General features: G+C 44.3%; 1 protein-coding gene and 1 long non-coding RNA gene across 3 annotated transcripts; one reads left to right on the forward strand and one right to left on the reverse strand.

The window, feature by feature from the left end:
* Window positions 1-16,319: 16,319 nt before the first annotated feature.
* Window positions 16,320-59,954, reverse strand: CRACR2A (calcium release activated channel regulator 2A). 2 transcript variants are annotated; one of them, XM_082223117.1, is made up of 19 exons: window positions 59,871-59,954; window positions 52,922-53,029; window positions 45,189-45,440; window positions 44,928-45,039; window positions 42,702-42,867; window positions 40,784-40,930; window positions 38,647-38,737; window positions 36,395-36,490; window positions 35,321-35,508; window positions 34,467-34,538; window positions 34,032-34,077; window positions 32,244-32,332; window positions 31,596-31,917; window positions 25,927-26,059; window positions 25,247-25,328; window positions 24,398-24,512; window positions 22,622-22,723; window positions 19,970-20,046; window positions 16,320-16,981 (listed from the first exon to the last, which is right to left on the reverse strand). In XM_082223117.1, exons 3-19 carry the CDS (start codon window positions 45,360-45,362, stop codon window positions 16,891-16,893), a joined length of 2,103 nt encoding a protein of 700 aa, XP_082079243.1. In that variant the 5' UTR covers window positions 45,363-45,440; window positions 52,922-53,029; window positions 59,871-59,954; the 3' UTR covers window positions 16,320-16,890. The 2 variants fall into 2 exon arrangements, with proteins under 2 accessions (XP_082079243.1, XP_082079242.1); XM_082223116.1 differs by lacking the exon at window positions 59,871-59,954 and having other exon boundaries at window positions 52,922-53,427.
* Window positions 17,269-18,372, forward strand: LOC309532747. Its single transcript, XR_014220002.1, has 2 exons — window positions 17,269-17,417; window positions 17,789-18,372. It is a non-coding gene; the product is annotated as an uncharacterized lncRNA (long non-coding RNA).
* Window positions 59,955-69,777: the final 9,823 nt, after the last annotated feature.

The following is a 69,777-nucleotide window of genomic DNA, read 5'->3' on the forward strand; positions in this document are numbered from 1 at the left end:
GCTTTTGGCACCATTTTTGATTGCACTGCCAGAAGTCAGATTTTTGCTGAAATTGTGACCCCGGGGCTTAGGGATTTTTTCAAAAAAATATTTTCTGCCGGTTAAGTTTTTGAGGGCTGATTTCTTGTCCTGTGATAAAAAGCCTTCTGTTTCGAGTGCCAAAGCTTTCAGGGGAGCATTTTCAAGCTTTTCGCACCATTTTTGAGTGAACTGCCAAAAGTCAGATTTTTGCTGAAATTGTGACCCCGGGGCTTAGGGATTTTTTCAAAAAAATATTTTCTGCCGGTTAAGTTTTTGAGGGCTGATTTCTTGTCCTGTGATAAAAAGCCTACTGTTTCCATCGCCAAAGCTTTCAGGGGAGCATTTGCAACCGGTTGGCACCATTTTTGAGTGAACTGCCAAAAGTCAGATTTTTGCTGAAATTGTGACCCCGGGGCTTAGGGATTTTTTCAAAAAAATATTTTCTGCCGGTTAAGTGTTTGAGGGCTGATTTCTTGTCCTGTGATAAAAAGCCTTCTGTTTCCATCGCCAAAGCTTTCAGGGGAGCATTTGCAACCGGTTGGCACCATTTTTGAGTGAACTGCCAAAAGTCAGATTTTTGCTGAAATTGTGACCCCGGGGCTTAGGGATTTTTTCAAAAAAATATTTTCTGCCGGTTAAGTTTTTGAGGGCTGATTTCTTGTCCTGTGATAAAAAGCCTACTGTTTCCATCGCCAAAGCTTTCAGGGGAGCATTTGCAACCGGTTGGCACCATTTTTGAGTGAACTGCCAAAAGTCAGATTTTTGCTGAAATTGTGACCCCGGGGCTTAGGGATTTTTTCAAAAAAATATTTTCTGCCGGTTAAGTTTTTGAGGGCTGATTTCTTGTCCTGTGATAAAAAGCCTTCTGTTTTGAGTGCCAAACCTTTCAGGGGAGCATTTGCAACCGGTTGGCACCATTTTTGAGTGAATTGCCAAAAGTCAGATTTTTGCTGAAATTGTGACCCCGGGGCTTAGGGATTTTTTCAAAAAAATATTTTCTGCCGGTTAAGTTTTTGAGGGCTGATTTCTTGTCCTGTGATAAAAAGCCTTCTATTTCGAGGGCCAAAGCTTTCAGGGGAGCATTTTCAAGCTTTTGGCACCATTTTTGAGTGAACTGCCAAAAGTCAGATTTTTGCTGAAATTGTGACCCCGGGGCTTAGGGATTTTTTCAAAAAAATATTTTCTGCCGGTTAAGTTTTTGAGGGCTGATTTCTTGTCCTGTGATAAAAAGCCTTCTATTTCGAGGGCCAAAGCTTTCAGGGGAGCATTTTCAAGCTTTTGGCACCATTTTTGAGTGAACTGCCAAAAGTCAGATTTTTGCTGAAATTGTGACCCCGGGGCTTAGGGATTTTTTTCAAAAAAATATTTTCTGCCGGTTAAGTTTTTGAGGGCTGATTTATTGTCCTGTGATAAAAAGCCTACTGTTTCCATCGCCAAAGCTTTCAGGGGAGCATTTGCAACCGGTTGGCACCATTTTTGAGTGAACTGCCAAAAGTCAGATTTTTGCTGAAATTGTGACCCCGGGGCTTAGGGATTTTTTCAAAAAAATATTTTCTGCCGGTTAAGTTTTTGAGGGCTGATTTCTTGTCCTGTGATAAAAAGCCTTCTGTTTCGAGTGCCAAAGCTTTCAGGGGAGCATTTTCAAGCTTTTCGCACCATTTTTGAGTGAACTGCCAAAAGTCAGATTTTTGCTGAAATTGTGACCCCGGGGCTTAGGGATTTTTTCAAAAAAATATTTTCTGCCGGTTAAGTTTTTGAGGGCTGATTTCTTGTCCTGTGATAAAAAGCCTACTGTTTCCATCGCCAAAGCTTTCAGGGGAGCATTTGCAACCGGTTGGCACCATTTTTGAGTGAATTGCCAAAAGTCAGATTTTTGCTGAAATTGTGACCCCGGGGCTTAGGGATTTTTTCAAAAAAATATTTTCTGCCGGTTAAGTGTTTGAGGGCTGATTTCTTGTCCTGTGATAAAAAGCCTTCTGTTTCCATCGCCAAAGCTTTCAGGGGAGCATTTGCAACCCGTTGGCACCATTTTTGAGTGAACTGCCAAAAGTCAGATTTTTGCTGAAATTGTGACCCCGGGGCTTAGGGATTTTTTCAAAAAAATATTTTCTGCCGGTTAAGTTTTTGAGGGCTGATTTCTTGTCCTGTGATAAAAAGCCTTCTGTTTCGAGAGCCAAAGCTTTCAGGGGAGCATTTTCAAGCTTTTCGCACCATTTTTGAGTGAACTGCCAAAAGTCAGATTTTTGCTGAAATTGTGACCCCGGGGCTTAGGGATTTTTTTCAAAAAAATATTTTCTGCCGGTTAAGTTTTTGAGGGCTGATTTATTGTCCTGTGATAAAAAGCCTACTGTTTCCATCGCCAAAGCTTTCAGGGGAGCATTTGCAACCGGTTGGCACCATTTTTGAGTGAACTGCCAAAAGTCAGATTTTTGCTGAAATTGTGACCCCGGGGCTTAGGGATTTTTTCAAAAAAATATTTTCTGCCGGTTAAGTTTTTGAGGGCTGATTTCTTGTCCTGTGATAAAAAGCCTTCTGTTTCGAGGGCCAAACCTTTCAGGGGAGCATTTTCAAGCTTTTGGCACCATTTTTGATTGAACTGCCAGGAGTCAGATTTTTGCTGAAATTGTGACCCCGGGGCTTAGGGATTTTTTCAAAAAAATATTTTCTGCCGGTTAAGTTTTTGAGGGCTGATTTCTTGTCCTGTGATAAAAAGCCTTCTATTTCGAGGGCCAAAGCTTTCAGGGGAGCATTTTCAAGCTTTTGGCACCATTTTTGAGTGAATTGCCAAAAGTCAGATTTTTGCTGAAATTGTGACCCCGGGGCTTAGGGATTTTTTCAAAAAAATATTTTCTGCCGGTTAAGTGTTTGAGGGCTGATTTCTTGTCCTGTGATAAAAAGTCTTCTGTTTCCATCGCCAAAGCTTTCAGGGGAGCATTTGCAACCCGTTGGCACCATTTTTGAGTGAACTGCCAAAAGTTAGATTTTTGCTGAAATTGTGACCCCGGGGCTTAGGGATTTTTTCAAAAAAATATTTTCTGCCGGTTAAGTTTTTGAGGGCTGATTTCTTGTCCTGTGATAAAAAGCCTTCTGTTTCGAGTGCCAAAGCTTTAAGGGGAGCATTTTCAAGCTTTTCGCACCATTTTTGAGTGAACTGCCAAAAGTCAGATTTTTGCTGAAATTGTGACCCCGGGGCTTAGGGATTTTTTCAAAAAAATATTTTCTGCCGGTTAAGTGTTTGAGGGCTGATTTCTTGTCCTGTGATAAAAAGCCTTCTGTTTCCATCGCCAAAGCTTTCAGGGGAGCATTTTCAAGCTTTTGGCACAATTTTTGAGTGAATTGCCAAAAGTCAGATTTTTGCTGAAATTGTGACCCCGGGGCTTAGGGATTTTTTCAAAAAAATATTTTCTGCCGGATAAGTTTTTGAGGGCTGATTTCTTGTCCTGTGCTAAAAAGCCTTCTGTTTCGAGTGCCAAACCTTTCAGGGGAGCATTTTCAAGCTTTTGGCACCATTTTTGATTGAACTGCCAGAAGTCAGATTTTTGCTGAAATTGTGACCCCGGGGCTTAGGGATTTTTTCAAAAAAATATTTTCTGCCGGTTAAGTTTTTGAGGGCTGATTTCTTGTCCTGTGATAAAAAGCCTTCTGTTTCTAGTGCCAAACCTTTCAGGGGAGCATTTTCAAGCTTTTGGCACCATTTTAGAGTGAACTGCCAAAAGTCAGATTTTTGCTGAAATTGTGACCCCGGGGCTTAGGGATTTTTTCAAAAAAATATTTTCTGCCGGTTAAGTTTTTGAGGGCTGATTTCTTGTCCTGTGATAAAAAGCCTACTGTTTCCATCGCCAAAGCTTTCAGGGGAGCATTTGCAACCGGTTAACACCATTTTAGAGTGAACTGCCAAAAGTCAGATTTTTGCTGAAATTGTGACCCCGGGGCTTAGGGATTTTTTCAAAAAAATATTTTCTGCCGGTTAAGTTTTTGAGGGCTGATTTCTTGTCCTGTGATAAAAAGCCTTCTGTTTCCATCGCCAAAGCTTTCAGGGGAGCATTTGCAACCGGTTGGCACCATTTTTGAGTGAACTGCCAAAAGTCAGATTTTTGCTGAAATTGTGATCCCGGGGCTTAGGGATTTTTTCAAAAAAAATTTTTTCTGCCGGTTAAGTTTTTGAGGGCTGATTTCTTGTCCTGTGATTTATTTATTTATTTATTATTTATTTATTTATTTACGGCTATTAGCCCATAAAATATGTACAAACATAAAGGGACAGAGGCATAAAGACCGATATATTCAGCATCAGAAGGAGAACATCACGATGCAAGGGTGGGTCATTGAGAAGAGCCAAATAACAGCTTGGGGCCCGGGGAGCTCCAAGGGACGGATCGCAGAAAAAGGAAAACTGAAGACGAGATCCGACATGCACTCTCATCATAACTGTCCGATTAGTTTTGGTGTTGTTGTTGTTTTTTAGTGGTTTTTGTGTGTGAGATAACCGCGTTCAGATAACCGCCACCTGCAGAGTTACAGAGGGATCTGTGTCCTGCAAAAGTAGTGCGGCGTGTGACTCAACAGGCCTGCCAACCAAGCGCAATAAAACAGGACCCAGAAATTTAGTCCTGGCTATGCTATGTAGGGGACAGTTGAACATTATATGTGGAAGAGATTCAACAGTTTTCCCGTCACACACGCATAGCGGAGACACCAAACCCTTGGAAAATCTGTGGCTCAGCAGGTTCGATGGAAGGACATTGAACCTTGCACGAATAAATGCAAGTTGGTGTGGTACAGATGAAAGAGATGACATGTATGATGGAAGGCCAAGTGGTGGGGTTATTCTGTGATACCTGGGGGAGCAGACACCCCCACCCCCGGCGAGGTTGTGTTGATTTTCAATGTCTGCTAATCTTTGCTCTATAAGGCTTTTGGCTGAGCATAAGTTCGTCTTTAAGGAGTCCGCTGGGGAAATTCCGATGCTCAGAAGTTTGGCTTGGATTTTTCCTACCCATGGATTGGCAAAGTCGTCCCGCCAGAGGCACTGGAAAAGGTAATGGTCGGGAAGCCTATGCCAGCTAGACAGCCAATAGCCAAAGACTCGCTTCCAGATGACAGTCTCCAATGATGCAATCCTTAACTCCAAACGTATGGCTGCGTTGCTCACACACATGGGGAGTTTCAGGAGGCGACGGAGAAACTGACTCTGCAATGTCTCAAGCGATGTTAAATTGGACCCTGGGGCCCAGAGCGGGGCAGCATAACAGAGGGTGGAAACCACTTTTTCGTGGTATACCTTCAATGCAGAAGGGATGTGGGAGGCTCCGTCGGCCGCAAAAAAATTGGAGTAGAGTATAAAGTATTGTTCTCCCTTTGTTTAGTAAATACTGTATCTGTGGCTTCCAGCTTAGGTTGTAGTGAAAGAAGACTCCCAGGTATTTAAATTTGAAAACCTGTTCTAATTGGACTCCATCCAACTTCCAGCTGTAAGTTTTCCGAGACCTGGTAAAGACCAGGACTTTAGATTTCTCATAATTAATTGTCAGATGGTTAAGTTTGCAGTAAGCCGCAAAAGTCTTTAGAGCTCTGCATAAACCGACTCTAGAGTAGGAAAGGATCGCTGCATCGTCGGCATATAGGAGCAGAGGGCAGCGGAAATCAGCTAGGCGGGGGGCATGAATGTTGGCTTGAGACTCATTCAGAAAGAGCTTCATATCGCTGATAAACAAGTTAAAGAGGAGTGGAGCCAAAATGCAACCTTGGCGCACACCTCTATTTATTGGAACCTCGTTGGATAGGTTTCCCGCCGGTGTGAGTCTCACTCTAGCCGACGCCCCCTGATGTAATTGGGTTATAAGCCATAACAGCCTTCTATCTATGCCCCATCTCTCTAATTTCTTCCATAGACAGTTTCTTGGGATACTGTCAAAGGCGGCCTTTAGGTCTATGAAAGCGACACATAGGTGCCCCCGACTCGGGGCAGAATATTTTCTGGCGAGATGATACATAATTACCATATGGTCAGTGGTCGAATAATTGTTCCTAAAGCCCGCTTGCTCATGGCCAATCAGATTTGAGTCGTTTGCCCAATGGGATAGCTTAGACAGCAAAAATTTTGCATAGATTTTCCCGATGATAGACAAAAGGCTGATGTTCCGATAGTTCTCCGGGGCAGCAGGGGGACCCTTTTTATGGACTGGCACGATCACGGCCTCCTTCCATGACCTAGGGATAAGCCCCGTAGAATTAATTGCGTCAAAGACTTTGGCCAGGATTTCAGCCCACCACCTCGGATGCGCAACAATAGCCTCAGCAGGGACTAGATCCGGCCCGGGGGCTTTGCCTGTTTTCAGATCTAATATTAAGTTCATTATCAGGTCTGGGTCGGTAGAGGGCCACAAAGGTAGGTGGTCGGCTCGGAATTCCGTGGATGAGTTGGATTCCTCTGCCAAGGAGAAATATTTACTCAAGAATTGTTCCCATGTGGGCGCAGGGATAATCGTCAGTGGGTACTTCCTTCCTCTTTTGTTTATCAAAGCCCAAAATTCCTGTGGTCTGCGGGATCTAGAAGCCGCAATCAAGGCTCGCCAACGCTTTAAATACCACTCACGTTTGGCCAGCTTTAAAGTCTGTTTGTATGTTCTTTTGGCTTGTAAGTAGGAGGATGGTAGAGCCTGGGCATTAGAGTTTTTATATTCATTATAGATGGAACGAAGAAGGGATCTTGCTTGTTTACAGGAGGTGTTAAACCAAGGGGCCCCAGCACTGCAATGCGCTACTTTCGCCTTTTGAGGAGGTGATGTAAAAAAGATGGTAAGGTTTGTTATAAGAAGGTTGAAAAGTTTCAAAACCGAATTGGAATCTTGTAAATCAGTAGTTATTTGTGGTAGATAGGCAGTGATTTCCCTGTGGAAAAAATCTTGGTATTTTTGGGCCACAGCCTCGGACCATTTGATCCCTCTTATTTTGATCGCTGATGAGGTTTCCAGAAGGAGTGGATGTTTATAGTCATTCTGGCACCGGAACAATGACAAAGTGGTCACTATAGGGAGGTGATCACTGAAGTGTTGGTTTTCAACTTGGAAGGAAAGTACATTGACGGCCAAATTTGCGGAGATCAAAAAGTAATCGATAACACTGTTAGATGCTGGTCCCAGGTGAGTGAACTCCCCCGGTATATCGGGGGGGAAGGTGCCGTTCAAGAATACTAAATTCAGGCGAATGGCCATTTGGTAAAGGGTCACTCCAGCTTTGTTTACTCTGTTGTCCTTTGAAGTTCTAATTCTAGTATGTTCCAAGTCAAAGTTGTCCAAACATGGGGGAGTCCACCATTTGGACTTGGTTAGTAGGTCCCAATTAGTGGCAATTCGAGCATTAAAGTCTCCCCCAATCAAGGAGTACGAGTTAGGGCATTTGGTATGACATGACAATAGGTGATTTTCAAATGATTCCCATCTCCAATCAAGATCAGGTGCTGAGCCTTCGGGGGGGAGATAAACATTAGTAATTAGTAAAGAGGACTTCCCTTCTGTGATCAGTCCAGAAAGAGCAAAAGGCGGGGAAGCCCGTACCAGAGTGAATTTGGCGCGAAGTTGGAGTGAGATCCCAATCAAAAGACCCCCTTTGGGGCGACCACCTTTCAAGGAAGGGGAGGCCGGAAGTGTTAGAAGATCGAAGCCGTCTATGGTAATCTCTTCCTCATCCCATGTTTCTTGGAATAGGATGATGTTAAATGAATTTATGTACTTCCTGAATTCGGGGTCTGATTTTTTGGTTCTCCAACCAGCAATGTTCCAGCTAAGTATTGATAATGTCGGGTCCTTGTGCTGTCCCGGTAATTGTCACTTTGAGTTGTTTAATGGGTTCTTGGAGGTAGAACGAGGACCCATAAGGAAATCAGTAATTTTAGTTTGTGCGGATAAAGTCTTCTTCTGTGTTGATTGAATCCGTGATTTGGTAACATTAACAGGCAGGAAGGGCTTTGCCGGGGAGGAAGAATTAGGCAAAGTTGGTGAGGTCGGATGCTGTTCATTGAGGTGAGTAGTAGCAAGTCTTTGATGGGCTATACTAGTAGATCTGTCAGAGTTGTCAGTCTTAACCAGGGTAGCGCTAAGAGGTGTTCCAGCCATCACTTGTAGTTGCTGCGCAGATGGAGAAGAATTATCACGCAGATGTATAGAAAGACGTGAACGTGGGGATGGTACATGCATAGTCATTTCCTGGTGATCTTCAGAAAGGGTAGATTCTAGCTCAGGCATTGAGGCAAAGGAATCATCAACTTCCATATTTTGATTGGACATAAGGTCTAAGACGGGAGTATTAAGTTTATCGACTTCCTCCATGGTAGAATGGTGCTGTTGGTCAACAGGTGACTGCTGATTCAGATCAGTAGGGGGTAACAAAGTAGCAGGTTGAGAGATTATCACGGCATTTGATGGAGACGCCTTGTGGGACGTGGAGCGCCTGCTCTCCTCTCTCATCGGCATAGAGGGGTCCCCTTGCGATAGGAGTCTTTGTTTGAGTAGATCCAATCTATCGAGAATAGCCTGCTGTTCTTCTGAAGGGAGTTTTCCATAAGAGAAGATAAGATTTCTCTCTTCAGGGATATTCCAATCTCCGCTTGCAATTGGATCACTCCTCAGCGTAGCTAGATGGGCACTTGAGGTCACAGATGGAACAGGGGGTACCCGGCTGGGTGTTTTCCCCTTTATTATAGGAACAGAAGGAGGAAACGAGCGTTCATTGCCGGTTAAGATGTTGGCAAAAAGAGGTTTAACACTCGTGTCCTTAAAGACTCTTGTTGTTACAATCTCCCAAGGTGCCAGCCGATCTTTCTGTCTTGCAAGAAGATGTGGGATCCTTGCAGACTGGAAGGAGAGCATAAATTTCCTTGGCCAGGGCGTGGCATTTAGGGGTACTACAGATATAAGATCTATCTGGAAAAAAGGAATATTTAACAAATCACGTAGGTACCCTTTAGCCACCCTCAGGTTATTCCACCTAAGTCTGGGGGCGTCACGGGAAAAAATGGCTAGACATATTTTATTAGGTTGAAAAATCAAGGATTGCCTATTCCTTTGGGGCAGTGGCGGCCTGCATCTTGAGCTCTTAAGGTGAGATTTCTGGTCAGGTTGTCTCTTTAAGGCACTTACAAGCGGCACAGGAGATTGATGCAAATTAGATAGCTCAGTTGAGGAAGGTAGATGAGCCAGAAGGGCCCGTGAAAGTTTATTCAATGACAAAGAAATCCCCTCCAATTCCTTGAAAATGAAGCTTAAAGTCCTGATTACCAGTTGTATTTGATCAGGTACTAATTCATGGGCAGTTTGCCCTAATGCGTCCCGTTTCAATGGCGGAGGTGTAATTAGGGTGTCAGGGAGGAGGGTTTCCCTATGGCTTCCATCCCCTGCTGGATCAGCTAGCTTTTCCAACTCTCCTTGATCATACAGAGGCCAAAAGCGGTTGTATGTTTCGACCGCAGAAACAATTACTTGCTCTGTTTTGCTGTTATTGTTAGTAGATGGTGGGGGAGATTCAAGCTTCGACTGCTTTACTCTTGGAGGTGAGCAACCTTTCTCAGCAGATCTTGGTCGCTTGCCATGACCCATTTGTCGCTGTCTCACTAACTACGGAGGTTCAGAGTAGAGATAAACGGAGATAAAAGAGAGAACTTATCTTTTATGGGCGCAACTCCTCTGCTACTCCTCCTCCACTTCTCAACATAACCCAGTCTTCAAGGCGGCGTTACTAATCAGCGGCAGGCTTTCTCAGCAGAGGGTTTGAATATCCTTGTTGATACGCATATTGGCCCCAACAGGCCAACCGTAGAAGTAAAACGATTAAAAACTTCTAACAGAAGTAAAATAATTTAAAAGTCTAGTAAAACAGCTATAAAAACGGCAGTAAAAGGCTATAAAAGGCTATAAAAGGTTTGTAATCCGGAGGGTTCACGAAGGAGAAGTTGTTACAGCCGCCATCTTCCCAGAAGGCGGTCAATTTCTTTACCACACGCACCCACTGTTGCCTGGGGCTGCAATGGTGCAAAAACGTGGTTACAAAGCATGGATCCACAGGAATTCTCATGATTTTTGCATTGGGTGACCCCAAATTCACCATCAGATCACATGTCTGTGGCCACAGCATGAAGCACAAAAATGATACACCCACTGTTTCATTCAGAATGTTTTTTCCCTTGTTTTCCTCCTCTAAAAACGATGTGCGTGTTATGGTCAGGTGCGTGTTATAGAGCGAAAAATACGGTACATTTTTTCACATTTTCAGCAAAAATCTGACGTTCTGAAATTCACTCAAAAATGTTGGCAAACTGTTGCAAACGAACCCCTGAAATGTTTTCCGGTGGAAACAGATGGGTTTTTATCATCGGAAACAGAATTAGCCCTCCACGTCTGAACTACATTTTTTGAAAAAATCCCTAAGCCGCGCGGTCACAATTTCAGTAAAAATCTGACGTTCTGAAATTCACTCAAAAATGTTGCCAAACTGTTGCAAATGATCCCCTGACAGTTTTTCGGTAGAAACAGATGGGTTTTTATCATCTGAAACAGAATTAGCCTTCGATGTCTGAACAACTTTTTTTCACAAGTCCAGCAAAAATCTGATGTTCTGAAATTCACTCAAAAATGTTGGTAAACTGTTACAAACGATCCCCTGAAAGGTTTTTCGGTGGAAGCAGATGGGTTTTTATCATCAGAAACAGAAGCAGCCCTCAACGTCTGAACAACTTTTTTTCACAGTTCCAGAAAAAATCTGACGTTCTGCAATTCACTCAAAAATGGTGCCAAACTTTTGCAAAGGTTTTTTCCTCCTGCTCCATAGAAGCGGACACGGAGCAATGGATCCAAACTACAAGAACCTTTCTCCCTCCTCTATGTGACATCCTTTTATATATTTGAACATGGCTATCATATCACCCCTTAACCTCCTCTTCTCCAGGCTAAACATGCCCAGCTCCCTTAGCCGTTCCTCATAAGGCATCGTTTCCAGGCCTTTGACCATTTTGGTTGCCCTCCTCTGGACACGTTCCAGTTTGTCAGTGTCCTTCTTGAACTGTGGTGCCCAGAACTGGACACAGTACTCCAGGTGAGGTCTGACCAGAGCAGAATACAGTGGCACTATTACTTCCCTTGGTCTAGATGCTATACTCCTATTGATGCAGCCCAGAATTGCATTGGCTTTTTTAGCTGCCGCGTCACACTGTTGGCTCATATATTTCCACATTCAGCACGAGACAAACCAGATTCAGAGGATTCACATCCATATATCAAAATACATCATCTGGAAGCTGAATAAATGAAGACTTCACATTGCAGTCTTTACATTTTAGTGTATTTTTGGTCTCTGTGGAAGTCGCCAAGAGTGGCGAACGTGCTTTCGAACTGCTAGGTTGGCAGGAGCTGGGACCGAACAACGGGAGCTCACCCCGTTGCAGGGATTCGAACCACTGACCTTCTGATCGGCAAGTTCTAGGCTCTGCGATTTAATCCACAGCGCCACCCGCGTCCCTAATATAGGGGTCAACCTTTTTATACCTACCACCCGCTAATGCATCTTTCTTGATGGTGAAATTTCCTTGCCGCCTATCAGTGCTCAATGGAAGGAGGATTCAGCTTGTGTCGTAGAACCCCCTACCGCCCACCTAGATTCCTGAAACAGTGGGCGATATAGACCAGGTTGACAACCCATGGCTTAATATCCGTTTCAGAAAAATTGGTGGAAAGCTCTGCCAGATAAAATAGCCAAGCATATTGAGCAAGCCTTGCTGACATGGAACGTCCTGTCTCACTAACCTATTTGAGAGTCAACAAGCCTGACGATGGAGGCAGCTTTCATGGTATTCTTGGACTTCCAAAAGGGTTTCGACAAAGTGTAAAACTTAGTACAGTAGTACCTCTGGTTACATACTTAATTTGTTCTGGAGGTCTGTTCTTAACCTGAAACTGTTCTTAACCTGAAGCACCACTTTAGCTAATGGGGCCTGCCGCTGCCGCCGCTGCACAATTTCTGTTCTCATCCTGAAGCAAAGTTCTTAACCCGAGGTACTATTTCTGGGTTATCAGAGTCTGTAACTTGAAGCATCTGTAACCCGAGGTACCACTGTAGTTATGGAATAAGAGGAGAGGTCCTCCTGTGGATGAGGAAGTGGTTATGTAACAAGTAGAACCTAGCATCTCTTTGGCTTTCCTACTTTAAAGGTAAAGGGTAAAGGGACCCCTGACCATTAAGTCCAGTCGTGGACGACTCTGGGGTTGCGGCGCTCATCTTGCTTTACTGGCCAAGGGAGCCGGTGTACAGCTTCCGGGTCATGTGGCCAGCATGACTAAACCGCTTCTGGCAAACCAGAGCAGCGCACGGAAACGCCATTTATCTTCCCGCTGGAGTGGTACCTATTGATCTACTTGCACTTTGACATGCTTTCAAACTGCTAGGTGGGCAGGAGCTGGGACTGAACAACGGGAGCTCACCCCGTCGTGGGGATGAGGGTCAAAAGAAGAAACCATCAATGTGAATATGACCTGAAATTCAGTCAGTCTCATTTTCTGAGCTCCTGTCAGTTTCTCTTTCTTCATACTTGTCATCATGTTTATCATGGACTTCTAAAAGCCTGGATTTCAACAAGCTTCTCTACCATTTCATATTGATTTGGTGTAGGAACTGTAACGATCCGAGGCTGTACATGGTATTATACAAAAGTATTCCTACTACACAGAAAACATTTTGGGAGAGTAAATATATGAACACAGTGTGCTAAACATGTTATTCGTCATCATAAAATATTTCATAATTTAAAATGTTTATTTTTTAAAAGAAAAATATAAACAAAGCCACTGGAAGAAAACCTTGGATTGCAGCCACAATTGTTAAAGTGAATCAAACTAATTCAGACACAGCCTTGATCTTTTTATAGTAGTTAGGCAAATGGAGAAAAACAGAGGTGATTGAATTACATTCTTTAACATAATTACAAAAACTAAATAAAATGGAACAAATAAATCAATATATTTTTAACAAAACATACTCATTTCTTTTTGTCTCAATATTCATATAAATACAATAAATATAATTATGAACAACTTTCCAATGAATTTATTAAGCAATGTTTAAAACTCTTCTTTCATTTCCCAAATGAATCTCATTTCAGAATATTCTAAATCAAACAACAAATGATCAGCTAATAAAATGGAAAAGGTTTCTATTTATCTGGAATAATCACAAAGCAATTAAATCTCGAGGGGCAGGGGTTTCTCTCACCAAAGAGTAAAAGATAAAGGACCCCTGACAGTTAAGTCCAGTTGCAAACGAGTTTGGGGTTGTGGCGCTCATCCGCAGACCGTTTTTCTGGGTCACGTGGCCAGCATAACTAAGCCGCTTCTGGTGAAAACAGAGTAGGGCATGGAAATGCCATTTACCTTCCCACTGGAGTGGTACCTATTTATCTACTTGCACTGGTGTGCTTTTGAACTGCTAGGTTGGCAGGAGCAGGGACCGAGCAATGGAAGCTCACTCCGTCACGGGGATTCGAACTGCTAACCTTCTGATCGGCAAGCCCTAGGCTCTGGTTTTTACACCACAGTGCCACCCAAATCTGGACCTTTGCACCCAGGAATTCTCTTTTCTATATACCTATTTTCCCCCTTACCACTTGGGTGGCCATATGTCCAGACTCTCCTGGACATAGCCGGCAATCAGCTGTCAGAAGCAGTCTGGGCAGAAATTGCTTAAATGTCCGGGGAAATCTGGACATAGGCAAACCCTGTCGGCTGTGTCGTTTTTCCTTACAAATAGTTCAAAAACTTCATTTTTTTATTAGAGATTTTGCAAAGAAAATAAACAACTTTGGGCTATTCACTTGCCCAAACCCTACTTGGCACCAACGTGAATGATGTGGCTGTGAAGGGGCATGGCTCACTTGGCACTTCCTCCTCCTCAAGAGTAAATCCTATCCAGTACAAATATAACAATTATTATTATTATTATTTATTATTATTTATACCCCGCCCATCTGGCCGAGTTTCCCCAGCCACTCTGGGTGGCTTCCAATCAAGTGTTAAAAACAATACAGCATCAAATATTCAAAACTTCCCTAAACAGGGCTGCCTTCAGATGTCTTTTAAAGAGAAGATAGCTGCTTATTTCCTTCACATCTGAAGAGAGGGCGTTCCACAGGGCAGGTGCCACTACCGAGAAGGCCCTCTGCCTGGTTTTCTGTAACCTCAATTCTCGCAATGAGAGAACCGCCAGAAGGCCCTCGGCGCTGGATCTCAGGCAGAACGATGGGGGTGGAGACGCTCCTTCAGGTATACAGGACCGAGGCCGTTTAGGGCTTTAAAGGTCAGCACCAACACTTTGAATTGTGCTCGGAAACGTACTGGGAGCCAATGCAGATCTCTCAGGACCGGTGTTATGTGGTCCCGGCGGCCACTCCCAGTCACCAGTCTAGCTGCTACACTGCTTGCTACCAGCTTGGCTCTTGCATGCAGGTGCCTGGGCTGCTGGGGAAAGTGGAGGCTGCCAACACACATGGAAGTAAGGAGAGCGCAACAAAGCTTTTGCACTTTGAAAGACTATGGAGAGAGGAGAGGGCGTTGTGCCTGGTGCGCTAGCAACTCAGTCAGGCACTCCAACTCAGAAGTAAGCCACAATGAGAGAAAAGGGACTTCCTGCCTGGGAAATCCGTCCGAGGAGGAGAGAAAGTTGCACCTGGAATTCAGCAGCAGCAACAACAACAATGAAATCGGTCCGAATCCCCGCGACGGTCCCTGCTCCTGCCCACCTAGCAATTCGAATGTACATCAAAGTAGATAAATAGGTACCACTCTGGCAGGAAGGTAAATGGCGTTTCTGTGTGCTGGTCTGGTTGACCAGAAGCGGCTTAGTTATGCTGGCCACATGACCCAGAAAAACGGTCTGTGGACAAACGTCGGCTCCCTCAGCCAATAAAGCGAGATGAGCGCCGCAACCCCAGAGTCATTTGCGACTGTACCTAAAGGTCAGGGGTACCTTTACCTTTAAGGATGTGGTGTATGGAAGCAGGGAAAACCATGATGTAGCAAACGAATGTTTTATGGCACAACTGAATGCATTTTTAAAAAATTTTTAAAAAACACCTTTTCATGTTAATATTGATTAGGCAAAAATCTGGCTTTACCTCCAGTTAAGGGAAACAGGCAGTGGCAAGGCGGATTTTAAGACTGTGAGGATAAGCCCTGAACTTATCAATGTCAAACTGCCATCCCAGGAAGAGGAGGAAGCAGGAGAGTAAATACCAGAAACCAGAAGGAAGTTGTAGGAGAAAAGGGTTTTCGAAAGGAAGCCCTCGCCAACAGAAGTGGGGATTCACCTGGAATAATTTACAGCCCAGCAGAAACCAAATACCCGTTAGCATAATCCAGTATGCTAGTTCTCCTCAGATGTTTTCTTATGTTTTGCTGGTGAATGCTTCTGGCTGTACTGTGCGGCAGATGTGGTATTCTGTGCAAAGGGGAAAAGACTAAGTTTACTTATTAACGGGGAAAAATGGACGTAGGGCCTATTCACACTTACCCTTTTTTAAAAGGATTGGTGTTTTTATTATGTTTTTAGATGTGTTGTAAGCTGCCCAGAGTGGCTGGGTGGGGTATAAATAATAGAAATTCTTCTTCTTCTTCTTCAATCTATCCCATAAGGAGATACCGTATTTTTTACTCTATAAGACTCACTTTTTCCCTCCTAAAAAGTAAGGGGAAATGTGTGTGCGTCTTATGGAGTGAATGAGGGTTCACAGCTATCCCAGAAGCCAGAACAGCAAGAGGGATTGCTGCTTTCACTGCACAGCGATCCCTCTTGCTGTTCTGGCTTCTGAGATTCAGAATATTTTTTTCTTGTTTTCCTCCTCCAAAAACTAGGTGCATCTTGTGGTCTGGTGCGTCTTATAGAGCGAAAAATACAGTACAGTGGTGCCCCGCAAGACGAATGCCTCACAAGACGAAAAAATCGCTAGACGAAAGGGTTTTGCGGTTTTTGAGCTGCTTCGCAAGACAAATTTCCCTATGGGCTTGCTTCGCAAGACGAAAACGTCTTGCGTTTTTTGCAAGTTTGTTTCCTTTTTCTTAACACCGTTAATACAGTTGCGACTTGACTTTGAGGAGCAACTCATAGAACGCGGTGTGGTAGCCTTTTTTGACGTTTTTGGTGATTTCTGAAGCTTTTCCAAAACTTTTCCGACACTGTGCTTCGCAAGACAAAAAAATTGCTAGATGAAAAAACTCGCGGAACGAATTAATTTCGTCTTGCGAGGCACCACTGTATTTCCTTTGTCCTCTCTTGGCTGCCAAGAGAGCATCTTAGGCTAAGGAGATGATGCTTCTTCAAGGAATGGAGTCAGAGAGAGAGATGGCTGTCTTGCCCTCTGCTGTTTTGTTACCTGCACAGGTAAGGTCGCGCCCACCTCTATTCAAATGTAGAGGAAGTTTGTCCCAGCCCAGGAGGAAACAGGAAGTTCCGACTGGCTGGTCCAGACATCCCCTTTTTATGTCCACTCTAGGAATGTTGTATTTGACTGCTCTGTATTTCACACCCCACAATTATTACCCTTCATCCACTGTTTCCTTAAAAGGTCTGTGTCTGAGCGGGTTTTGTTGTTTTTTGTCCCAGAGCTTTCCTTGCGAAAAGCTGCTCTTTAGCACTCAAACGGAGGAAACATCAATCTGCAGAAAACCTGAACTGATATTTGCTCAGAATGAGCACTAAAGAGAAGGTTTTCACACGGAAAGCTCCCAGGCTAAAAAAAACCCCAATCCCAGTGCTTGGCCACAGTCCTTTTAAGCGCAGAACAGTGGCTAGAAAGAGCAGAGGAAAAGTTAAGTGTGTATAAGCCATAAATGCCCTCTACTGCTTGGTACAACAAGTCTTCTTCTTGGAGGCTTGATGTAGCTGAATAGTCTTTTCCTTCACCTTTTCTTCTTGTTCTTTTAAAACCCTACAGAAAGAAACATAAACAGTAATTTGTAGAATTGGCTCAAGGTCCATCTGCTTACAACAACACTTAGTTCTATGCATCTAGAAAGCCCACGGAGCAAAGCTTGAGTGTGGGGTGCCCCACCAGAAACTGAACCTCTTGACCTATGAATGTGAATATTATGTTCTGTTAACCAACTGGGTTAATAGCCATTGATAGATCTAACCAGTGGGGTAGCATGGATTGCCAGCACCCGGGGTTGCACAGAGGGTGGGTGGGTGGGAATTGGACATAGTATGCATGCCCAATGGCATCCACGTTACCCAGCAGATCACAGCCACAGAGATAGGAAAAGAAGAGTTGCCCAGTTGTCTGGAGAGGTCATTTCCTGGTTTGCATGGAGAAGCTGTTTGAAGTGGAAGTGTGCAGCTGTATAGAGTGTGATAGGAATTTTGAGGTCTTAAAGGTAAAGGGACCCCTGACCATTAGGTCCAGTCATGACCAACTCTGGGGTTGCGGTGCTCATCTCGCTTTATTGGCCAAGGGAGCCGGCGTACAGCTTCCGGGTCATGTGGCCAGCATGACTAAGCCGCTTCTGGCGAACCAGAGCAGCACACGGAAACGCCGTTTACCTTCCCGCCAGAGCGGTACCTATTTATCTACTTGCACTTTGACATGCTTTCGAACTGCTAGGTTGGCAGGAGCAGGGACTGAGCAACCCGAAACACACACACACCCCATCACGGGGATTCGAACCACCGACCTTCTGATCGGCAAGTCCTAGGCTCTGTGGTTTAACCCACAGCGCCATGTGCGTCCCATTTTGAGGTCTTAGATATATGTTAAATGTCCATAAGTGTACCAACCAAGCACGTACATAGATCAGCACAGGAAGACTGACCTGGAACCATTTTGATTCCCAAACTGAGCAAATGTTTTCTCTGCAAGGTCAAAGGAAAATGGAAAAGCCTCCCCATTGTCTTTTCCTTCACAAATCCTGTCTTAAGGGTATGTCTGTGTTTGAATAGGGTGTGAACCTGTGACATGGCCCAGGAACTAAGTATTTATCATTACAAAAGACTGGCCAGGGTCCCCAGGCAATCCAATCAAATAACCTGCCAGACAGGAGATAAACAAGGACAGGAGAAAAACAACATTCAACTTTCTGTTTAGACCACCTTTTCTGTGATGTAGGTATGATGTATCTGGGGGGTGGTCTTAGGTTACACCCCTTCTGTGATGTATGTATGCTGTTTCTGGGGGTGGTCTTGATCTACAGGGTGGCAATTTCAAAAGTCCATATAAGGCCTTGTGCGCCATTTTTCTGGGTTCCTCCTCCTTTCCTGCGGGTGAGGGGAGCACCCTGTTGCAACAGTTCAATAAAGATCAAGCTTACTAGCTGCTTTGCTTCTCAGTATTCTCTGGTTGGCCTCTGTTCTTTTCTCCTACCAATAGGGAACCTATGTAAGGACTCTATATGGGCTCTTGGATACCCCATAAGGGAAAAAGGACAGATTTTTGTTTACAACAATGGCAGCACCAGGTGGTTGAAATGTTTTGCCTCAACTATTTTGCACCCTGGGACAACTGGCCTTACAACTCCCCCCCCCCCAATTACACCTCTGGATCTACCTTCTACGAACTATCCTTTTAAACTAAGCTAAGCTACTTACCGTATTTTTCGCTCTATAACACGCAGATTTTTTCTCCTAAAAAGGAAGGGGAAATGTCTGTGCGTGTTATGCAGCGAATGTGTGGTCCCTGGAGCCGAAAAATAAGGCAAAAATCAAACCGCGCTTCAGGGAGAAGGGAGCTCCGTGAGACAGGAAGTTGCTGCTTTCCTGCATTCTGCCTCAGGGTCTTACTGCCCACCCTCTTCTGTTTCCTTGCTGTGTTTGCTCAAACGGAACAAAGAGCAGGGAAAGCCCCTCCCCTCCAGGCAAGAAGAGAGGAAAGCAGAGCGTCGCTCTATCCTGTCCCTGCTCCGGAGGGAACAATGTTTGTGAAGGGAAGAGAGATTACAGGTTCGGCTTAAAATTCTGATTTGACTTCCTGCTTTTTGTTTTTGGAGACACACAGCATTCAAATATGCTTTCTTCCATTTAAAAGGATGAAATCCTTAAACAGTGGCTGGCTTGTGTGGGTGGGTGGGGGGAAACTTTTGCCTTCCTTTCCTCACGTTATAGCCCTCTCCTGCATTCTTAGCCTTCTGTGTTTTTCCTTCCCTCCCCACTTAAAATGTGGTTACAAAGCATGGATCCACATGGATCCTCAGGATCTTTGCATTGGGTCAGCCAAAATTCACCATCAGAGCACATAGCATGTCCATGGCTACAGCCTGTCCCCCCCCCAAAAAAATCACGCACCCACTGTTGCCTGGGGCTGCAATGGTGCAAAAACGTGGTTACAAAGCATGGATCCACAGGGATTCTCAGGATTTTTGCATTGGGTCACCCCAAATTCACCATCAGATCACATGTCTGTGGCCACAGCATGAAGCACAAAAATGATACGTCCACTGTTTCATTCAGAATATTTTTTCCCTTGTTTTCCTCCTCTAAAAACGATGTGCGTGTTATGGTCAGGTGCGTGTTATAGAGTGAAAAATACGGTACATGCTGAGAACCCTTTTCAAAGTGGCAATGAAACACAGTTAAGATAATGAAATATTGCTCATGAGTGCACTGAAGCGCCACACCAACACTCATAACCATTTGCCGTAGATCACCAAAGAATGATTCTGATATACAATACCAAATAGAAGCTACACCAATGTTCGCTTTCCAAACTCATGGTGAATGCTCCTTTTCCCATTTCAAATCTTATTCATGTACTTGGTATACAATTTTCCTACTGATGGTGGCATAATAGTTTTCTTCACTGAGTTCCTGGTATGAGAAGCAACACCGACACCAGGACCACTGGTCATGAACACACTCGTTCACTGGAACCCATTTATAAAACTTGATGGACCCTAGTTTGCAAAGCATCCTTAACATTTTTCCTTACCTGGCCAAGTGCAGGACAGACTTGTTTATGCCGTCACCTGACAGAGCACTGCATTCATAGAAGATTAAATTGTAATCCTATAATAGAAAAGAAAAAAAGCATTGCTCACATCATTTAGCAACAAGCATCTAAATGCACCCTTAGGGACTAAATCTAAATTTATATATATATCTCAAGAATCTTATTCCACTGTAAAAGCATCCGCCATCCCCTAAAATATATTTGCATTTATGTAACAGCCACTGTGACTTCCTTTATTGCGGCATCGTGGCGGTTAGATTTTTAAAAATATAATTTTGCCACTGTAGTCATGTATTGCGTTGAGACAACCACTTTTCATAATGAGATGATACACACAGATAGTTACATAATTTAAGGCCTGGATTTGCTGGAAGAGATTTGCATATGCCCCAACATTTTTTTTGGGTTTAGGAACAGGGAGAGCTCCTTCTGACACATTGATCAATAATACATCATTGGTACATTGGAACCTTGGTTCTCAAACGCCTTGGTTCCCAAACACCAAAAACCCAGAAGTGTTCCGGTTTTCGAACGTTTTTTGGAAGCTGAACGTCCGATGCGGCTGTTAGCTATTGTTTCCAGGGCGTCTGCACCAATCAGAAGCTGCGCCTTGGTTTTCAAACATTTCGGAAGTCAAACGGACTTCCAGAACAGATTAAGTTTGGTGCTTTTGTTTTAGCTATTTATTTTCTGTTTTTGTGGCTTTTTCAGTTAATTTATTTTTGTGACTGTGTGAAACCCAATTCAGCTACTGACTGATCGTGTGACTGCAGAAATGGATAAAAGCCCCCCATCCAAACAATAACTATCATTAGTGCAGATAAGAAAAAAAATGCAATTTAAATTTTTATCATCTACAACAGTGTTTCCCAACCTTGGGCCTCCAGCTGTTTTTGGACTACAACTCCCATCATCCCTTGCTAGCAAGACCAGTGGTCTAGGATGATGGGAATTGTAGTTCAAAAACAGCTGGAGGCCCAAGGTTGGGGAACACTGATCTACAACACTGTCTTATTTATTTTATAGTACAGTATCAATTGTTGCTTTCATTTTATGGATCAATCGTCTCTTCAGATAGTAAAATCGATGTTAAATTGCTGTTTTCAGAGTTGTTTTTAAAAGTCTGGAACAGATTAATCCGTTTTGTATTACTTTCTATGGGAAAGCATGCCTTGGTTTTGGAACGCTTTGGTTTTGGAACAGACTTCCAGAACGGATTAATTTTGAGAACCAAGATACCACTATATAGGTTTCAAACCAGAATCACCCTTGTCCTGAGTGTTATTTTTTATTTTTGACTACTAAGCTTACTCTGGAGTGTTTGGTGAGATACATTGTCTAAAGCTCTTTGGAAGTCCAAGTACACAATGTCAACCAGATTACCTCTATATCTGCTCGTTGACAATCTCAAAGAATTTTGATAAGTCTGTAAGATCTACAGGGTTTTTCCTCTTGCAGAAGTCAAGTTGGTTCTGCTTCAGTTGGGCTCATTCTTCATAGAATCATAGAATCACAGAGTTGGAAGAGACCACAAGGGCCATCGAGTCCAACCCCCTGCCAAGCAGGAAACACCATCAGAGCACTCCTGACATATGGTTGTCAAGCCTCTGCTTAAAGACCTCCAAAGAAGGAGACTCCACCACACTCCTTGGCAGCAAATTCCACTGTCGAACAGCTCTTACTGTCAGGAAGTTCTTCCTAATGTTTAGGTGGAATCTTCTTTCTTGTAGTTTGGATCCATTGCTCCGTGTCCGCTTCTCTGGAGCAGCAGAAAAGAACCTTTCTCCCTCCTCTATGTGACATCCTTAAAAGTAGTGCACGGCTTAATTTTGGTAGTATCCAGCTTTATATACTATGAGAGAGCTGTGACTTTCAGCTTTAAACCAAGGTGGAGGATGCAATTGCTGGTGCCAGGGATGAGGAGAAGTACCATATTTTTTGCTCTATAAGACTCACTTTTTCCCTCCTAAAAAGTAAGGGGAAATGTGTGTGCGTCTCATGGAGCGAATGCAGGCTGCGCAGCTATCCCAGAAGCCAGAACAGCAAGAGGGATTGCTGCTTTCACTGCGCAGCAATCCCTCTTGCTGTTCTGGCTTCTGAGATTCAGAATATTTTTTTCCCCTTGTTTTCCTCCTCCAAAAGCTAGGTGCGTCTTGTGGTCTGGTGCATCTTATAGAGCGAAAAATACGGTATTTTTCTCCTCTTCCCTAGGGCCACAGGGCAAATTTGCAGCTGCCCATAGATTCCCATCCATCTATAGTGCCTTCTGGTCAAAAGGAAAGCTGTTCTTGTACCCAAGATCACGAAATCGATGTACTCAAAGAAAGGTGCTCCCTCACAAAGAGGATAAGTAAACCAGCTCTAATTGAAACAGACAATTCAGAGGGATTTTTTCTTGAAACTTGATCATCACATTGTGAAAGCAAGCCCTTCTTCAATCGTAATGAGATAGCTTCAAAGGCCTCAGCTTAATGAGATATACAAAATCAAATATTTGACTTCATGCCACAGATGGGTAATATTCATTGACCTTGTTATCACAGAAGTTGTTCCCAAGAGGAACATGGAGGTTTTTTTTGTTAAATGTACATTACTGGTTGTTTTCAGAACTGTATGTTCTTCATACTGTACCTTGGCTAAATGCTCTCCTAATCCCCTGGGGATTTCCCGTTCTTTTTCATTATCTGTTTTGTTCCCAAGCAAGAGGACAGGAATATTCTCCCCTGCTGCTTCCTATAAGATAACGAACAGCAGTTAAAATACGGGTTCTCTCCTGAGAGCATTGAAAGCTTATAGCCAGCACTGCAAGCAGACACAAAAATAAGTACACCTGACATTCCAGATATACCGGTACATTGCGGTTATAATATTCCGTTATAGATTATAAATGCCTAATTGATTTGTTAATAATTTGCCTTTTGCTACTGTTGTTCTGTTTAGCTTACGTTTTAGTTGCTGTTTTGTTAATGGTGTTTTACAGATTTCTTTATTGACGGTTCATTAATTATTTTGTATGATTTATGCTGTATTTGTGATGTTCTATTATGTTATTGTGATTTATTGTTTGTAAGCCACTTTGAGAGTAATTTGAATGAAAACTGGCATAGTAATACATCAATCAACCACATCCCTATTTTAACTACGTACACATTAGTGGTTTTGAACAAACCACAGCATTTCCAGTGCTTTTTTATGTTGCTGTTCACACCAGAGAGGGGTGTGTAGATGACCCCCACGCTGAACTCCAAATTACTGATGCTGTCATGCACACACCCAAGAGCTGCCTGAATTGTACGCATCTCAGCTTAACTGTGGCTTCTGTTTTCTAACTGAATGTAAGCTTGTTTGAGGAAAAGCACACCAAACAAGAGCATTTCTCAAGAAGAGACAGGATAACCTTGGATTGTGGCTAATGTCCTGTTTCAAACACAAGCAGTAGAAGTGCGTGGCAGCCAGGGTAAAGGTAAAAGGTAAAGGACCCCTGGACCATAGCTGTCAACTGTCCCTTATTTGGCGGGAAAGTCCCTTATCCCAGCGCCGTGTCCCGCTGCTGTCCCTTATTGATGATGTCCCGTAAATTTCCCGGGTTTCAAAGGAAGCAGCTCCTCTCCCTCCCTCCCTGCCGGCAAGGGAGGAGGGAGGCTCCAACTGTGTTGGTTGGCTGCGTTGCATACCCAATAAGGAGTCTAAGAATGACTGGGGGGGTGGAGCTTGCATGCCTTGTGCCGATCAAATCGGCCATGTTGCCTGGGACTTGCCTTTGCTCAGCGCTTCCCAGCGGAGAGGTGATGGTGGTTTTCCTTGCTGCATCCCCTTTGCCGGGTTGCTGCGCTGTGGGAACCACCGCTTGAGGCTTTGTTTGGCTGCTGGCTGGGCTTTCTGCCTTTGGCTTGGAGGGGCTCAGAAGTTGAACATACCTGTGCTGGGAAAATCCCTTATTTTGGCTGCTGATCCCTTATTTTTGAGGCTGCTGGTCCCTTATTTTCAAATCTGTAAGTTGACAGCTATGCCCTGGACGGTTAAGTCCAGTCAAAGGCGACTATGGGGTTGTGGCGCTCATCTCGCTTTCAAACCGAGGGAGCCGACGTTTGTCCGCAGACAGCTTTCCGGGTCATGTGGCCAGCATGGCTAAACCACTTCTGGCGCAATGGGACACCGTGACGGAAGCCAGAGCGCACAGAAACACTGTTTACCTTCCTGTTGCAGCGGTACCTATTTATTTGCTTGCACTGGCGTGCTTTCAAGCTGCTAGGACAGAGCAATGGGAGCTCACCCCATCGCAGGGATTCAAACCGCCAACCTTCTGACTGGCAAGCCCAAGAGGCTCAGTGGTTTAGATCACAGTGCCACCGGCATCCCTGGAGCCGGGGTAAGCACTAATGTGCTCATACTCTCAGTCCTTCTTACCTCAATGCTCACTAACCATTGCTTCACAGCTGTGAACGACTCTTTTGCTGTTATGTCATACATCACAATCACGCCATCAGCTTTTCGAAAGAACTGCTTGGTGATGCTGCGGTACCTGCAAATCAGTTCTCTTTAAGAATCTTCTGTCATTAGCACCAAAAACATACAGCAGATAAAGCCAACAGAACAACAAGCCTAGAAAACAGATGATATGACCATTCAGTGGTACCTCGGGTTACAGACACTTCAGGTTACAGACGCTTCAGGTTACAGACTCCGCTAACCCAGAAACAGTACCCCAGGTTAAGAACTTTGCTTCAGGATGAGAACAGAAATCGTGCGGCGGCAGCGGGAAGCCCCATTAGCTAAAGTGGTGTTTCAGGTTAAGAACAGTTTCAGGTTAAGAATGGACCTCCGGAACAAATTAAGTACTTAACCCGAGGTACCACTGTATAGGGTGACCCCAAGGTTGCAAGATATGACCACAATTCACAGCAGGGTATAGGATATATTCAGTTTCTCACCCCTGGCATAAGGGTTATTGGACTGCTACAGGTAGAAACCACCAGGAAGCAGATAGGCAAGAGTTTTAACTCCTTTAACTGAGGCATCCCCAAACTTGGCCCTCCAGATGTTTTGGGACTACAGCTCCCATCATCCCTGACCACTGGTCCTGCTAGCTAGGGATGTACATTTTATTTTATTTTGTTGCTATGGTTAGTGGCTGATGCAAATAAAGATTCTTCAACTGCCCCCACCTTAGCCCTCCAGCAGACCCCCATGCCTGGCTCGAATAAATAAAGGGCAGCCCTGCCAGAGTCGCAGGAGGACGTAAGGGCATTTTCTCACCTTTCTTGCCCAGCAGTGTCCCAGAACTGCAGCAGTACTTGGTGGTTATCCACTGGCACCATTTTTACACTGTAATCCACACCTGTAAAGGAACACAGCTTAGATTATCTCCAGGGGTGTGTGGGGACGACGACGACAGGACCTACAGCCTGCAGGCCAGTCTTGAACCACAAGGGAATCCAATTTGCCTTGCCAGGCTGTTCCCCTCAAACCACAGCCACCTTTCCATCAGTTGACGTCACTAAAGGTATGATTCAGGAAACTTTTTCAGCAGGGGGCTGGTCCACTGTCCCTCAGACATTGTGGGGGGCTGGACTATATTTTTTGGGGGGATGAATGAATTTCTGTGCCCCACAAATAACCCAGAGATGCATTTTAAATAAAAGAACACATTCTACTCATGTGAAAACACGCTGATTCCCGGATCATCTGTGGGCTGGATTTAGAAGGCGATTGGGCTGGATCTGGCCCCCGGGCCTAAGGTTGCCTACCCATGGTATAATTAGAAACCATTCCAAAGAAATGAGACACAGCTTTTAAAAAGCCAGTGTTTAGCGAGGACTGAAAATACAAGGACACGTATAAACAATGGAAATAAGTGCGGGTCACCAAGTCTGGATATGTACAAGCAGCCCAGACAAATGTGATTTGTGTGTTCTTTTTTCCTCTAACTTACTTACCGACTGTAGCAGCAGTGCCTGGGAAAAAATGGTCTTCGCAAAAACGCCTTAAAAAGGAAGTCTTCCCCACACTTGAATTGCCTACGATGACAATCTTGAATAAACCATTTGGAGCAAAGTACCCTTGTTCATCCTTCAAACAAAAACAAGTGCAAATGTTCAGTAAGCTGCTAAATCATTTTGCTTTTTGAGGTGAGGAGATATTTATAAATAAAATATCTATTTATTTAATACATTTCTATCCATTCTTCAGTACTATGGGCTGGACCCAGAATAAATAAGGTAAATTTTGGTTCCACTTACATCAATTGCTATCAATAGCTTTTCTAATTGATTTCAGTCACACCCAAGGGCAACTAACGTACTGTAAGTCTGATAGTATTTCAAAGTTGGCTTATATAATTCAAATAAACAATAATAAAAAACCCAACACGCTGCGCTCATTGCAAGAGACTCATGACATCGAAAGATAAAAACAATACAGTCTTCTGGTAGGCAGCTGAAAGCTTATCTCCTCATCTGGTAAGAAAGCTAGCCAGTGAGATAAATTTTAATCCCTGTGTTAGAGCGTTTTATAATTTGCTCTTTTCAAGTCAGCTACATTGCAGAAATCAACTAAATAAGAAAAATCAAAAAGCTTAAGGAAAAAATTAGAAAAACTTAAAATAGAACAAAGCCTTAACGGGATGCCGGTTACAAACCTCGTTTCATTGAACTATTCAGTTTCCTCAGAAGGAAATAGAAAAATCATAAACTTGAAATGACCAAAATTCAAACAAGGGTAGAACCCCAAAAATTCTGATGTATTATAATCCTAGCTCGACCAAGATAAAGCAAAGGATCGAGGACTCCAAAGTACAGTTTCTAATACTGAATTTACAAAAAAGGTTTGAAAACCTAAATAGCAAGTTTTCTAATTTTTTCCTAAAGCTTTTTGATTTTTATTATTTAGTTGATTTCCACAAGATAATATTTATAGTCAATTACTTCTTGTTTCAGGGATTTTCATGGTATTTCATTTGTTTTGTGCAATTTCTCAGTTCCGTGACTGTCTTTTTTCTATTAGCTACATTACAGAAGGCAGAGCGTTGAGGAGTGAATCTGTCTCCTACTGTTCTTCATATCCCAGTAAAGAGCCCTCTAGATCAACAACTACAATCAGGGGTGCCCAAACTATTTTCAAAGAGGGTCAGATTTGATGAGGTGAACATGCGTGAGGGCCGACCAAAGTTGTTGACCTAAACGTTGTTGAGCTTTTTTTTTAGGATTTTACCCCAGGAGATAGACTGCCACAGGGGCTGGATTAGTCCCTTGGAATGGGCTTTGGACATGCCTGAAGCAGCCCCACTCCCCATTTAGGATTGCTTGGTCCATATTTCACTATGTGCACTAGAGGCAAAATGCAAGCACATACAGAAGGTGGAAAAAGCAACGAGAGGATCACCTATCTTCGACCTGGTCTTCACCAACAGGGAGGAACTGATCAGCAAAGTGGAAGTACTCAGAAACCTGGGAGGAAGCAATCACGCCCTCCTGGGTTTCATGAAATAGAGGCAAGGGAAAGGTCTTTTTAAAGGGAGAGGTCCACACCTATGTGTTTGAAGGTGCTTCGTTATTATTATTATTATTATTATTATTATTAATTCTATAATGTTAGAGCTCTACCTCTCTTTTAAATCAGAACCAGTGAAGGCGGTGAAGGTCCTGTGTGAGTGTCTGGAGGCGGTTGGAGGATGGATGGTGGCTAACAGATTGAGGTTGAATCCTGACAAGACAGAAGTACTGTTTTGGGGGGACAGGGGGTGGGCTGGTGTGGAGGATTCCCTGGTCCTGAATGGGGTAACTGTGCCCCAGAAGGACCAGGTGCGCAGCCTGGGAGTCATTTTGGACTCACAGTTGTCCATGGAGGCGCAGGTCAAATCTGTGTCCAGGGCAGCTGTTTACCAGCTCCATCTGGTACACAGGCTGAGACCCTATCTGCCCGCGGACTGCCTCGCCAGAGTGGTGCATGCTCTGGTTATCTCTCGCTTGGACTATTGCAATGCACTCTACATGGGGCTACCTTTGAAGGTGACCCGGAAACTACAACTAATCCAGAACGCGGCAGCTAGACTGGTGACTGGGAGCGGCCGCTGAGACCATATAACACCGGTCTTGAAAGACCTGCATTGGCTCCCAGTACGTTTCCAAGCACAATTCAAAGTGTTGGTGCTGACCTTTAAAGCCCTAAACGGCCTTGGTCCAGTATACCTGAAGGAGCGTCTCCACCCCCATCATTCAGCCCGGACACTGGGATTCAGCGCCAAGGGCCTTCTGGAGGTTCCCTCGCTGCGAGAAGCCAAGTTACAGGGAACCAGGCACAGGGCCTTCTCAGTAGTGGCACCCACCCTGTGGAATGCCCTCCTACCAGATGTCAAAGAGAAGAACAACTACCAGACTTTTAGAAGACATCTGAAGGCAGCCCTGTTTAGGGAAGCTTTTAATGTTTGATGTATTACAGTATTTTAATATTTTGGGGGGAAGCCGCCCAGAGTGGCTGGGGAAGCCCAGCCTGATGGGTGGGGTATAAATAATAATAATAATAATAATAATAATAATAATAATAATAATAACAACAACAACAACAACAATAATAATATATTATTATTATTATTATTATTATTATTATTATTATTATTATTATGCACTTTGATTTTCAAAAAGATTTTAATAAAGACTCCTATGTTTAGCAGATATAAGATAAGAGGGCAGGTCAACGATGGACCCGTAAGTGACTGAAGAACAGTGAGCAAGAATAAACGCACAGTTCTCACGCTGAACCAATGCTTTTTAACTTGTTCTTAAATGAGCGGGAGCTAGGGAAGAGCAGTGAGGTGGCTAAGTTTGCTGGTTATACCAAATTGTTCAGAGTGGTAAGACAAAATAATAATAATAAAGTGAAGCACATTGGAACAATAAATCAGTCTTAAATTCACATGTACATTCACGAGGTCTGAATTAACAGCGACTGACTAGGAGTCATACAGGATAGCTCAATGAAAACATCATGCCAATATGTGGTGGTTGTGAAAAGGGTGAATTCCCTACTTGGGATCATTAAGAAAGGGATTGAAAATTTTGAACCCATTATAATGCCACGTGAAAAACTAGGTACAGTTCTGTTGCCACGCTTTGCAGGATACTGAAGTTTCAGAAAAGGGCAACAGAAATTATCTTGGGGTGGAACAGCTGCCTATGAAGAATGGTAAACATATTCAGGCCTTTTTAGTTTAAAAAAAACGACATGATAGAAGTGTATAAAATCATGCATGGTGCAGAGAAAACGGATGGATGAAACTTTCAGTCCAACAGACCTCAGAGCCATCCAGTGAAGTTAAATATTGGGATATTTTGGATACACAAAAAGAAGTATTTGTTCACACAATGCAGAGGTAAACTATGGAATTTGATTCCAGAAAAAGTTATGATGGCCAACCATTAAAGGTAAAGGTAAAGGGACCCCTGACCATTAGGTCCAGTCGTGGCCGACTCTGGGGTTGCGGCGCTCATCTCGCTTTACTGGCCAAGGGAGCCGGCATACAGCTTCTGGGTCATGTGGCCAGCATGACTAAGCCGCTTCTGCCGAACCAGAGCAGCTCACGGAAACACTGTTTACCTTCCCGCCGGAGTGGTATCTATTTATCTACTTGCACTTTGTGCTTTCAAACTGCTAGGTTGGCAGGAGCAGGGACCGAGCAACGGGAGCTCAGTCCGTCGCAGGGATTCGAACCGCCAACCTTCTGATCGGCAAGTCCTAGGCTCTGTAGTTTAACCCACAGCGCCACCCGCGTCCCTTATGGGACCATTAGGATAGCTTTAAAGGAGGATTAGACCATTAGGATAGCTTTAACCATTAGGATAGCTTTAAAGGAGGATTAGACAAAATTAACCCAAATTGCCACTGCTATGCCTCCAGCTACAATTGTGCAGCAGATCTGCTGTCTAATACGTGTTCTAATACAGTGGTGCCCCGCAAGACGAATGCCTCGCAAGACAGAAAACTCGCTAGACGAAAGAGTTTTCCGTTTTGGAGGTGCTTTGCAAGACAAATCTCCTATGGGCTTGCTTCGCAAGATGAAAATGTCTTGCGAGTTCCTGCGGGGGTTTTCCCCCTTCCCCCCCTTTTTCTAAGCCGCTAAGCCGCTTATCAGCTGATCCGATAAGCCGCTAAAAGCCACTAATAGCGCTAATAGCGCTAATTCTCTAATCCGTCAATGGGCTTGCTTCGCAAGACGAAAAAAACGCTAGACGAAGAGAATCACAGAACGGATTCTTTTCGTCTTGCGAGGCACCACTGTACAGTACTCAACATGGTACCTCCAGATCTCTTGGACTACAGCTCCCATAATCCACCAGTGTTGGCCGGATCAGCTGGGGCTGAGGGGAATTCCCCAAACAAGGAGAAAGCACCACACTGGCTTTCCCTGCTGTATCCTCAATACGCACTCACTATGATTTTTTTTGCTGTTGACACAGCTCAAATAGGCTTAATAGTGGGAAAAGTCGGATAGATATAAAACATATGTTCAAAAATACAGTAAAGGTTCGCTATCTGTGCTAGCATTTGATTGACGCTGGAGTGAGACTGAGTTGAGAAATAAAGACTAAGAGCACACATTGATATAGGAATGTATTAGATAAAATGTAAAGAAATATGCAATAATAAGAAACATACATTCATTTGTAAAAAAGGAATAGACAACGGGAGAGACAGGAAGTCTAGTGTGTTGGCATGTATATGATTGGGGGGGGAATTGTTTTTGTTTTTTCTCTTTGTTCTTTCTTTCTTTTTTTGTTTCATTTTCTTTCTAGGTATATAAAATTTGTATATCATTTTTGTATACATGTTGGAAATTATATTATAGTAAGTCCTGTAATGTAATACAACAACGTTTACCGATGTAATATAAGAATGTTAACAAATAAATAAAATGCAAGTTCAAAAAAACAAAAACAACAAAACAAATAGAAACTCCAGCGGGTGCAGAATGCTGCAGCGAGGCTCCTCACGGGGTCTCTGCCATGGGAGCATATTCACCCAGTGCTTTTCCAGCTGCACTGGCTCCCGGTGGAGTACAGGGTCAGATTTAAGGTGCTGCTTTTGACCTTTAAAGCCCTTCACGGCCTAGGACCCTCGTACCTACGGGACCGCCTCTCCCGGCATGCCCCACGGAGAGCCTCAAGGTCCATAAATAGCAACACCCTAGTGGTCCCGGGCCCTAAGGAAGTTAGATTGGCTTCAACCAGAGCCAGGGCCTTTTCAACACTGGCTCCAGCCTGGTGGAACGCTCTGTCTCATGAGACCAGGGCCCTGCAGGATCTGATTTCTTTCTGCAGGGCCTGTAAGACAGAGTTGTTCCGCCTGGCCTTTGGCTTAGAGCCAATTTGATTCCCTCCCCCTCTTTCTTTTTCCTTTCTCCTTTTTCCTTTCTCCTCCTGTGATGAGGCTGCATTTTAATATTTTAATGTTTCAATGTTTTAATGTTGTATTTTAATCTTGTTTTTAAGTTGTATTATTATTATTATTATTATTATTATTATTATTATTAATGTAATGCACACAGCGGAGATAGCCATAAATTAGCCAAAATCCACCTCCAAAATAAAAGCAATGCGGTTTTGTTTCTTACATTTGCTAGTGTTTCTTTTCCTACTGGCTGTCCCCTGGGAAAGGAAGGTGTCTGTTCAGATGATGATTCTGTTTGGATCTCATTCATTTCCAGTTCTGGCAAGTTAATTTCATCTTCTTCAGACCATTTGGTTAGCGTCCTCTCTCCTGGTCTATTTAGAAGCTGGGGCAGGTGATCTTCTTCAATTGATATTAGTCTTTGTAGAGGCCTTCTTTGAGTCAGTCCCTCACCGGCAGCAGAATCATATGAAAGATACCCGTTCAAACCAGTGGAATTTCTTCTCCTTTCAGTGTTAAATGTATCGTCGTCTTCTGAAGACTGGCTAGAAAAAGCATTATGAAACATAACATATTTTAAACTCTCTACACCACATCTCTGTATCATTTAAACTCTCCTTATCACATCTCTATATCACGTTGGATGTCTGTACAAATTTAATTCGGAACTTTGAATTTAAAATTTGGGTTCATATTTTGAATATGTTTTGAATATGAACCCTATCTGAACAGGACAGCAAAGAAATATAAAAGCAATCTATATTTCTGTATGGAGAAAAACTATATAGATGCAGGAATAGTATCTAACTACAGTACATTCTGCACCCTACGTTAAGAATAAATGCGCGCAATAGCAAAACTAAGACCTTACCTTTTTGGCAAAACCTTTTTCTCCATATATTTGCCGATGATCGAGCCTGATCTTTCTTTCCACCTTGCAGTTGGAACATCCTTACATTTCTGTAGAAATATTATAGAAACTGCCTCAAAATGAGTTACATAAAATGGCAGACTCAACACTATTTTCAGAGCAGTATACTCCTGTGAAGGAATGTGGGTGGCGCTGTGGGTTAAACCACAGAGCCTAGGACTTGCTGATCAGAAGGTCGGCGGTTCAAATCCCTGCGACGGGGTGAGCTCCCGTTGCTCAGTCCCTGCTCCTGCCAGCCTAGCAGTTCGAAAGCATGTCAAAGTGCAAGTAGATAAATAGGTACCGCTCCGGTGGGAAGGTAAACGGTGTTTCCGTGTGCTGCTCTGGTTTCGCCAGAAGCGGCTTAGTTATGCTGGCCACATGACCCGGGAGCTGTCTGTGGACAAACGCCGGCTCCCTCGGCCTATAGAGCGAGATGAGCGCCGCAACCCCAGAGTCGGCCACAACTGGGACCTAATCGTCAGGGGTCCCTTTACCTTTTTATACTCCTATTAAGGTGTCATTTAAACAGTGGATGAGGAGGGGTGGAACTATACAAGCATCCTACTGTGCTCCTGTGGGACAGCCATTCATTTCAATGGCATTTGCACATGAGAACTTTCCATAAATTGTGTTCTGGATCTACATCAGCAAGGAAACTTCCCTGTCTCTTCGTCCACCCCTTAGCTAGTTGACAAAAGATGTTTGGTTAGGGCTAGATTTGCAGGCTAATGTTCTTGGATGTACCCTAGAAAGGCCTGGGGATATCAACCTTTGGAATATCTGGGCGCCAAGAGGAAATGGAAACCACATGAGCATTAAAGGCACCAAGATGGGAATGGGTGCAGGGAAGGAGGTGAAAACAGAAAACCAGGAGTGGGATTTGGAATAATCAGAAAAACAAATATGCAAGGATCTTTGGAAGAGAGGAGCGCGTGCCCAAATTGTTGCCTCCTGCAGATTGATAATACACCAATGCCCCAAATCACCTGAAAGTACAGTAGTTTTCCGTGTCTAAGATAATTTTTTTATTATAAAATAATGTTTAAAATTGGGGGGCATCTTATACACGGATAGTGCAGAGGGGGGACGGGCAACTGGTTGCAGCCTTGAGCAGGAAATTGTCAGCGGCGATTGGTGGCTGCGGCAAGGGCAGCTGTCGATTGGCTGCTGTGGCAGCAATTGGGCGGGTGATTGGTGGCTTCAACGACGCGTGCGATTGGCAGCGCGCCGGTCGGGTGGGTGATCTATTTTTGGCAATGGCAATCAAAAAAAACCTCAACAACTCTGGGCAATCTCCCCCTATTTTCTTAATTTAGAGTCTCCGAAAATAGGGATCGTCTTATACACAGGAGTGTGTTATACACGGAAAAATATGGTATTGTATTTGGTTTTTGATGATGTTGTTAGCACTTGTGGTAAAAGTGGGTGCAAATAAGCTGATGATGGTGGATGTGCACATTTGTGAATCAGTAACACAGGAAGTCGCCATCTACAAAGTCCGGCAGTCTGGCTCAGAACAGTCTGGCTCAGAACAGACAGGCAGCAACTTGCCAGGGATTCTTGCAGGAAACTGTCCTAGCCCCACTTGCAAATGTCGGGATTTGAATTTGGGACCTTCTGCATCCACAGAAGATGCTCTTCCACTTAACTACAGAGGTGTGTCGCCACAATATAGTTAAGAATCTGTCAAGGCTAAGAAAAAACCCACACGTTTTATGAGAAGGTAGTCTGGGGCAGCCCACTCACCTGTAAACATTCGTCGTGTTCATCTCTCAGATATTTGTTCCTTTCTCTGCAGTGGCGGGGCACGAAAAGAAAGGAAAACAACATATAACTTACAACGTATCCTCCAACTCTGCCCGCTTATCAGTGGGGGAGTCCAGTGTGTTAAGAAATTGATATGGTATTGTGGTAAGAAAGCTAAGAGGATATTAAACCAAACCGTATTACGGGGGAATCCCAGCTTACACGGTGATTCTGTTCTGCGGGATGTACACAAGTCCAGTCCATTTTGCCCCGCCCTGCTCCACCCCCTTTCAGCGCTGAGAATGGCATGCATGTCAGCAGTCATACCCATGCTGATTGCATGCGAGTGGGGAGTTGCCTGTATAGAGGTTTTATAATATTTGCTCTGCTTCCCGCTGCTGGCAGGGGTGGATTTGCCGCACCTTATTTTCTTACCTTAAAAAGTCCAGCTGCTTAAGGAGCCCTGACTTCTCCCTCTGTAGCATTTCTGTCACTCTGTAAACCTCACTGAAGGAGACAAATAAAAAGCATCACAATAAAACCTAATAATAACCATTCTTAGAGAACTGGGATCTGTGTTCTGGATTTAGTGTTGGGGTTTTTGTAACAATAACCGGCAACCTTAGGGACGCAGGTGGCGCTGTGGTCTAAACCACTGAGCCTTGGGCTTGCCGATCAAAAGGTCGGCGGTTTGAATCCCCACGGCAGGTTGAGCTCCTGTTGCTCGGTCCCAGCTCCTGCCAACCTAGCAGTTCGATAGCATGCCAAAAAGTGCAAGGAGATTAATAGGTACCACTCTGGCAGGAAAATAAAAGGGTTAGGGTTTCGTGGCCAACTCTGGGGTTGCGGCGCTCATCTCGCTTTATTGGCCGAGGGAGCCGGCGTACAGCTTCCGGGTCATGTGGCCAGCATGACTAAGCCGCTTCTGGCGAACCAGAGCAGCCCACGGAAACGCCGTTTACCTTCCCGCCAGAGCGGTACCTATTTATCTACTTGCACTTTTGATGTGCTTTCAAACTGCTAGGTTGGCAGGAGCAGGGACCGAGCAACGGGAGCTCACCCCGTCACGGGGATTTGAACCGCCGACCTCCGGATCGGCAAGTCCTAGGCTCTGTGGCTTAACCCACAGCGCCCCCCATGTCCCGTAATCAATAAAGTCATGGCCTAATTCAACCCAATACCAGTCCCCTGTGTTCATTCTTGTGGCCCTCCCTTCACCTGTTATGTGCCTGTGCCAGCAATGCAAACTGGACACATTAAGCTGTATTCCAGCTCTGGGAACCACTCACATTTCCTTTTCTTCCTGCAGTTTTTTGGCCTCATCCTGGAGCATCTGCAAGTGCTGCTGAGCAATGAGGAGCTCTTGGGATGTTCTCTCCAGTTCTTCCAGCAGCCCTTTGTTTGTAAGCTTCAGCTTGGTATTTTCTACTTTGGTCTCCTGCTTGTCATTGTGCAGCTCTTTAAATTGTCCCTCTAACTGGGTGGGAAAGGAAAAAAAACAAATGTATTTTAAAAGTCAATCAAGTTCATTTTTTAACTGAATGGATTGGGAACAGCAACCATAGTGCTGTTAAATTTGTTTATGTGTGTGTATGCAAATTATGATGAAAATCCAGCATGATCATACTTGACTTCATAAGAGGAAACTTTACGCAAATGAAGTGATTGGAAAAGAAAGGAACAGAAAAGCCAAGGGAGTCAAATCTCTCTAGAATGCTAGGGAGCTGTTTAAAAACACAGTATTAAAAGTTCAGCTGAAATGTATAATGCATGTCAGGAAAGCAACCCAGAGGCAAAAAGATGCTAGTGTGCTTAACAACTAAAGTCAAAGAAGCTATTAGGCGCAAGGAAACTTCCTTTAGGAAATGGAAGTCTTGTTCATACGATAACAAAAAGAAACAAAGTTTTATGTTAGATGACAGTTCCTTTCATACTGACTTGCCTTTGTCACAATCAGCGCTGTTTCTGTTCGACTGCAGTTCGGTTTCTGCTGAATACTAAGTTATTCATCTTGCTGCCAGCTATTTAACATAGGTTACGCAAGTTATGCTCCTTTTTACATAACTTAGGTAACTTATATTCATGTCAGATTAAAGGAAAAATCAAAACATTGCAAAAAGAAACCATTGGATACGTATCTGGAATGCACTCTTTCAAAGATAGCTGCAAAGAGATGAAGACAGAACAGCACAAAGCAGCCTCTTGGTGATTTAGGACGTGAGAGCTGCTTTACCAAGAAAGCAAAAACCAAAATGGTATCCTGCTGTAATAAATATAATTACAATTCTCCCACTCGCATGTCAAGTTTTGCCAAGCAAGCAAGCAAACAAACAAAACGTTCTCTGTATCTGCATCTCACTTACTCTTTTCTGTTTCTGAGCAAGTTGTTCCAGTTCCTGCTCTTTTGCTGTAAGCTTATGCTCCAGATCCTGACTTCGGGACTGAAACCTTTCTGTGTCCTGTAAAATTAGAAAAAATTATTGTTAAGAGCATCAGGGTATTAATTAAGAAGTCTAGGCATGTGATCATGTTCCCAGTATTCAAGCTATATATTATAACCACTTTTTGCCCGTTTAATAATGCATTCTCTGTTGAAATTTGAAATGCAAGAAGAACACATTAAACGGTTATAAATTTTTGCAATAACATATTCGTCATCAGTACACAGTTGGTTTCGAAATATCATTTTCTGTTCTATACCAAAGGTCTTTTTATCCAACTTAAATCTCTCTGTTAATTGTAAATGAGAAAAAACAATTGAAGGCCATAAACTGCTATTAACTGTTTCCTTGTTTTAATTTTACATTCTCTTTGACTCCGCTCTAATAACTCTTGATAAGTTAACCATTTCTCTTTGCCTGTCTCCTCTTTTCTAGGAAACGGTTCTTGTGTTGAAATCCATAAGGGTAATCTTTGCACATAACCTATATTTATTTCTAGTCCAAATTCTTAATATGGTGTTGTTGCTGTTGTTTAGTCATTTAGTCGTGTCCGACTCTTCGTGACCCCATGGACCAGAGCACACCAGGCACTCCTGTCTTCCACTGCCTCCCGCAGTTTGGTCAGACTCACTGTCCAACCATTTCGTCCTCTGTCATCCCCTTCTCCTTGTGCCCTCCATCTTTCCCAACAACAGGGTCTTTTCCAGGGAGTCTTCTCTTCTCATGAGGTGTCCAAAGTATTGGAGCCTCAGCTTCACGATCTGTCATTCCAGTGAGCACTCAGGGCTGATTTCTTTAAGAATGGAGAGGTTTGATCTTCTTGCAGTCCATGGGACTCTCAAGAGTCTCCTCCAGCACCATAATTCAAAAGCATCAATTCTTTGGCGATCAGCCTTCTTTATGGTCCAGCTCTCACTTCCATACATCACTACTGGGAAAGCCATGGCTCAATATGGTACATCTAACAAAATGATTTTTGAAGTCCACATTAGCTTTGACTTTATCATATCACATGCATATTGTACAAGAATATGAGCAAGGGTTGTGTGCATTAAATATCAGCTTACTTCACTTTGCATGGGTTTTTTTGTTGTCTGTTCTCCCTACTTGAGATAAATCATTTAAATCAGTGTCTCATATCTCTATGTCTATGCTCTTTGGTTCAAATGAACTTGTGTCTTCACTCTTCTTATTTTTTTTAAACATATTTTTTATTAAAGATTTCTTGGTTTACAAAAGTATGTGCAATGTCTTTTTTCAAGTTACATTTTCTACAGATCAGTTTCATTTGCTGAGACATTAGTGTTACATTAGGAAGAAAAGCGGGAAAGGTGGAGGGGGCCGTGGTGAGTGGGGGTGCGGTGGCGATGTTTCTATTCTAATTAATGTATGTGTGGAGTTTTGTGTCAGCGTCGCTTGTGTGGGTTCTCTTTACTATTTGCTTGTGTTCCTTTGGTGGTGAGAGAGGTTGGGGTTGGACTAGGGTGTGGTTGTTTGTTTGTGACTGGCTGTGGTGAACTTTGTTTGCATGTGTGAGTGGGGTGGGTGGGTGTTTTTGAGTCAGGTCAGCCATATTGATTTGTATACTGTTGGTGGATTTTTGCCGTTGTCTTGCTGGGCTGCGTATTTGAGAAAGGGGAGCCATACCAGGGAGAAGGTGTCTTCTTCGATTTGTGCCAGTGTCAGTTTCAGTTTATTGGTTAATTTTTCTAGTAGGGCTGTTTCCCGTACTATTTGGTACCATTGGTCCATGTTGACTCCTGAGAGGTTTCTCCAGTGTCTGGCTATGATGCTTCTGGCTGCTGAGAGTAGGTGGGTTATGTGCTCTTTGTGATGTGAGTGGGCATTATAATCTTAGAAGATGTTTAGTAGGGCCAGTTCTGGGGTGACTTCTAATACTTGCTTAGTTATTTTACATATTTCTCGTATGGTTGTTGTCCAGAATAGTTGGATTTTGGGGCACTCCCACCACATGTGGAGGTATGTGCCTGTGGAGGTGCACCCTCTCCAGCATTTTGGTGAGGTTCCTGGGCATATTAGCACTAGTTTCCTTGGTGTTAGGCACCACCTGTAAGTGAGTTTCAGAGTGAGTTTTTTTCCTTTTCGTTGATTATTAGAACATTAGAGCAGCTGAGAAGAAATCCATGATAAAATGCTGCAAATAAGGAACTTGCCTTCAAAAGGAATTTTTCTTTCTCATTTTTGATCTGCTGCTCCATTTCCTCATAGAGATGCTGGATTTCCTCATCATAGGCGGCAATCTTCCTAGACAGAAAGAGAAAATTACATCAGGTGAAATTATTGCTGTAGTAGTCGCTTTTGGATTCATATATAAGGAGCCAATCGCACATTTTTACTTCTGAGTACCTGTGTGTGTGTATGTTTCAGTGGGAGGAGGAAGATTTCTCTGAATAAAAGTTGTGTTGTGCTAAATTCTGTCCCTCGTGCAATTATTTCTTCATTCCGTTTTTTATCTTTATTCAGCTCTTCAGCCAAAAAATGGCTTACAAATCATGAAAATAGGGTAGGTTACCCACCAGCCAGAGTTACCTTGTTTTTCAGAGCTGTGAGAACCTCATTTTCTCCTCTCTTCCTTTTCATTTTATTGTAAAACTATGTGCAAAGCCAAGAGTCAGAGCAGGCGTCACAAATGTGCTGCCTGTAAGACTTTGTTAAGAGTGCTGTAACTTTGGCACCCCATAAATTATTGCAAGTTGTTGATCACCAATTACAATTGGTGGTCTGTGACAAAGAAAAAGAAAAACCTTTTAAGTGCACTTGTTAGTAATGCTCCCTCGACCCTTTCCTCCTAAAAGGTTTAAAGTTGTGAAAGCCAAGTGCTTTGGGCTACCAGCATTCTGTTCTCCCAGAGCCAAAACAGAAGTCTGAGGACAGGAAGATACATGGATGAAGAAGCAAGGTGTTTTAGTAAATATTTCCCGACCAACTTTGACCTCTTAACTCAGACGGAGCAATTTTTGAGAACCATTTCAGTAATAGAGAGGGCGGGCAGGCAGGCAGGCAGGGAGAGATAGGTTATAGTGATTTCCACCTGTGGATGGTTGCCAAGAAAATCACCAGCAGTAGCAGCTCTTCCTTCTTTCTCTGTTAAACTTAGTTTTGCAGTGGGAACAGCCCAGCAGGTAAAGTTAAAGGTAAAGGACCCCTGGACGGTTAAGTCCAGTTAAAGGAGACAATGGGGTTGTGGCGCTCATCTTGGTTTCAGGCCGAGGGAGCCAGCGTTTGTCCACAGACAGCTTTCCAGGTCATGTGGCCAGCAGGACTAAACCATTTCTGGCGCAACGGAACATCATGATGGAAACCAAATCACACGGAAATGCCGTTTACCTTCCCACTGGAGCAGTATACCTATTAATCTACTTGCACTTTTTGACGTGCTTTCGAACTGCTAGGTTGGCAGGAGCAGGGACTGAGCAACGGGAGCTCACCCCATCACGGGGATTCAAACCGCCGACCTTCTGATTGGCAAGCCCAAGAGGCTCAGTGGTTTAGACCACAACGCCACCTGCACTGTTAAACTTAGTTTTGCAGTGGGAACAGCCCAGCATATTTAAGCGATGGATGGGAGGGAAGTAGCTGCCTCTTGTGGCAGCAACAAAACTGTTTAAGAAAGACAACAGGAGGGGCAGGTGCTTTTGTCACTGCTTTTCCAGGCAAAACACTGGAAACTGTTAAGATTTTCTCTCTCACACCCCCACACATACTTTGGTCCACCTCCATCCCCAAATCTGTGATGACAAAGTGCTACACAGAACCTTAGTGCTGTTGTTGTTGTTGTTTGGTCGCTTAGTCGTGTCTGACTCTTCGTGACCCCCTGGACCAGAGCACGCCAGACCCTCCTGTCTTCCACTGCCTCCTGCAGTTTGGTCAGACTCATGCTGGTAGCTTCGAGAACACTCTCGAACCATCTCATCCTCTGTCGTCCCCTTCTCCTTGTGCCCTCCATCTTTCCCAACAACAGGGTCTTTTCCAGGGAGTCTTTTCTTCTCATGAGGTGGCCAAAGGATTGGAGCCTCAGCTTCAGGATCTGTCCTTCCAGTGAGCACTCAGGGCTGATTTCCTTAAGAATGGATACGTTTGATCTTCTTGCAGTCCATGGGACTCTCAAGAGTCTCCTCCAACACCATAGTGCTTACTTACCTTAAGTAAGTACTTACCTTAGTGCTACTCAAAGCAAACTGCTACCCTGAGCCCTGGCAAGACAAAACCTATGGGTACTTTTGCACCAGCTATTTACTTCCTATCTGCTCCCCCCCCCCAAGCATTTAGGATATCATAAAAAGCACTAACCTATTCAGGACACGCTCCAATTCACTCTTCTCATTATCAGCTTCTTGAAGCTGAGAGAAAACCTTTGTCAGGAACTCTTCAAAACTAGACAGTAAATGTGGCTCATCTTTCCTCAGGTGAGACCATAGTTGCTTTATGTCACTCTCGCTGGAGAAAGAAAGAAAAAGGAATCTGTGCTACTTGCATGGTTCCTGTAGCAGCAAAAGTTTCAGCATTTGCGTATCGCAAAGCAAAAATCACAATCACTATTATAGTCATGAGGCCTATTATATGCTTACCGCCACAATGAAATTATAAAATCAGGACAATGTATCCTATCAATATGAAAGTTGGCAGGGATAATTGACCTTGTGAGAGGCATGATAGGATAAAATTATAAAAGAAAGAATGGTCAAGGAATAAATTATTATTATTATTATTATTATTATTATTATTATTATTATTATACCCTGCCCATCTGGCTAGGTTCCCCACTCTGAGTGGCTCACAACACATATCAGAACATACTAAAACACCAGACATTAAAAAACTTCCCGATGGTGGGCTGAGGTGAGTTTTTATGCTCATCCAAAACGTAACAGAAAAAGGAGAAATTGAAGGTAAGATTTTTGTCATATTTTAGCAGAGTCCTGTGGTGCCACCTGGTAGGTTTATCTGCTAGTCTCAGAATGACTAAGTGCAAAAATAGAAGATGGAAAAAGCTCGTTTTCTCCTGCTCGGGAGGGTAAGGACCGAAACAAATAGCTTGAAATTACAACCTGCTTTAAAGCAGAGATTGGATGCTGTCCTGTGGAGCTTTCAGCAACCAAAGGAAGGGACTTAAGCTGACTGTCTTTGCTTTACTCTGTTCTTTATTACTTCATCCTATTAATAAAACCTGTTTCTTAAACAACTGGCCTGGTGTGTTTTGGGTCCATATCTAAAAACAACCTCTGCCCCTTGGCTGAACAACGCCCCTGTAGCTTAAATACATTAGCTGCAGTCCTGCCCTCTAGGGAGGCTGAAGATAATTCGTTGTACTCGTCTTTGTGACAATAATTTGGGTGTTTGAAAACTGCCTTCATGTCTCCCTCGCAGAGTTACCCACTCTATGCTAAACATACTGGTTCTTCATGGACCTTATTTTGCATGACTTGGCTGTCCTCCTCTGAACCTGTTCCCATTTGCCTGAGGAGTGGCACTACCCATGGCTGCACTGGGTCTTCCTGCGGCTGCTGTGAGCCGCGCCAGACCTCGCCAGGCCTCCCTGCAACCGCGGCGGGCCTCGTGGCCTCCTCCCGCTGTGTGACGTCACACATGCGCATCATATGCATGACATCACACACATGCGACAGCCCCCAAAAAGTTGGGCGGAACTTGGCACTTATGGTTCACTTCTCTGCGTCCAAGCAGTCCATGAAGCGGGGAGGCCAAAGGGGAATAGGAAGGCTCCAAAAAGACTGAACCTGTGAATTTAGCTCTGAATTAGCTGCTTAACGTACTGAAACGGAGACCTCTGTGAAACCTCAAGACAAAGAAACGTAGAGTTTAGGGCTGCAGGGCTGCACAGAAGCTAAGCAACAGGACTGAGAGAATCATAGAATCATAGAGTTGGAAGAGACCACAAGGGCCATCGAGTCCAACCCCCTGCCAAGCAGGAAACACCATCAGAGCACTCCTGACATATAGTTGTCAAGCCTCTGCTTAAAGACCTCCAGGAACCACAGCTTTCTTGTTTTCTGCTGCAATGAGAAGATTTGGTGTCCAAATTGCCAAGTGGAAATCCTAAAGAATGTCGCTCTTTGTGTTGTGTCTTTTTCACAGTTATCTTGCAGGTGCAGATAGGTGATACTGCACATACAACCTAAGATGGTACAGCCCCCAAAGTACAGCGCCGTGTGATTCTTGTGATTCTCGGTTGTTTTTTGGCAACACTTACTCTTCTAAGATATTGTTAGCGCCAAGCCTCTCCATAAGATTCGAGAACTGATATTCCTCTTCATTGCTTTCCATGCTGTTTTGTTTCCATTCAGACTGATACACATTTTCAGTTTCACATTCTTGTGTGTCGGAAACAGACGCCGTCCGACCCAACAAAAACTGACCTACAAATTAAAAAGAGTTCATTTTTAGAGGGGGTTTTCCTCTGGTGGCAGATGACAGAAACTACAACACCACGAGACCGGTGTAAAACAAATCAAATAAAGGTTTTATTACAAAAACAACAAAGCTTGTGGGTGTTTTCTCTCTGCAGGCAAAATTCAAACTGTAACTTTTCCTCCTTTTGTAGTCATGACCAGCTGTACCTAATCTGCCCAGAGCTCACGCCCAGAACTCACAGAAACAGTTCTTAAAGTTACAAACATCTTTACTGTTTCTTTGCAGAATGACTCCCAACATTCATCTGATAAAATGTTTGACCCTCAGGATAATTCCAAGGAATTGAAAATATTGATTTACTACAGCCTGGAAAATGAACTACGCAACTCTCAAAACTAGGTTCTACAAGGGAACAGTAAAGGTAAATATAAAGGATCCCTGGACGGTAAGTCCAGTCAAAGGCGACTATGGGGCTGCGGCGCTCATCTCGCTTTCAGGTCGAGGGAGCCAGTGTTTGTCCACAGACAGCTTTCTGGGTCATGTGGCCAGCAGGACTAAGCCACTTCCGGCGCAACGGGACACCGTTACGGAAACCAGAACACACGGAAACGCCGTTTACATTCCTGCCGCAGTGGTACCTATTTATCTACTTGCACAGGCGTGCTTTTGAACTGCTAGGTTGGCAGGAGCTGGGACAGAGCAATGGGAGCTCACGCCATCGCAGAGATTCGAACCGCCAACCTACTTATCGGCAAGCCCAAGAGGCTCAGTGGTTTAGACCACAGCGCCACCTGTGTCCCAGATTCTACAAGAGGAATGTTGTTGGACTCCCATTGGTTCCTGGCAGTCTGGTGAAGGATGGATGATGATGGAAGTTGTACTTCAACAGCATCTGTAGGGCCAGATGTCCATTGGGTAAAATCAATAGGGTGAAAATCAAATCAATGGGTAAAATCAAATCAATTTCCATTGGGTAAAATCAATTGATGCTTTTGAATTCTGGTGCTAGAGGAGACTCTTGGAGTCCCATGGACTGCAAGAAGATCAAACCTCTCCATTCTGAAGGAAATCAGCCCTGAGTGGTGACTGGAAGGACAGATCGTGAAGCTGAGACTCCAATACTTTGGCCACTTCATGAGAAGAGAAGACTCCCTGGAAAAGACCCTGATGCTGGGAAAGATGGAGGGCACAAGGAGAAGGGGATGACAGAGGACAAGATGGTTGGATGGTGTTCTCGAAGCTACCAGCATGAGTTTGACTCAGTGGAAGCAGTGGAAGACAGAAGTGCCTGGCGTGGTCTGGTCCAGGGGGTCACGAAGAGTCGGAAATGACTAAACGACTAAACAACAACAAAATCAATAGCCGTTGGTGAGGATGGCAGAGCTGTGGAGCCCCTCACCTGAAACTAGCATCACTGCAGCAGACTTAGATAGGGCAGGAGTGGAGCAGAGCAGCATTGAGGCCGAGGCGGAACTGGCCAAGTCAATCTGGAACTGGCAAGGGCACAGTCACAATATTGCAACTGCCCTGCCCCACCCTTGTCCCGTCCAAGTAAACTGCAGTGAGACAAGTGCCAGGGAGGAGAGCTTCTCCCTTCCCCCAATCACCCAAGCCACGACGGGATAATCTGAACGAATGAATGGGTGTGCTCCGCGAGGCCACCAAATTAGCTGAGTGTGGCTATTTAGATCAGTTAATAGGTCATTGGCCCTGTTATAGCTGAAAGAGCGTCTCCACCCCCATCATTCAGCCCGGACACTGAGAGCCAGATCCAAGTGCCTTCCCTCACTGCAAGAAGCAAGGTTACTTAGTGGCGCCCGCCCTGTGGAACGCCCTCCCAGCAGATGTCAAGGAAATAAACAACCACCTGACTTTTAGAAGACATCTGAAGGCAGCCCTGCTTAGGGAAGTTTTTAATGTTTGATGTTTTATTGTGTTTTTAATATTCTGCTGGGAGCTGCCCAGAGTGGCTGGGGAAACCCAGCCAGATGGGTGGGGTATAAATAATAAATCATCATCATCATCAGAAAGGTCTTTGAAGCACCATTTTCATTTTAGAACTTACTAAATCCTGTGGAAAATTCCTCTGGAGAAAGTGAACCATTGCCATCTGCATCCAGAGTATCAAATACATTCTCCAGCTCTTCCAGACTAAGAGGTAACTCACCATGAAGCCTCTGAAATGACAAATTGTTCCTCGTATAAAAATGAATTTCAGTTAATGTAAATCTTAAAGTCAGACAACAACAAATAATTTAGATTTGCAGAAGATTGCCTGGTCAATTAAATGATGAAATGCTCCACAAAGCCGCATTGCACACTTTACCTGCATGTCACAACGAGCAATGAATCCTTTGCCTTCCACATCACAGATCTGAAAGCACTCATGTGCTTTTGCTAACATATCCAGTTGTGCTCCTGAATTTCCATCTGTTGATTTGCTACTTTCTGCATTTTCTTGTCGCTCACGAGGTGCAATGACTCTTTTCTTTCTTTCCATCTTCACCGCTTTGATTGCAGAAGCATTTCAGGAAGCAACCATATAGTTTGGTCTCCAATTTCGGCCCCGCACCTGAATCTGAAAGAAATAAAACATATCTCAACGATGCTCTCCTTCATCTTTTAGCAACCACCGCTCTTTATGTAGCTGCTGAAGCACAACAGAAGGAAGGGGTCTCTTTTCTTGAACAAAATGGCCACCACGATCTCTTCCTTTCATAGAGTGAACAACTCAAACTGAAAATAGGTCAATGAATGGAAAAGTGGGGCTGGGGAAGATGGAGCACATCTAGAAATTATATCAAAAATAAAGCCAGCCTGATCAAAAATGGTAAACACAGAATTTTTACCTTTAATACTGTTATGAATTTGTGGGTGCCAGACAGTTATAATCTCTGGATTCAGGAAGTGTTAACAGCTAATTAAGACGGGCTGCCTTCCTGTTTTGAGGTGATCGCCTGGGTGATGGGCCATTAAGAAAACAAGGGATCAAGGGGCTCGGTGTGAGACGTCTCCTCTCTAAACCAGAGTTTGGAGTAGAGAGATTAGTAAGATGTGATGTGAATTAGAAGGAAAGCAACAAGCTACAAAGCCAGATAGGCACAGAATGATATTTGATGTCTGTTTGAATGCAAGGCTGTAGCTATAGGAGAAGCACGACCCTTCTGAGGTGTTGATGCTGTGAGCTCCTCCACCGCAGGCTCAGGCTGTAAATATGTGTAAATAAACCATATATCCTAAAGACACTGCAGTCTCCGCTGTGCCTCATTCCCAAAAGGAAACAGAGATGCTGGATAAGTGCCTGGAACCCCTGACATATTACACAACTCAGAGTTTGGGGTTGCGTGCAACAAAACCTTCCCCTGTTATAGGGTTGGGGGATCTGTGGCCTCCCAGATGTTACTGTACTCCCGTTTCCATCAGCATGGCCAATGGTCAGGGATGATGGGAACTGTAGTTAGAAGCCCTCCCTAATTCTAATTCCTTCGTTCTAATCTATGTCGTTGCAATATTGTCCTCTGAACTCAATGTATTTTCATGTTTAAAGGTAAAGGACCTCTGACAGTTAAGTCCAGTCGCGGACGTCTCTGGGGTTGCAGCAATCATCTCGCTTTACTGGCCGAGGGAGCCGGCGTTTGTCAGCAGACAGTTTTCCTGGGTCATGTGGCCAGCAGGACTTAGCCACTTCTGGCAAAACCAGAGCAGCGCACGGAAACGCCGTTTAGAATAGAACAGAATTTATTATTTATACCCCGCCCATCCGGCTGGGTTTAACCAGCCACTCTGGGCGGCTTCCAACAAAGTATTAAAATACAGTGGTCTAAAAATAAAATAAAATAAAAATACAGTGGTCTGTTAAACATTTAAAGCTTCCCTAAAGAGGGCTCCCTTCAGATGTCTTCTAAAAGTCTGGTAGTTGTTTACCTTCCCGCCGGAGCGGTACCTATTTATCTACTTGCACTGTGTGCTTTCGAACTGCTAGGTTGGCAGGAGCAGGGACAGAGCAACGGGAGTTCACCCTGTAGCGGGGATTCGAACCACCGACTTTCCGATCAGCAAGCCCTAGGCTCAGTGGTTTAGAGCACAGCGTCACCCGCCACCCTTTTTTTCCCCATGCATTGTTCACAGGAAGAGTAGGATGTGCAGGTGGAACCTCCAACGCATGGAGGGGAGAACATTAAATGTTCACTGACAATTTTCAGACCATTTCACCCAGAACGTAAAAATGCACTGAGCACAATTTTTCATCCATCACCTGGTAATATATCAGACTTAACTAAACAGAAGCTCCTCCCTTTATATTACCTTTGCTTTTCGCTGTCCCGTGTTAGATCCTGTTTGTATAAAAGTGTAAACACAGGTCACTTGAGTCACAGGACAAGAGAATAAACTCTTAAGAGCCTTATCTCCAAACACGCTGCAGCAGCAAATAATTACTTAGGGTGGTTTCCACTTCTATAAACTCACTAGTGTTTCTTTTATAATTCCTAATAGTTAATATAGTATAATATTGTTATGAGTTGGGGCAGCTGTATGCCTGAGCTCGCTTCTGATTCCTGGATCCAGCACGGATTCGATTCCTGGTATAGAAAGACTTGTTTCCTGGTGAGGTAATGACCCTCTAAATATGGGCCATTAAGCTAACAAAGGAAGTGGCTGTGTGCCAGATATCAAATGGGTGGGCCTTCCTCCACTCACTGGTAGTTAGAAAAAGATAGGCTAGAGTTGAGAGTTGAACTTAATGAGCTAGAACCTGGAAACTGGAAGCTGACAAGACTGCAGGCTGGGAGACAGAAGCAGGCCTGGTTGCTGCTGGAATCCAAGGCTGTGGCTATTATTATTATTATTTATTAAATTTATATACAGTGGTGCCTCGCAAGACGAAAAGAATCCATTCTGTGATTCTCTTCGTCTAGCGGTTTTTTCGTCTTGCGAAGCAAGCCCATTGACGGATTAGCGGATTAGCTTTTCACAGCTTTTAGCAGCTTTCAGCGGCTTATCTGCTGATCGGATCAGCTGATAAGTAGCTTAGCGGCTTAGAAAAAGAGGGGGAAGAGAAAAAAAACCAGCAGGAACTCGCAAGACATTGTCGTCTTGCGAAGCAAGCCCATAGGAAATTCGTTTTGCGAAGTACCTCCAAAACGGAAAACTCTTTCGTCTAGCGAGTTTTCCGTCTTGCGAGGCATTTGTCTTGCGGGGGACCACTGTATACCCCCCTAAACCCGGGGGTCTCAGGGCAGATCATGGAATAAAATTAAGATGTAAAACCACAAAATACATCATAAAAATAAAAGCAACAACCCAATAGCCCCCCCCCAAACACACATTTTGAAAGGGTATAGGATGTTGATTGGGTCAACCAAAGTCCTGGTTAAAAAGGAACGCTTTTGCCTTGCGCCTAAAGGTATAAATGAAGGCACCAGGCGAACTTCCTTGGGGAGAGCAGTGCCATCAAGAAGGATGCCATGGGTATACCATATATCATAAAGACACTACTGTCTCCGCTATTCCTCATTCTGAAGGAAACCAAATCCTGGGTCAAGGTGCCTGGAACGGCTGTAATTTTGCACTGCTCAGAGACTGGGGTGGCAGGCCACATTATACAGCAGTACCTAAGGACATGAGCTTTGAGCTAGCATGCTCATGTGTGGGAAGTGGCTGTGGCTCGCAAGCATGCGCCCTTGCCGGTTCAGAAACTCGCATGTGCCTGTAGCATGTCTAAGTTAGGTAGGGGTGGGTGGGTGAGGAAACTGGTGTGACCACAGGAAACATAACGGCCACTTCAAGTGTGAGTTCATTCTAAGCGTTTCCACCCACCCCCAAACTTTTTGTAACTAAAAGAAAGAAATATGGAAGATGGGAGAGAAAATAAGAATGAACAGAGAAAGACCTGGGAAGGAAGGAAGGAAGGAAGGAAGGAAGGAAGGAAGGAAGGAAGGAAATTTGGGGAAATGAAAAATACAGCGAGGGAGCAAGAAAAATAGAAGTGCTTTGAAAAGAATGGGGGAGTAATGGGGTGTCCTCTGTTATCTGGGGTAATATTATCAACCTTCCTTGACCTATTAGTTGGGTACTGAGACTTCCCTTCCTCCACAAAGCATAACCACATACTCTTCAACGTTCCTCACTCCCCCCTCCAGCTGACCCTCCTCAACACAGCAAATGATTAGTTGAGAGAGATATTTCTACACACGTATTTGATTTTTATTAGATTTTTTTGTTTGTCTCAAGTTGGTGAGAGGATGCCATAACACTAGAATTCATGGACATCCAATTGAGCCAAATGTTGGAAGATTCGGGAAAATCCTGAAAAGAAAATCCTTCTTCACCCAGAAGATGGTCAAACTATGGCACTCGATCCCACCAATGCCTAGGACTTGCGGATCAGAAGGTTGGCGGTTCGAATCCCCGCGACGGGGTGAGCTCCTGTTGCTCGGTCCCTGCTCCTGCCAACCTAGCAGTTCGAAAGCACATCAAGTGCAAGTAGATAAATAGGTACCACTCTGGCGGGAAGGTAAATGGCGTTTCCGTGCACTGCTCTGGTTTGCCAGATGTGGCTTAGTCATGCTGGCCACATGACCCGGAAGCTGTACGCCGGCTCCCTTGGCCAATAAAGCAAGATGAACGCTGCAACCCCAGAGTCGGTCACGACTGGACCTAATGGTCAGGGATCCCTTTACCTTTCAAAACGTTTAGACGAATTCATGGAGGTGGAAAGGGCTCTTGATGGCTACTAGCCATGAGAGCTATGCTTTGCCTTCACAGCAACACTTCTAAATACCAGCAGCTGGAAAACTAAGGAGGGGAGGGATGTTCTTGGGTTCAAATCCTGTTTACATGCTTCCCACAGAAATCTGGTTGGACACTGTGGGAACAGGATGCTGGATCAAATGGGTCATTGGCTTTTCACAGAACCATAGACCTCACCTGGAGTACTGTGTCCAGTTCTGGGCACCACAGTTCAAGAAGGACACTGACAAACTGGAACGTGTCCAGAGGAGGGCAACCAAATTGGTCAAAGGCCTGGAAACGATGCCTTATGAGGAACGGCTAAAGGAGCTGGGCATGTTTAGCCTGGAGAAGAGGAGGTTAAGGGGTGATATGATAGCCATGTTCAAATATATAAAAGGATGTCACATAGAGGAGGGAGAAAGGTTGTTTTCTGCTGCTCCAGAGAAGCGGACACGGAGCAATGGATCCAAACTACAAGAAAGAAGATTCCACCTAAGCATTAGGAAGAACTTCCTGACAGTAAGAGCTGTTCGACAGTGGAATTTGCTGCCAAGGAGTGTGGTGGAGTCTCCTACTTTGGAGGTCTTTAAGCAGAGGCTTGACAACCATATGTCAGGAGTGCTCTGATGGTGTTTCCTGCTTGGCAGGGGGTTGGACTCGATGGCCCTTGTGGTCTCTTCCAACTCTATGATTCTATGATTCTAGAATTGTAGAGCTGGAAGGGACCCCAAGGGTCATCTAGTCCAACCCCCTGCAAAGTGGGAATCTCAAAAAACACCCATGGCAGATGGCCATCCAATCTCTGCTTAAAAACCTCCAAGGGACGAGAGTCCACAACCTTCCATGGGAATCTGTTCCACTGTCCTTATGTCCTAATAATCTGAGGTTGCTGATCTATGTTTGAACCTATATCTATCTACTGATTCATTGTCAAACTTTTTATTCCGCATACATTAATGCACAGGGGATTTTGAGAAGGCAGGGGTTCACGTAGAATCATTCCTGCAACTGGAAACTTTTTATGTAAAATAGCTTTGATGTTTTTGCACTCAAGCAGTGTATAAGTTTTATGAAATAAAATAAATAAAATCAACTCTTGATAGGTGGGGTATAAACAAACAAACAAACAAATAAATGATAATAAAATAATAATAATAATTACAGTAGGGTCCCAAGCAAAGGGAAGATTCTACGTGCATTTACCTAAGCCCACTTAAATACACCCTGCTAAATATGGGAATGTTTGATATCAATCTAGCACATGGCAGCCCTGTTTAGGGAAGTTTTCAATGATTAATGTTTTACAGTGGTACGTCAGGTTAAGAACTTAATTCGTTCTGGAGGTCTGTTCTTAACTTGAAACTGTTCTTAACCTGAAGACCACTTTAGCTAATGGGGCCTCTGCACTACCGCTGCACGATTTCTGTTCTCATCCTAAAGCAAAGTTCTTAACCCGAGGTGTTTGCGGAGTCTGTAACCTGAAGCATATTTAGCCTGAAGCGTATGTAACCCGAGATACCACTGTATTGTGCTTTTCATTCTGTGGGGAGCCACCCAGAGTGGCTGGGGAAACCCAGTCAGATGGGTGGGATATAAATAATAAAATTATTATTATTAAGTATTATTATTATTAGGAAACCACTGCCTTAAAATTTTTATGCTGTCTAGTTGAACTAGTATTGGCAATTTTCAGGAATGAGTTGGAGGTTTGCCCCAGAAATGGATTTTTTATGTATTGGTTTTAACAACTACATACAGTGGTACCTCGCAAGACGAATGCCTCACAAGACAAAAAACTCGCTAGACGAAAGGGTTTTTCGTTTTTTGAGCTGCTTCGCAAGACAATCTTCCCTATGGGCTTGCTTTGCAAGATGGAAACGTCTTGCAAGTTTGTTTCCTTTTTCTTAACACCGTTAATACAGTTGCGACTTGACTTCGAGGAGCAAGTCATAGAACGCGGTGTGGTAGCCTTTTTTGAGGTTTTTAAAGACTTTGGTGATTTTTGAAGCTTTTCCAAAACTTTCCCGACACCGTGCTTCGCAAGACGAAAAAAATCGCAAGATGACAAAAATCGCGGAACGAATTAATTTCGTCTTGCGAGGCACCACTGTATACTACATGAGAATAATTATATACCCCCCTTTCTTCTGTTATGGGACCCAAGAAGCTTACATGCAATTCCCAGATAGTCAGCCATCCAGGCACTGACCGGACCCAGACCTGTTTAGCCATAGCAAGTTGATGGTCTCATGCACCTTCACACCATACCCTGGAATTGCATCCTTTTTAAGATGCTTCAACAACTTGGTTGATCTTACACATGCTTAGCTGTAAACAAGTCCCACTAAATGAGATTCCCGAGCACTGCGTCACCAATTCCTGTAGTTACAAACAATTCAGGGTGCAATCACATACTCACTTACCTGGGAGTAAGCTCCATTGAGTTTTGAATTCAGTGGAACTTACTCTGGAGTAGACACATTAAAAATGGTGATGCAAATGGAGCCTACATGCTAGCTGCCCACATCAAAGAGAACAAAAAACCCTTTGCTTAAAGAAAGGGTGCCTATTTGATCAGGTTTAGAATATCTGCCGTATTTTTCGCTCTATAAGACGCACCAGACCTCAAGACGCACCTAGTTTTTGGAGGAGGAAAACAAGAAAAAAAATATTCTGAATCTCAGAAGCCAGAACAGCAAGAGGGATCGTTGTGCAGTGAAAGCGGCAATCCCTCTTGCTGTTCTGGCTTCTGGGATAGCGGTGCAGCCTGCATTCGCTCCATAAGACGCACACACACTTCCCCTTACTTTTTAGGAGGGAAAAAGTGAGTTTTATAGAGCAAAAAATAAGGCATATTGTTATAATGAGAAAAGGAAGAGAAACAAACCCACCGGTTCTATTAAAACAGGTTGAGATTGCAACTAAATCTACATAACTTTTAGATTGTCCTGAATATCTGTCCTCCTCCCCTGACAACTCACCAAATAAAACTGCTCTCCTTTTCTTAACAGCACCTAGGAGGCAGTGCCATATTACTTGTCATCTTCAGTGAGTTACGCTTACATCCTTTGAATTTACTCTAAGCAAGGGGGCCCCCCCGCACTGGATCTTCGACACAGGAAAGAGATTATGGCTTTGCCACATTTCAACACATAAAAGACAGAGGAAGTGGAAACCAATGCTTCAGTAACAGACATGTTCCAGTCGTTGCTGGCAAGCTCAATCCTTCAGATAGCTTTGGCTTCAGCATATGTGTCATTAAACATTACTCTGCTTGCTTTCTGGCCAGCTATTTGTACTTTATTTTAAAACCCCCCGACAACTTACCTCTGCTCACTTCCCTGGAAGAACAAAATACATATCCGCAGATGGCTCTCGTGCAAAGGAACACGCTCAGCCGCGTCCGGCTGCAAGTCCTAAGCTTGTTTTCTGAGGCTAGTTGTGTGCACATAGAGGAAGAAGGAAGAGCGAATCAGACGGGGCAAAGCACTTCCAAAACATTGCTGAGTCAACATGAATTTTATACAAGAAGCTGTGGGCGGGACAGAGCGAGTCTAACCTGTTCTGCCTCTTCTTTTTCCTCCCATCTTGTCAAACCCACATATACATGCAGTTTTGCCACAAGAGTAGTTTCATTTTATATGCAGTTGCTGCTTTGATCCTCAAGTAACAGTAGTTAAGTCATGATAGCTGGTATTGGAATGCACAGTTTTAAAGACACTCAACACATGTTTTAAGGTCTTCTTCTTCTTCGTTAAAGGTAAAGGGACACCTGACCATTAGGTCCAGTCGTGACCGACTCTGGGGTTGAGGAGCTCATCTCGCTTTATTGGCCGAGGGAGCCGGCGTACAGCTTCTGGGTCATGTGGCCAGCATGACTAAGCCGCTTCTGGCGAACCAGAACAGCTTACGGAAACGCCGTTTACCTTCCCGCCGGAGCGGTACCTATTTATCTACTTGCACTTTGACGTGCTTTCGAACTGCTAGGTCGGCAGGAGCTGGGACTGAGCAATAGGAGCTCACCCCATTGCGGGGATTCGAACCGCCGACCTTCTGATCGGCAAGTCCTAGGCTCTGTGGTTTAGTTGACTCCTAAAAAATGTGGGAATTACACAAACACATATTTGGAAACACGTGGATCATATAGCTATACTCATCAGAATTCCAGGGCATCTTTTGGACAAACTGTATGTTTCAAGGTAGCTGTCCCTATAGAAATATACAGTAAGGGGGGTAGTTTCTACGAATTACATAAAAATAGAAAACTGCCTTACACTGAATCAGACCATTGGTTCATTTTGCTCAGTATTGTTGACTACAGTCTGCAAGTTTTCACACAGAAGTCTTTAAAACCCTACCTGGAGGCACCAAGGAAAGATGGAACCTTAGTTGTTGTTTTTAAAAGATATTTATTAAGATTTTCAAAATATTACAAAATAGAAAAAGAAAAATACAAAATAAAAATAGTTAAAAACAATTCAGTCTTTCAATCACTTATCTTTCATTTGCTTATTTCCCGGACCTCCTCACACCTCCCTTTTCTGTATTCCAATTCAGTTTGTTAGTTCAGCAAATCCCTCCCCTCTTTGTTTATCCTAATCTTCAATCTTAAATTATTGTAACATTAGATTTTTGCCTAATAATAGTCCATTTTTTCATATTCCCTTATAACATTACAGCTAAAAACCACTTAGTTTCTATCCAACATCATTCTAACATTCATTAATTTTACAATATTTCTGTAAATAGTCTTTGAACTTTTTCCAATCTTCTTCCACCGACTCTTCTCCCTGGTCTCGGATTCTGCCAGTCATTTCTGCCAATTCCATGTAGTCTATCACCTTCATCTGCCAGGAAAGATGGAACCTTATACCTGTATTGCAAAGCAGGTTCTAGCACTAAACTGAGGCCTCCAAGGAGAGTTAAATCTCCTTCCCACCCATCTTGCCACAAACAGTACAGATCCGGCTAAATGGGTGTAGCTGTGAGGGCGCAATGAGATAGCGGAGTCTAGAGGACTTTATCACTCCAGATGGTGACAGCAGTCACGAAATTAAAAGACACCTGCTTCTTGGGAGAAAAGCAAATGACAAACCTAGACAGCATCTTAAAAAGCAGAGATATCACCTTGCCAACAAAGGTCCGTATAGCTAAAGCCATGGTTTCCCCAGTAGTGAGTGATGTATGGAAGTGAAAGCTGGACCATAAAGAAGGCTGATCACCGAAGAATTGATGCTTTTGAATTATGGTGCTGGAGGAGACTCTTGAGAGCCCCATGGGCTGCAAGAGGATCAAACCGATCCATTCTGAAGGAAATCAGCCCTGAGGGCTCACTGGAAGGACAGATCGTGAAGCTGAGGCTCCAATACTTTGGCCACCTCATGAGAAGAGAAGACTCCCTGGAAAAGACACTGATGTTGGGAAAGATGGAGGACACAAGGAGAAGGGGACGACAGAGGACGAGATGGTTGGACAGTGAGTGTATAGCTCTGGACGTGTATAGCATTAATTCTGGGGATGCGGGTGGCACTGTGGGTTAAACCACAGAGCTTAGGACTTGCCGATCAGAAGGTCAGCAGTTCGAATCCCCACGACGGGGTGAGCTCCCGTTGCTCCGTCCCAGCTCCTGCCCACCTAGCAGTTTGAAAGCATGTCAAAGTGCAAGCAGATAAATAGGTACCACTCTGGCGGGAAGGTAAACAGTGTTTCCGTGCACTGCTCTGGTTCGCCAGAAGCGGCTGAGTCATGCTGGCCACATGACCTGGAAAAACTGTCTGTGGACAAACACCGGCTCCCTCAGCCTATAGAGCGAGATGAGCGCGCAACCCCAGAGTCGTCCACAACTGGACCTAATGGTCAGGGGTACCTTTACATATTCAGGACCCTGTCCAGTATTGGCAACACACTGCTACCTGGGTTGTATAAGGATTAGGCCACTGGGTTGCACTCCCTTTTTCTGACATGTGAGCAGCAATTTGGATTGCACTGAAATATGCAGGCCTCCAGCCTTTTAGAGAAGACCAGCTACATGAGCAGTGCTGGCAGGTTTCAGTGACAGTGCAATTTTGTTGTGCTGAGGTCTAGTTGTCGTTCATTTTTGCAGGTACAGTGGTACCTCAGATTAAGTACTTAATTCGTTCCGGAGGTCTGTTCTTAACCTGAAACTGTTCTTAACCTGAAGCACCACTTTAGCTAATGGGGCCTCTTGCTGCCACCACGCTGCCGGAGTACGATTTCTGTTCTCCTGAAGCAAAGTTCTTAACCTGAGGTAATATTTCTGGGTTAGTGGAGTCTGTAACCTGAAGCGTATGTAACCCGAGGTACCACTGTACTGCATGTTCTAGTATTTTCTTCTTTGAGCTGGCTACCTTTCGCTGCTTGGCTTATCTGCTAGATCCCTTTCCAGGAAAGGCTTATGTGTTTGGCACACAGACAATTGGCAAATAGCACCCCAGGAAATGACATTGTTGTGCTTGCTGTGAAATAAGAGAAAGGGCTTCATCCCTGCTACATCACAACACAGTCTATGGTGCAACTACTCTTGAAATACTGCATTCAGCTTGCTGCATTTCATGAACAATATCGTAGAGCGAGAAAAGAAAGGGCAAGTCAAATGATCAAGGGCTGGAGCACTCCTCTCCTAGGAATGGCTATGACATTTGAGGGTTTTTTTTGTTTAGGAAAACAGTGAATATGATTGATGAATACAAAATCATGATGGGGTGACTTGGATGAAGGAATTGAGGGGATGCTCATCAAATTTGCAGATGCCACCAAACTGGGAGGGGTAGCTAATGCCCCAGAAAACAAAATCGAGATTCAAAATGCCCTTCACAGACTGGAGAACTGGACCCAAGCTAACAAAATGAATTTCAATAGGGACAAATGTACCGTATTTTTTGCTCTATAAGATGCACTTTTCCCCTCCGAAAAAGTAAGGGGAAATGTGTGTGCGTCTTATGGAGTGAATGCAGGCGGGAGGCTCTGCTCAGCGCTCCCTTTAAAGAGTGCATGGAGCGTGCGTGCGACTCTTGGGGGCTTTTACCCGCGGAGGGAGAAGGGCTGCCCTCCTCCCTCCTTGGGGAAAAGCCCCCAAGAGACGCACACACGCTCCACACACTCTTTAAAGGGAGCGTGGCTCTTGGGGGAGCCAGTGTGGTGTAGTGGTTAAGAGCGGTAGTCACGTAATCTGGGAAACCGGGTTCGCGTCTCCGCTCCTCCACATGCAGCTGCTGGGTGACCTTGGGCCAGTCACACTTCTTTGAAGTCTCTTAGTCCCACTCACCTCACAGAGTGTTTGTTGTGGGGGAGGAAGGGAAAGGAGATTGTTAGCCGCTTTGAGACTCCTGAAGGGGAGTGAAAGGCGGGATATCAAATCCAAACTCCTCTTCTTCTTCTTCTTCTTCTTCTTCTTCTTCTTCTTCATCCCGCTGTCCTGAAGAGGCTTCGCCCGGCTATGCCAGAAGCCAGAACAGCAATAGGCTATTCCAGAAGCCAGATCCCTCTTGCTGTTCTGGCTTCTGGGATTCAGAATAATTTTTTTCTTGTTTTCCTCCTCCAAAAACTAGGTGCGTCTTATGGTCTGGTGCATCTTATAGAGCGAAAAATACGGTAAGTTTCTGCACTTAGGCAGGAAGAACCAGCTGCACAAATATACAATGGGGGACACATGCGAAAGGGATTGAGGGGTTTTAGTAGACCATAAGCTGAACATAAGTTAGTGCAGCCGCAGCAAAAAAGGAAAAGAAAAGAAAAGCTAATGCTATTCTAGACTGCATAAAGTGTCCAGATCAGAGGGAGTAAAAGTACAGTGGTACCTCAGGTTACATACGCTTCAGGTTACATACGCTTCAGGTTACAGACTCCGCTAACCCAGAAATAGTGCTTCAGGTTAAGAACTTTGCTTCAGAATGAGAACAGAAATCGTGCTCCAGTGGCACGGCAGCAGCAGGAGGCCCCATTAGCTGAAGTGGTGCTTCAGGTTAAGAACAGTTTCAGGTTAAGAACGGACCTCCGGAACGAATTAAGTACTTAACCCGAGGTAACACTGTACCACTCTATTCTGAGTGAGACCACACTTGAAATACTGTGTCCAGTTCTGGGCACCACAATTTAAGAAGGATGTTTACAAGCTGGAATGTATGCAGAGAAGAGGGTGACCAAGATGATCAAGGGTCTGTTAAGAAAGCCTTATGAAGAACGGTTGAAGAAGCTGGGTATGTTTTGCCTGGAAAACAGGAAACTGAGAGGAGCTATGATAACCATCTTCAAATATCTCAACGGCTGTCACATGGAAGACGGAACATGCTTGCTTTCTCCTGCCCTGGAGGGTAGGACTTGAACCAGTGGCTTCAAATTACAAGAAAGGAGATTCTGAGTAAACATCAGGGAGAACTGTCTGACAGGAAGAGCTGTTCGACAGTGGAATGGTCTTCCTCAGGAGGCTGTGGACTCTCCTTCCTTGGAGATTTTAAAGCAGAGGTCGGATGGTCATCTGTCATGGATGCTTTAGCTGAGATTCCTGGATTTCAGGGGGTTGGATTAGATGACCCTAGGAGTCCCTTCCAACTCTACAATTCTATTGATTCTACGCAGGGGTGCCAACTTGTGTGAAATACTGGGGGAGGGCCAGGTAAGCCCTACCCCACACAATCCATCACATGACACGGTGCATATGCACCATTTGAATGGCAATGCCTATCAACTTGGGGGTGACGGCCCCCTCAAGTATTTTATGGGGAGGACCACAAAGGGACCTTGGCCCCTGTGATGAGACGTTTTCCTCCCCTTTTTATAATATTATAAGCAGGCAGGTGGCATCAATTGAATTTTTAAAAGGAGGTACAGTGGTGCCTCGCAAGATGAAAAGAATCCGTTCTGTGATTCTCTTCGTCTAGCGGTTTTTTTGTCTTGCGAAGCAAGCCCATTGACGGATTAGCGGCTTTTAGCGCTATTAGCGGCTTATCTGCTGATCGGATCAGCTGATAAGCGGCTTAGCGGCTTAGAAAAAGGGGAGGGAGAAAAAAAACCCCGCAGGAACTCGCAAGACATTGTCGTCTTGCGAAGCAAGCCCATAGGAAATTCGTTTTGCGAAGCACCTTCAAAACCGAAAACTCTTTCGTCTAGCGAGTTTTCCGTCTTGCGAGGCATTCGTCTTGCGGGGCACCACTGTACTTCATACAGCGCACATATTTTGTCACAGGTGGACTTTGGTGATAAGCTCTCTTAATCAGCAGGTTCTCCTTATGTTCTTAATTAATTACCACAAGATGTAGCGACATTCATCAACTGGGGCAGCTTTGAACAGGGATTACATAAATTCACGAAGGGCAAGGTTATCAAGACATTTGCAAACCACATTATTCAATGCATTCCATCGTTATAAGGCAACAGCAACAGAATAATACAATTCTAAAACAATAAAATCCTCAGTAACCTAATAATTATACTTATCCCATATCAAGACACAGAAAGGCAAATAGCATCTTCATACCTTATTATAGGGGCATGGCAATAACAACCACCCCACAAATAGTTCCACCATTAGAAGCCTCAATATTATGCTGCTTAAAAAATTATACCTGTTGACCTAAAAACTTGAATCTTGGCTTTCATGGTCTACAAATGTGTCAATTTTCGGCTCAATTCAAAAAAATTTTCCAAAGGTACAGCAGGTTAAAACAGATACCCTTTTTATTTCATTTAAATGGGGATTTCTGATTTTGGTGAAAACTACGCGGGTGGTGCTGTGGGTAAAAGCCTCAGCGCCTTGGGCTTGCCGATCGAAAGGTCGGCAGTTCGAATCCCCGCGGTGGGGTGCGCTCCCGCTGCTCGGTCCCAGCGCCTGCCAACCTAGCAGTTCGAAAGCACCCCCGGGTGCAAGTAGATAAATAGGTACCGCTTACCAGCGGGAAGGTAAACGGCGTTCCGTGTGCTGCGCTGGCTCGCCAGATGCAGCTTTGTCACGCTGGCCACGTGACCCGGAAGTGTCTCCGGACAGCGCTGGCCCCCGGCCTCTTGAGTGAGATGGGCGCACAAACCCCAGAGTCTGTCAAGACTGGCCCGTTCAGGCAGGGGTACCTTTACCTTTACCTTACTGTTGAGGTACTTTCCTCATGCTTGTTAAGAAATGCATGTTTTCATTGGTTTAGAGATGTTCTGAGCAGCGGTTCAAATGTCAAGGTTTTGATGCCCCGCTATAACCCAGGGGAGCAGCAATGTTTGCTGCAAAGGCCACCTGGTGGAAGCTGTGTGTAATCCTATTCCTTTAGCTTACTTTATCATAGAATTGTAGGGTGGGAAGAGACCTAGTCAACCTCTGTTGAAAAAACACCAATAAGAAGAATCCACTGCCTTCGTTGGGAGTCTGTTTCACTGTTGAACCGCTCTGGTCACCGGAAAGTTCTAATGTTTAGCATGCCTGCTTGAAGGAGGCAGTAGTGAAGCCAGTCCTTAAGAAAGCCTCCCTGGGGATACGGGGGGTGGCGTGGCACCGAGAGTCCATCGCTACCTCTGCTGAGCGAAGCCGCGAGCCATGACCGGAGAGCGCTGACTTCCTTCCTTGAAATTCGGCTGAGAAGAAGAACCCGTGAGTAAATTGAATTTGGACTTTAAAAATTTTACCCACTGAATTTGAGACGATCGGGGGATGTGTTAAAAGGAAGTCCGCACCCCCCCCTTGCAGACGATCCAGAGCAACGATAAAAGAACTAAGCTGGAGTGCCTACCCTGTAAAGGGTGAGTTTAAAAAGACAGTAACTTCCAAGATTTGGAAAAGAAATTTTTGAGCAGGAGAGAGGAGTGTTGGAAGGGGTATATTTCTGTCGTAAACAACCCTCCCTCCCGGGCCCGGGAGTGTCCTGTTTTGGAGCTTGTATAAGAAGTGCAGAGTTTGACAGCTGTCAAAGCTGTCAAACGGACTGTTAATAGTAGAAAAATCGTTATTTAAGACCCCTCTGGATTAAAAGGAGTTACAATTGAACTAAAATTGTTGGAAACAAAGAAACAATAATAAGACAGAGGACTGTTGGAGAAAAGAACACTAAGTAACCAGATTCCCTCTAGGGGGAATTCTGTGGAATTACAATGGCTGTGGATGGAAAGATACTGGGAGAAATCGAAAGGATGTTCTATTTGGTGGGAATCTTACAGGAGCAGACTACGGCTATGAGTGAACAATTGATGACCTTGACTTCTGAAACAAGTAGTTCTGCTGAATGTAATGAGGACCTGGCTGAGAAAGAACCCACAGCTGAACCGGAAATGATAACCAAAGAAGAGGAGAAGACAAAACAAGAAAGAGAAGAATTGAAATGGGAAAACATTGTCCAGAAGCTGACACCTGTGGAATATAAACAAGGAGACTATTGGATTGAACCTACTATAAATCTACGAAAGATCCAGAAGATGAAAGTGGAGGCCCTGGGAGTCTATGAAATCAAGGAATTTAAAATAAAGAAATATAATTGGGGCCTCCACATAGACTCTGACTTTGATTATGTTCAAGATTCATGCCTTGTGGAAATTCTTCAGCAGCTGCTTGCAAATATGGGAAGAGATTTTGGACTGACTGTGAAAGAACTCTTTCGAGACGCGATGACCGGCATAAAGGATTACCAACTAGACCGGCGGAGAGGGACTGAAAGAGACTCGAGAGCCTCGGACGTGAGGAACCCGGGCTAAGAACTGTTATTTTGGACATGTTTTTGGAAGGGACGCAAACCGGGGATGGGAGGGAGGGAAGAATCTAGTTTTAACAACACTCAAGATCATGGGATTTAGCTAACAAGATTATTATTTAGGACAAAATGGGAAATCGATGGAAGGGAACTGAGATCCAACTTAGAAAAAATTTAATTTTGCTTATTTTTATATAAAGGACTAATATTAAGATGGATAAGGAAATGCCAATTTGCTGATATAAATTTGGGAATAGGGATGCAAGGGAGGGGGTGGGGGGAAGTCAATGACCAGGGTTAGAAAATAACTTTTTTGGAAAGTATACATGTTTGTTGTTTTTTTTCTGTTTGCTTGTTTTTGTGTTTTTGTGTTTTTGTCTTTGTCTATATAAAATGTGAAAACCCAATAAATTTTTTTTTTAAAAAAAGCCTCCCTGGACTCAGAAATCTAAGTAACTGTGGTCTAAACCACAGAGCCTAGGGCTTGCTGATCAGAAGGTTGGCGGCTCGAATCCCTGCAACGGGGTGAGCTCCCGTTGCTTGGTCCCTGCTCCTGCCCACCTAGCAGTTTGAAAGCACGTCAAAGCGCAAGTAGATAAATAGGTACTGCTCTGGCGGGAAGATAAATGGCGTTTCCGTGCACTGCTCTGGTTCGCCAGAAGCAGCTTAGTCATGCTGGCCACATGACCTGGAAGCTGTCTGTGGACAAATGCTGGCTCCCTCGGCCTATAGAGCGAGATGAGCACACAACTCCAGAGTTATCCGCGACTGGACCTAACGGGCAGGGGTACCTTTACCTTTACCCGCCAGTTGCAAATCGCCCCTTCTTGGGCAAGGTTCTTGAGTCATGGATCAGATCCAGGCACTGGAGGAATCTGATTTTGTAGATCCTTTTCAATCACGGTTTAGACCCGTGTTTTGGCACAGAAATGCGTCCTTGTTAATTTCCCACAACCTTTCAGCAACTTTCACGCTGGTTATCCTTCTGGAGCAGCTGTACGAGTTGCGGATGAGTGGCACCGCTTTGCGGTGGTTCCAGTCCTCCTTGGATGGTCGTTTCCAGAAGGCGATGCATGGGGAGTGTTCTTTGGCCCCCTGGAGCCTTCAATGTGGGATTCCTTGGGGCTCAATTTTATCCCCTATACTATTTAACATCTACATGAAACCACTGAGCGAGGCTAGCCAGAGTTTTGGAGGATCTGGGGGCGTTTTAGTACACCACAAGCTTAACATGAGCCAACAGTGTGATGCAGCAGCAAAAAAAGCCAACGCTATTCTAGGCTGCAGCTTAGGAACCACAGCATCCTAAGTGCTCACAGACTGACTGTTTAATTATCTGCCCTAGTACCTTTCCTGGTACAGTGGTGCCTCGCAAGACGAAATTAATTCGTTCCACGAGTTTTGTCGTCTTGCGATTTTTTCGTCTTGCAAAGCACGGTGTCGGAAGTTTTGGAAAAGCTTCAAAAACCGCCAAAGTCTTCAAAAACCTCAAAAAAGGCTACCACACCGCGTGCTATGAGTTGCTCCTCGAAGTCAAGTCGCAACTGTATCAACGGTTTTAAGAAAAAGGAAACAAACTTGCAAGACGTTTCCGTCTTGCGAAGCAAGCCCATAGGGAAAATCGTCTTGCGAAGCAACTCAAAAAACCAAAAACCCTTTCGTCTTGCGAGTTTTCCGTCTTGCGAGGCATTCGTCCTGCGAGGTACCACTGTATCAACGCCAAGCTGGTTGGTTGGCAGCAGCTGCACCCTGCAGTGTTTTTGCTGCGCTACCAGCACCGAAGTGATCTCCCCAGGGTGCAAACCTCGGCAGTGTTTCTGGACGTCCTGGGCTGCCCAGACGACAAGACTCCCCACCCCCAACTCACTGATGTGGTCCAAAGTAAATCAGAGCAATACAATTTGTCACCAGCTTGTATGTCTGCAGGAGTTACAGAAAGGAGGAATACAAAGCACTGTCCAACTGTCTTAGGGACTCCACTCTGGACTTGTGTAGGGTTTGATCTTTAGCCTTTTCTTGTCTGAAAGGTATCCCACAAGGCGGCAGTTTTCCTTCTCCTAGATGTCTACCTTCCCAGGTTGACGAGCCCCATCTGCCCCTCCCTTCCACTAACAGCACATAGACTCATGTAGAAACCACCTTGACCATTGGATCCACTATTAGCCCCGGGTTCAAGACCCATCAGCTACCCTCACCTGGTTTAGCCAGCCAGCTGAAGCCGTTTCATTTCATTTCACTTTTAATTCGTATACAGTGGTACCTCAGGTTACAGACGCTTCAGGTTACAGACTCTGCTAACCCAGAAATAGTACCTTGGGTTAAGAATTTTGCTTCAGGATGAGAATAGAAATTGTGCAGCAGCAGCGGGAGGCCCCATTAGCTAAAGTGGTACCTCAGGTTAAGAACAGTTTCAGGTTAAAAACGGACCTGCAGAATGAATTAAGTTCTTAACCCGAGGTACCACTGTACCGTCTTTCTATACTACTGTACACTAGGCAGTTTACAAGCTGAAGAAACAACAAAGATCCCACACACCACACAATCTGATCCAATACAAAAAATGCCATAATAAAAAAAACTTTAAAATAAACAACTTATATCTAAAAAAATGTCATATTAAATAATCCATTAGATTATAATAGCACACAATAAAATTAAATATCAGCAAACATTAAACAGAAATTCACTCTTAACAATTACAATAAATAATTTCTGAAACTAGAATCCATAAAAATAACAGCAAGTCAACAGTGCATAAAATAATGAAATAAAAATTGAGAAGCAGAGACACACAATTTATAAAATTATTTTTTTTAAAATACCCCTGACCTCTTCTCTCTTCTCAGCTGCTTCTGCTGTTCCTAAAGTCATGGTGTGGGAAAGGCCCCTGGGGCTGGTGGGAGGCGCAAGGCAGGTGGGAAAAGCCATCGCCTGATGAACACCACAAAGTCTCTCTCCCCTCACAGTGCTTCCTCTAAAAACAGCCGCTTCCTTATCGAGGCTCCACAGATTGCCATTTCTTCCAATTTAGTGGTAAACATCACCTTTTCCGGGGGGGGGGGGAGAATAACCGTATTTTTCGCTCTATAAGACGCACCAGACCACACGACGCACCTAGTTTTTGGAGGAGGAAAACAACAACAACAAAAAATTCTGAATCTCAGAAGCCAGAACAGCAAGAGGGATCACTACGCAGTGAAAGCAGCAATCCCTCTTGCTGTTCTGGCTTCTGTGATAGCTGCACAGCCTGCATTCGCTCCATAAGGCGCACACACATTTCCCCTTACCTTTTAGGAGCGAAAAAGTCATATAAAGCAAAAAATACGGTAATCCATAGGGCAAATGCAAAACCGCTCAGACCCGTGCCTAGAAAGTACGAGGCAAATGGAAAACCTCTTGGGTCCCTGCTTTCCATGCATGTGGGCAAGCCCCAAGTATAACACAGAGAAGCGTCCCAGATATCATTGAATTCAGTGGGATGATGTTGGTTCACCTGGCTACAGCGTCCACATGATAGTGCATTAAATATGGGGCTGGGGCTGGGAGAGCTGAAAATAATGTAACACTCAAGCCCAGAAGAGACAGATTATCTATAATTTTTTCTTTAGTGACAGCATGAATCATGAGATGGGATGCTGTTAAATTGAGTAAGGGGGGAATGCAGGTTTTACGGCCGTTATTTTCAGGGGTGGACTAAATGACCCTTGGGGTCCCTTCCAACTCTTCAATTCTATGATATATATATATATATATATATATATATATGCTTTCGTAGATTTTCACGGGTATAGGAATGCAGGTTTTGGTGTCTTCGGGTGTCTTCCCGTGTAAGAGTCGGGGTGTCTGTGCGACGTTTCGACGAGGTCTCACTCGTCATCTTCAGGCTGGTGCTTTCGGCTCTGTTCCAGTAACAAGAAGCCGAAAGCACCAGCCTGAAGATGACGAGTGAGACCTCGTCGAAACGTCGCACAGACACCCCGACTCTTACACGGGAAGACACCCGAAGACACCAAAACCTGCATATATATATATATATATATATATGCTTTCGTAGATTTTCACGGGTACAGGAATGCAGGTTTTGGTGTCTTCGGGTGTCTTCCCGTGTAAGAGTCGGGGTGTCTGTGCGACGTTTCGACGAGGTCTCACTCGTCATCTTCAGGCTGGTGCTTTCGGCTTCTTGTTACTGGAACAGAGCAGAATCTGGTGTTTGAGTTCCTATAAATACTGTTGAGGGGTGTGGTGTATAGCCTCCAACGTTCTGGGCAGAGAGGAAGTTCCTAGATTAGTGTGCCTCTTCTTCTTTTGTTCCTTAATTACTTGAGGGATATCTTGAGTGATTTCATGAGTGATATTCTGAATACCACTGGGTGGGTCATTAAGTGTAGATTAGTTGCTAAAGCTTTTGTGTCTTGACCTCTTGAGCTTGTGAAGAGTTTTTCTGAGAAGATGGCTGTGCTGCATTTAGTTGTGCTCTGGCTTGGCTTCGTGTATAGGGGCGAGCTGTGGTTTTGTGCCTTGTGCCAGCCAGATCTGTGTAGGGATTGCAGGGGGGTGCAGCATCCGGAGGTGCCACTATAGTTTGGCTACTGGATGGAGTCTGTAATATGTCTGTGGAGAGGGTCTGGGTTTGGGTCTGGTGTGGTTGATTGGTGACGGCGTTCTGTGTGCTTCTGGTTCTGGTGTCGGTTTTTGTGGGGAGGGCTAATTTCCAGATGTCTGGCAGGCGGGACGTGTCGTCACGCTTGTTCATGTTGTGAGGGTGTTTCTCTATCTCGATGGCTTCCATGATTATTCTCTTGTGGTGATGTTCCATGTTAAAGAGCAATTTGGAATCTGCAAAATTAATTTCGTGTCCTGTTTCTTTCATGTGTTGGAAAAGAGAGGAAGTTTTTTCTTCTTTTTTGACGGCATTCTTGTGTTCTGCGATACGTGCATTTATTCGTCTGTTTGTTTGTCCAATGTACGTGGCTGGGCAGACTTTGCAGGGTATTTCATAGACCCCTTGGTTTTCCAGCTGGATTTTGTCTTTTGGGTTTCTGAGGATATTGGCTATTTTTTGGTTGGTGCAGAAGGCTGTTTTGATATTGTGTTTATGGAGGATTTTGCTGATTTTGTCTGTAGTGCCCTTGATATAAGGAAGGAGGGCCATGCCATTGTTTTCTTCTGTGTCTTGGTTTTTGGGGGGTGTTTCTTTTTGGATTAGCTTCGTAACCCTGTTTTTCTGGTATCCATTGGCGATTAACACATTTGAGAGATTCTGTAACTCAGTTGTCAAGTGGTCTTTGTCAGCCAGGCGTTTGGTTCTGGAGATGAGAGTCTTGGCTACGGAGTTTATTTGTGCAGGGTGGTGGTGTGATTGTGCATGTAAGTAGCGGTTGGTGTGTGTTTTTTTCTGGTAGATAGTGTGTCCTAGGGAGCCATCAGGTTTTTTGTAGATTAGGACGTCAAGAAAGGGGAGTTGGTTGTTGTCTTCTATTTCCATAGTGAATTGTATTTTGGGGTGTAGGCTGTTGAGATGTGTGAGGAAGCTATCTAGTTTTTCTTTCCCGTGTGGCCAAATTACAAAGGTGTCGTCAACATATCTGAGCCAAAGTTTGGGTTTGTGTTCTGACTTGTCTAAAGCATTGGTTTCAAAGTGTTCCATGTACAAATTTGCGATGACCGGTGAGAGGGGTGATCCCATAGGTGCTCCTTCTATCTGTTTGTATCTTTGTCCATTGTGGATGAAGTACGTGTTGGTTAGGCAGTGGTTGGTCAGGTCCAGGATGTATTTGGGGGGGTTGTATTTGTTTTGAATGGCTGTCAAGGCTTCATTAATGGGCACTTGAGTGAAGAGAGATACAACATCGAAGCTCACAAGTAGGTCATCGGGATGTAGGTATTGCTTCTTTATTGTTTCTATGAACTGGAAGGAGTTAGTAACGTGTGAAGCGATGGATTCTGCATAGGGCTGAAGTTGCTTAGCGAGAAATTTAGCGAGATTTTGTAGAGGTGAGCCTATGGAGCTGACTATTGGTCTGAGTGGTGTTCCTTCTTTGTGTATCTTGGGGAGACCGTAGAGTTTGGGGCATCTGGATGATTTTTCTCTGGGGATGATTCTTAGCTGGATTTCTTCACTGATAGGAGAGGCTTTTATTTTGGATTTGGTGGTTTTTTCCAGATAGGTGGTGGGATCTGTTTTTATAGGTTGGTAGGTAGGGTCTTGGAGTAGATTTGATAGTTTTGCTTGGTAGTCCGATGTGTTCATCACAACAGTGGCGTTGCCTTTGTCTGCTGGGAGAATGATTATGTTGTTGTCTTTCCTCAGGTTGGTGAGTGCTTTCTGTTCTTCTTTGTGTAAATTGCTTCTGGGTGGTTTGCTGGAGCAAAGGATGTTGGTGACTTCAAGTCTGATTTTATTGGCTTCATCTGGGTCGATTTTGGTCAGGCTAGCTTCGACTCCGCATATGATGTTTTCCGTGGGGATGCGTCTGGGGGCGACTGCAAAGTTGAAACCTTTGGAGAGTACTTTGGTTTCAGTTGGGGTGAGGATCCTGTCTGATATGTTATGTACTGTTTGTTTCATGGGTTGTTGTGGAGGGTGGCTGGGTTTCTGGCGTTTCTCTAGTTTGTAGAGTTTGTTGGTGTGTCTGTCTGTCTTATGTGAGGTCTCAGTTTCAGCTCTCCAGACGGCTAGTTGTTTGCATTTGTCCCAGAGTGCAGGGTGGATTTTGTTACATAGTTTGAGGTGAAGAGTGAGCAGAGTGCAGGGTGGATTTTGTTACATAGTTTGAGGTGAAGAGTGAGCGTGACGACACGTCCCGCCTGCCAGACATCTGGAAATTAGCCCTCCCCACAAAAACCGACACCAGAACCAGAAGCACACAGAACGCCGTCACCAATCAACCACACCAGACCCAAACCCAGACCCTCTCCACAGACATATTACAGACTCCATCCAGTAGCCAAACTATAGTGGCACCTCCGGATGCTGCACCCCCCTGCAATCCCTACACAGATCTGGCTGGCACAAGGCACAAAACCACAGCTCGCCCCTATACACGAAGCCAAGCCAGAGCACAACTAAATGCAGCACAGCCATCTTCTCAGAAAAACTCTTCACAAGCTCAAGAGGTCAAGACACAAAAGCTTTAGCAACTAATCTACACTTAATGACCCACCCAGTGGTATTCAGAATATCACTCATGAAATCACTCAAGATATCCCTCAAGTAATTAAGGAACAAAAGAAGAAGAGGCACACTAATCTAGGAACTTCCTCTCTGCCCAGAACGTTGGAGGCTATACACCACACCCCTCAACAGTATTTATAGGAACTCAAACACCAGATTCTGCTCTGTTCCAGTAACAAGAAGCCGAAAGCACCAGCCTGAAGATGACGAGTGAGACCTCGTCGAAACGTCGCACAGACACCCCGACTCTTACACGGGAAGACACCCGAAGACACCAAAACCTGCATTCCTGTACCCGTGAAAATCTACGAAAGCATATATATATATATATATATATATATATATATATATATATATTTGGGGGGGGGTTAAACCTGATCTATATTTTGCTTTAGGAGGCTTAGTTTGGTCAGAATCGAGTATACACATCCAGAGTTAATGCTAAATACATTGCTTCTGGTAAATGAGCCACCAAAGCCGCTAGAGGGTCGTGAACGTTTGTGCCCTGGGCTTTTTAAACCATGAACTATCTCAAACCCAAGGGGCGCATGGGTTGCCAGGTGTGAATTTTCCCCCAGCTCTCCCACTCCACTATAGAGAAGTTCAGACACAGGGTAGAGCCCTCGTTACATGACCATGTTGTCATGTACCCATTCTCATATTCCTGTGCGAATGTAGGCTTTTGGTTTTTCTGAGACTGGAACAAGATGCTACCACAAATATTTGGTCTGACGATTAGCTCTACCCCATACTGCCTACCATCCCCTTGGACTTGTGCCCCCGTTCCACTTCAGTGGCTGTAATAATAATGGTAGTAGTAATAATAATAATAATAATAATAATAATAATAATAATAATAATAATTTATTTATACACCACCCATCTGGCAGGGTTTCCCAGCCCCTCTGGGCAGCTTCCAACAGAATATTAAAAACACAATAAAACATCAAATATTAAAAGCTTCCCTAAACAGGCCTGCCTTCAGATGTCTTCTAAAAGTCATATAGTTGCTTATTTCCTTGACATCTGATGGGAGGGCATTTTATAGGGCGGGTGCCACTACCGACAAGGCCCTCTGCCTGGTTCCCTGTAGCTTTGCTTCTTGCAATGCGGGAACTGCCAGAAGGCCCTTGGCACTGGACCTCAGTGTCCAGGCAGAACGATGGGGGTGGAGATGCTCCTTCAGGTATACTGGGCCGAGGCCATTTAGGGCTTTACAGGTCAGCACCAACACTTTGAACTGGTGGCTGTAGGAAAGCTGTAGGATTTATAACATGCCAAACTAATTCCCATTTTTTAAAAAATGTCCATTTGCATATGAGCAGTATATC

Source organism: Podarcis vaucheri (genome assembly GCF_965113315.1).
Source record: "Podarcis vaucheri genome assembly, chromosome: 5".
NCBI classification, from domain to species: domain Eukaryota; kingdom Metazoa; phylum Chordata; class Lepidosauria; order Squamata; family Lacertidae; genus Podarcis; species Podarcis vaucheri.

What these genes read in the sequence shown, in the direction of transcription:
- CRACR2A (XM_082223117.1), bottom strand. Translation starts at nt 45,362, where the DNA reads ATGGAAAGAAAGAAAAGAGTCATTGCACCTCGTGAGCGACAAGAAAAT. An exon ending in TTGCTCGTTGTGACATGCAG is followed by an intron (nt 45,040 to 45,188) that starts GTAAAGTGTGCA and finishes TTGTCATTTCAG; the next exon opens with AGGCTTCATGGTGAGTTACC. An exon ending in AATGGTTAGTGAGCATTGAG is followed by an intron (nt 22,724 to 24,397) that starts GTAAGAAGGACT and finishes GTTATCTTATAG; the next exon opens with GAAGCAGCAGGGGAGAATAT.